Genomic DNA, 72,089 nt, shown 5'->3' with positions numbered 1-72,089 from the left:
GCTAACATATTCTGAGTTTCAGGGGTATAGGGTGCATTTTTCGTGCACAAAATATTTTTAGGAATTTCAGAGGTCTAGGATGCGGGTTAATGCCCCTTTCAGGCTGCAGATGTTTTTGGGACATTCAGAACTCTCTGACACCATTTTTGGTCCAACAATATTTTCTGGACTTTAGGGGGTCTAGGATGCCTGTAAACCCCTTTTTTGGGCCTCCAAAGTTTTCTAAATTTTTGCAGGCCTAAAATGCAATTTAATGCCTTTTTTGGGCTGCTAACATTTTAGGAACGTTCAGGGGTGTAGGATGCATTTTTAGTGGCAAAATAATTTTGGGAATTTCAGTGGTCTAGGATGCGGGTTAATGCCCCTTTCAGGTTGCACATGTTTTTGGGACATTCGGAGCTCTCTGACACCATTTTTAGTCCCACAACATTTTCTGGACTTTAGGGGGTCTAGGATGCCTGTAAACGCCTTTTTTGGGCCTTCAAAGTTTTCTAAATTTTTGTAGGCCTAAAATGCATTTTAAGGCCTTCTTTGGGCTGCTAACATATTCTGAGTTTCAGGGGTATAGGATACATTTTTTGTGCACAAAATATTTTTTGGAATTTCAGAGGTCTAGGATGCGGGTTAATGCCCCTTTCAGGCTGCAAATGTTTTTGGGACATTCAGAGCTCTCTGACACCATTTTTGGTCCAACAACACTTTCTGGACTTTAGGGGGTCTAGGATGCCTGTAAACCCCTTTTTTGGGCCTCCAAAGTTTTCAACATTTTTGAAGGCCTAACATGCATTTTAAGGCCTTTTCTTGAGCTGCCAACATTTTCTGAACTTTCAGGGGTGTAGGATGCATTTTTCGTGCCAAAAATATTTTTGTGAATTTCAGTGGTCTAGGATGCAGGTTAATGCCCCTTTCAGAGCTCCCTGACACCATTTTTGGTCCCACAACATTTTCTGGACTTTAGGGGGTCTAGGATGCCTGTAAACCCCTTTTTTGGGCCTCCAAAGTTTTCTAAATTTTTGTAGGCCTAAAATGCATTTTAAGGCCTTCTTTGGGCTGCTAACATATTCTGAGTTTCAGGGGTATAGGATGCATTTTTCGTGCACAAAATATTTTTAGGAATTTCAGAGGTCTAGGATGCGGGTTAATGCCCCTTTCAGGCTGCAGATGTTTTTGGGACATTCAGAGCTCTCTGACACCATTTTTGGTCCAACAACATTTTCTGGACTTTAGGGGGTCTAGGATGCCTGTAAACCCCTTTTTTGGGCCTCCAAAGTTTTCTAAATTTTTGCAGGCCTAAAATGCATTTTAATGCCTTTTTTGGGCTGCTAACATTTTATGAACGTTCAGGGGTGTAGGATGCATTTTTAGTGGCAAAATAATTTTGGGAATTTCAGTGGTCTAGGATGCGGGTTAATGCCCCTTTCAGGTTGCACATGTTTTTGGGACATTCGGAGCTCTCTGACACCATTTTTAGTCCCACAACATTTTCTGGACTTTAGGGGGTCTAGGATGCCTGTAAACGCCTTTTTTGGGCCTCCAAAGTTTTCTAAATTTTTGTAGGCCTAAAATGCATTTTAAGGCCTTCTTTGGGCTGCTAACATATTCTGAGTTTCAGGGGTATAGTATACATTTTTCGTGCAAAAAATATTTTTGGGAATTTCAGAGGTCAAGGATGCCGGTTAATGCCCCTTTCAGGCTGCAAATGTTTTTGGGACATTCAAAGCTCTCTGACACTATTTTTGGTCCCACAACATTTTCTGGACTTTAGGGGGTCTAGGATGCCCGTAAACGCCTTTTTTGGGCCTCCAAAGTTTTCTAAATTTTTGTAGGCCTAAAATGCATTTTAAGGCCTTCTTTGGGCTGCTAACATATTCTGAGTTTCAGGGGTATAGTATACATTTTTTGTGCACAAAATATTTTTGGGAATTTCAGAGGTCTAGGATGCGGGTTAATGCCCCTTTCAGGCTGCAAATGTTTTTGGGACATTCAGAGCTCTCTGACACCATTTTTGGTCCAACAACATTTTCTGGACTTTAGGGGGTCTAGGATGCCTGTAAACCCCTTTTTGGGCCTCCAAAGTTTTCTAAATTTTTGCAGGCCTAAAATGCATTTTAATGCCTTTTTTGGGCTGCTAACATATTCTGAACTTTCAAGGGTGTAGTATGAATTTTCCGTGCACAAAATATTTTTGGGAATTTCAGAGGTCTAGGATGTGGGTTAATGCCCCTTTCAGGTTGCACATGTTTTTGGGACATTCGGAGCTCTCTGACACCGTTTTTGATCCACCAACATTTTCTGGTCTTTAGGGGGTCTAGGATGCCTGTAAACCCCTTTTTTGGGCCTCCAAAGTTTTCTAAATTTTTGCAGGCCTAAAATGCATTTTAATGCCTTTTTTGGGCTGCTAACATTTTATGAACGTTCAGGGGTGTAGGATGCATTTTTAGTGGCAAAATAATTTTGGGAATTTCAGTGGTCTAGGATGCGGGTTAATGCCCCTTTCAGGTTGCACATGTTTTTGGGACATTCGGAGCTCTCTGACACCATTTTTAGTCCCACAACATTTTCTGGACTTTAGGGGGTCTAGGATGCCTGTAAACGCCTTTTTTGGGCCTTCAAAGTTTTCTAAATTTTTGTAGGCCTAAAATGCATTTTAAGGCCTTCTTTGGGCTGCTAACATATTCTGAGTTTCAGGGGTATAGGATACATTTTTTGTGCACAAAATATTTTTTGGAATTTCAGAGGTCTAGGATGCGGGTTAATGCCCCTTTCAGGCTGCAAATGTTTTTGGGACATTCAGAGCTCTCTGACACCATTTTTGGTCCAACAACATTTTCTGGACTTTAGGGGGTCTAGGATGCCTGTAAACCCCTTTTTTGGGCCTCCAAAGTTTTCAACATTTTTGAAGGCCTAACATGCATTTTAAGGCCTTTTCTTGAGCTGCCAACATTTTCTGAACTTTCAGGGGTGTAGGATGCATTTTTCGTGCCAAAAATATTTTTGTGAATTTCAGTGGTCTAGGATGCAGGTTAATGCCCCTTTCAGAGCTCCCTGACACCATTTTTGGTCCCACAACATTTTCTGGACTTTAGGGGGTCTAGGATGCCTGTAAACCCCTTTTTTGGGCCTCCAAAGTTTTCTAAATTTTTGTAGGCCTAAAATGCATTTTAAGGCCTTCTTTGGGCTGCTAACATATTCTGAGTTTCAGGGGTATAGGATGCATTTTTCGTGCACAAAATATTTTTAGGAATTTCAGAGGTCTAGGATGCGGGTTAATGCCCCTTTCAGGCTGCAGATGTTTTTGGGACATTCAGAGCTCTCTGACACCATTTTTGGTCCAACAACATTTTCTGGACTTTAGGGGGTCTAGGATGCCTGTAAACCCCTTTTTTGGGCCTCCAAAGTTTTCTAAATTTTTGCAGGCCTAAAATGCATTTTAATGCCTTTTTTGGGCTGCTAACATTATGAACGTTCAGGGGTGTAGGATGCATTTTTAGTGGCAAAATAATTTTGGGAATTTCAGTGGTCTAGGATGCGGGTTAATGCCCCTTTCAGGTTGCACATGTTTTTGGGACATTCGGAGCTCTCTGACACCATTTTTAGTCCCACAACATTTTCTGGACTTTAGGGGGTCTAGGATGCCTGTAAACGCCTTTTTTGGGCCTCCAAAGTTTTCTAAATTTTTGTAGGCCTAAAATGCATTTTAAGGCCTTCTTTGGGCTGCTAACATATTCTGAGTTTCAGGGGTATAGGATACATTTTTTGTGCACAAAATATTTTTTGGAATTTCAGAGGTCTAGGATGCGGGTTAATGCCCCTTTCAGGCTGCAAATGTTTTTGGGACATTCAGAGCTCTCTGACACCATTTTTGGTCCAACAACATTTTCTGGACTTTAGGAGGTCTAGGATGCCTGTAAACCCCTATTTTGTGCCTCCAAAGTTTTCAACATTTTTGAAGGCCTAACCTGCATTTTAAGGCCTTTTCTTGAGCTGCCAACATTTTCTGAACTTGCAGGGGTGTAGGATGCATTTTTCATGGCAAATATATTTTTGGGAATTTCAGTGGTCTAGGATGCGGGTTAATGCCCCTTTCAGGTTGCACATGTTTTTGGGACATTCGGAGCTCTCTGACACCGATTTTGGTCCAACAACATTTTCTGGACTTTAGGGGGTCTAGGATGCCTGTAAACCCCTTTTTTGGGCCTCCAAAGTTTTCTAAATTTTTGCAGGCCTAAAATGCATTTGAATGCATTTTTTGGGCTTCTAACATATTCTGAACTTTTAGGGGTAGTATACATTTTTCGTGCAAAAAATATTTTTGGGAATTTCAGAGGTCAAGGATGCCGGTTAATGCCCCTTTCAGGCTGCAAATGTTTTTGGGACATTCAAAGCTCTCTGACACTATTTTTGGTCCCACAACATTTTCTGGACTTTAGGGGGTCTAGGATGCCCGTAAACGCCTTTTTTGGGCCTCCAAAGTTTTCTAAATTTTTGTAGGCCTAAAATGCATTTTAAGGCCTTCTTTGGGCTGCTAACATATTCTGAACTTTCAGGGGTGTAGTATGAATTTTTCATGCACAAAATATTTTTGGGAATTTTAGAGGTCTAGGATGCGGGTTAATGACCCTTCCAGGCTGCAAATGTTTTTGGGACATTCAGAGCTCTCTGACACCGTTTTTGATCCAACAACATTTTCTGGACTTTAGGAGGTCTAGGATGCCTGTAAACCCCTATTTTGTGCCTCCAAAGTTTTCAACATTTTTGCAGGCCTAAAATGCATTTTAATGCCTTTTTTGGGCTGCTAACATATTCTGAACTTTCAGGGGTGTAGTATGAATTTTTCGTGCACAAAATATTTTTTGGAATTTCAGAGGTCTAGGATGCATTTCAAGGCCTTTTTTGACCTGGCAAAATTTCTGGGGTGTTTTCTGAACTTTCAGGGGTGTAGCATGCATTTTTCATGGCAAAAATATTTTGGGAAATTTCAGTGGTCTAGGATGCGTGTTAATGCCCCTTTCAGGCTGCAAATGTTTTTGGTACATTCAGAGCTCTCTGACACCATTTTTGGTCCAACAACATTTTCTGGACTTTAGGGGGTCTAGGATGCCTGTAAACCCCTTTTTTGGGCCTCCAAAGTTTTCTAAATTTTTGCAGGCCTAAAATGCATTTTAATGCCTTTTTTGGGCTGCTAACATATTCTGAACTTTCAGGGGTGTAGTATGAATTTTTCGTGTACAAAATATTTTTTGGAATTTCAGAGGTCTAGGATGTGGGTTAATGCCCCTTTCAGGCTGCAAATGTTTTTGGGACATTCAAAGCTCTCTGACACCGTTTTTGATCCAACAACATTTTCTGGACCTGAAGGGGTCTAGGATGCCTGTAAACCCCTTTTTTGGGCCTCCAAAGTTTTCTAAATTTTTGCAGGCCTAAAATGCATTTTAATGCCTTTTTTGGGCTGCTAACATATTCTGAACTTTCAAGGGTGTAGTATGAATTTTTCGTGCACAAAATATTTTTGGGAATTTCAGAGGTCTAGAATGTGGGTTAATGCCCCTTTCAGGCTGCAAATGTTTTTGGGACATTCAGAGCTCTCTGACACCGTTTTTGATCCAACAACATTTTCTGGACTTTAGGAGGTCTAGGATGCCTGTAAACCCCTATTTTGTGCCTCCAAAGTTTTCAACATTTTTGAAGGCCTAACATGCATTTTAAGGCCTTTTCTTGAGATGCCAACATTTTCTGAACTTTCAGGGGTGTAGGATGCATTTTTATTGCCAAAAATATTTTTGGGAATTTCAGTGGTCTAGGATGCAGGTTAATGCCCCTTTCAGAGCTCCCTGACACCATTTTTGGTCCCACAACATTTTCTGGACTTTAGGGGGTCTAGGATGCCTGTAAACCCCTTTTTTGGGCCTCCAAAATTTTCTAAATTTTTGTAGGCCTAAAATGCATTTTAAGGCCTTCTTTGGGCTGCTAACATATTCTGAGTTTCAGGGGTATAGGATGCATTTTTCGTGCACAAAATATTTTTAGGAATTTCAGAGGTCTAGGATGCGGGTTAATGCCCCTTTCAGGCTGCAGATGTTTTTGGGACATTCAGAGCTCTCTGACACCATTTTTGGTCCAACAACATTTTCTGGACTTTAGGGGGTCTAGGATGCCTGTAAACCCCTTTTTTGGGCCTCCAAAGTTTTCAACATTTTGAAGGCCTAACATGCATTTTAAGGCCTTCTCTTGAGCTGCCAACATTTTCTGAACTTTCAGGGGTGTAGGATGCATTTTTCGTGCCAAAAATATGTTTGGGAATTTCAGTGGTCTAGGATGCGGGTTAATGCCCCTTTCAGAGCTCTCTGACACCGATTTTGGTCCAACAACATTTTCTGGACTTTAGGGGGTCTAGGATGCCTGTAAACCCCTTTTTTGGGTCTTCAAAGTTTTCAACATTTTTGCAGGTCTAAGATGCATTTTAAGGCCTTTTTTGAGCTGGCAACATTTCTGGGGTGTTTTCTGAACTTTCAGGGGTGTAGCATGCATTTTTCATGCCAAAAATATTTTGGGAAATTTCAGTGGTCTAGGATGCGGGTTAATGCCCCTTTCAGGCTGCAAATGTTTTTGGGACATTCATAGCTCTCTGACACCGATATTGGTCCAACAACATTTTCTGGACTTTAGGGGGTCTAGGATGCCTGTAAACCCCTTTTTTGGGCCTCCAAAGTTTTCAACATTTTTGAAGGCCTAACATGTGCTTTAAGGCCTTTTCTTGAGCTGCCAACATTTTCTCAACTTTCAGGGGTGTAGTATGAATTTTTCGTGCACAAAATATTTTTGGGAATTTTAGAGGTCTAGGATGCGGGTTAATGCCCCTTTCAGGCTGCAAATGTTTTTGGGACATTCAGAGCTCTCTGACACCATTTTTGGTCCAACAACATTTTCTGGACTTTAGGGGTTCTAGGATGCCTGTAAACCCCTTTTGTGGGCATCCAAAGTTTTCTAAATTTTTGCAGGCCTAAAATGCATTTTAATGCCTTTTTTGGGCTGCTAACATATTCTGAACTTTCAAGGGTGTGGTATGAATTTTTCGTGCACAAAATATTTTTGGGAATTTCAGAGGTCTAGGATGTGGGTTAATGGCCCTTTCAGGCTGCAAATGTTTTTGGGACATTCAGAGCTCTCTGACACCGTTTTTGATCCAACAACATTTTCTGGACTTTAGGAGGTCTAGGATGCCTGTAAACCCCTATTTTGTGCCTCCAAAGTTTTCAACATTTTTGAAGGCCTAACATGCATTTTAAGGCCTTTTCTTGAGCTGCCAACATTTTCTGAACTTTCAGGGGTGTAGGATGCATTTTTATTACCAAAAATATTTTTGGGAATTTCAGTGGTCTAGGATGCGGGTTAATGCCCCTTTCAGGTTGCACATGTTTTTGGGACATTCGGAGCTCTCTGACACCGTTTTTGATCCACCAACATTTTCTGGACTTTAGGGGGTCTAGGATGCCTGTAAACCCCTTTTTTGGGTCTCCAAAGTTTTCAACATTTTTGCAGACCTAAGATGCATGTTAAGGCCTTTTTTGAGCTCACAACATTTCTTGGGTGTTTTCTGAACTTTCAGGGGTGTAGCATGCATTTTTCATGGTAAAAATATTTTGGGAAATTTCAGTGGTCTAGGATGCGGGTTAATGCCCCTTTCAGGCTGCAGATGTTTTTGGGACATTCAGAGCTCTCTGACACCATTTTTGGTCCAACAACATTTTCTGGACTTTAGGGGGTCTAGGATGCCTGTAAACGCCTTTTTTGGGCCTCCAAATTTTTCTAAATTTTTTTAGACCTAAAATGCATTTTAAGGCCTTCTTTGGGCTGCTAACATATTCTGAGTTTCAGGGGTATAGGATGCATTTTTCGTGCACAAAATATTTTTGGGAATTTCAGAGGTCTAGGATGCGGGTTAATGCCCCTTTCAGGCTGCAAATGTTTTTGGGACATTCAGAGCTCTCTGACACCATTTTTGGTCCAACAACATTTTCTGGACTTTAGGGGGTCTAGGATGCCTGTAAACCCCTTTTTTGGGCCTCCAAAGTTTTCTAATTTTTTGCTGGGCTAAAATGCATTTTAATGCCTTTTTTGGGCTGCTAACATATTCTGAATTTTCAGGGGTGTAGTATGAATTTTCTGTGCACAAAATATTTTTGGGAATTTCAGAGGTCTAGAATGCGGGTTAATGCCCCTTTCAGGCTGCAAATGTTTTTGGGACATTCAGAGCTTTCTGACACCGTTTTTGATCCAACAACATTTTCTGGACGTTAGGGGGTCTAGGATGCCTGTAAATCCCTTTTTTGGGCCTCCAAAGTTTTCAACGTTTTTGAAGGCCTAACATGTATTTTAAGGCCTTTTTTGGAGTTGCCAACATTTTCTGAACCTGCAGGGGTGTAGGATGCATTTTTCAGGGCAAAAATATTTTTGGGCATTTCAGTGGTCTAGGATGTGGGTTAATGCCCCTTTCAGGCTGCAAATGTTTTTGGGACATTCAGAGCTCTCTGACACCGATTCTGGTCCAACAACATTTTCTGGACTTTAGGGGGTCTAGGATGCCTGTAAACCCCTTTTTTGGGCCTCCAAAGTTTTCAACATTTTTGAAGGCCGAACATGCATTTTAAGGCCTTTTCTTGAGCTGCAAACATTTTCTGAACTTTCAGGGGTGTAGGATGTATTTTTAGTGCCAAAAATATTTTTGGGAATTTCAGTGGTCTGGGATGCGAGTTAATGCCCCTTTCAGGTTGCACATGTTTTTGGGACATTCAGAGCTCTCTGACACCATTTTGGTCCAACAAGATTTTCTGGACCTTAGGGGGTCTAGAATGCCTGTAAACCCCTTTTTTGGGCCTCCAAAGTTTTCAGCATTTTTGAAGGCCTAACATGTGTTTTATGGCCTTTTCTTGAGCTGCCAACATTTTCTCAACTTTCAGGGGTGTAGGATGCATTTTTCGTGCCAAAAATATTTTTGGGAATTTCAGTGGCTGCAAATGTTTTTGGGACATTCAGAGCTCTCTGACACCGTTTTTGATCCAACAACATTTTCTGGACTTTAGGAGGTCTAGGATGCCTGTAAACCCCTATTTTGTGCCTCCAAAGTTTTCAACATTTTTGAAGGCCTAACATGCATTTTAAGGCCTTTTCTTGAGCTGCCAACATTTTCTGAACTTGCAGGGGTGTAGGATGCATTTTTCATGGCAAATATATTTTTGGGAATTTCAGTGGTCTAGGATGCGGGTTAATGCCCCTTTCAGGTTGCACATGTTTTTGGGACATTCGGAGCTCTCTGACACCGATTTTGGTCCAACAACATTTTCTGGACTTTAGGGGGTCTAGGATGCCTGTAAACCCCTTTTTTGGGCCTCCAAAGTTTTCTAAATTTTTGCAGGCCTAAAATGCATTTGAATGCATTTTTTGGGCTGCTAACATATTCTGAACTTTCAGGGGTGTAGTATGAATTTTTCGTGCACAAAATATTTTTGGGAATTTTAGAGGTCTAGGATGCGGGTTAATGACCCTTTCAGGCTGCAAATGTTTTTGGGACATTCAGAGCTCTCTGACACCGTTTTTGATCCAACAACATTTTCTGGACTTTAGGAGGTCTAGGATGCCTGTAAACCCCTATTTTGCGCCTCCAAAGTTTTCAACATTTTTGCAGGCCTAAAATGCATTTTAATGCCTTTTTTGGGCTGCTAACATATTCTGAACTTTCAGGGGTGTAGTATGAATTTTTCGTGCACAAAATATTTTTTGGAATTTCAGAGGTCTAGGATGCATTTCAAGGCCTTTTTTGACCTGGCAACATTTCTGGGGTGTTTTCTGAACTTTCAGGGGTGTAGCATGCATTTTTCATGGCAAAAATATTTTGGGAAATTTCAGTGGTCTAGGATGCGTGTTAATGCCCCTTTCAGGCTGCAAATGTTTTTGGGACATTCAGAGCTCTCTGACACCGTTTTTGATCCAACAACATTTTCTGGACTTTAGGAGGTCTAGGATGCCTGTAAACCCCTATTTTGCGCCTCCAAAGTTTTCAACATTTTTGCAGGCCTAAAATGCATTTTAATGCCTTTTTTGGGCTGCTAACATATTCTGAACTTTCAGGGGTGTAGTATGAATTTTTCGTGCACAAAATATTTTTTGGAATTTAAGAGGTCTAGGATGCATTTCAAGGCCTTTTTTGACCTGGCAACATTTCTGGGGTGTTTTCTGAACTTTCAGGGGTGTAGCATGCATTTTTCATGGCAAAAATATTTTGGGAAATTTCAGTGGTCTAGGATGCGTGTTAATGCCCCTTTCAGGCTGCAAATGTTTTTGGGACATTCAGAGCTCTCTGACACCGTTTTTGATCCAACAACATTTTCTGGACTTTAGGAGGTCTAGGATGCCTGTAAACCCCTATTTTGCGCCTCCAAAGTTTTCAACATTTTTGCAGGCCTAAAATGCATTTTAATGCCTTTTTTGGGCTGCTAACATATTCTGAACTTTCAGGGGTGTAGTATGAATTTTTCGTGCACAAAATATTTTTTGGAATTTCAGAGGTCTAGGATGCATTTCAAGGCCTTTTTTGACCTGGCAACATTTCTGGGGTGTTTTCTGAACTTTCAGGGGTGTAGCATGCATTTTTCATGGCAAAAATATTTTGGGAAATTTCAGTGGTCTAGGATGCGTGTTAATGCCCCTTTCAGGCTGCAAATGTTTTTGGGACATTCAAAGCTCTCTGACACCGTTTTTGATCCAACAACATTTTCTGGACTTTAGGAGGTCTAGGATGCCTGTAAACCCTATTTTTGGGCCTCCAAAGTTTTCAACATTTTTGAAGGCCTAACATGCATTTTAAGGCCTTTTTTACAGTTACCAACATTTTCTTAACTTGCAGGGGTGTAGGATGCATTTTTCATGCCAAAAATATTTTTGGGAATTTCAGTGGTCTAGGATGCGGGTTAATGCCCCTTTCAGGCTGCAAATGTTTTGGGGACAATCAGAGCTCTCTGACACCGATTTTGGTCCAACAACATTTTCTGGACTTTAGGGGGTCTAGGATGCCTGTAAACCCCTTTTTTGGGCCTCCAAAGTTTTCAACATTTTTGAAGGCCTAACATGCATTTTAAGGCCTTTACTTGAGCTGCCAACATTTCTGGGGTGTTTTCTGAACTTTCAGGGGTGTAGCATGCATTTTTCATGGCAAAAATATTTTGGGAAATTTCAGTGGTCTAGGATGCGGGTTAATGCCCCTTTCAGGTTGCAAATGTTTTTAGGACATTCATAGCTCTCTGACACCAATATTGGTCCAACAACATTTTCTGGACTTTAGGGGGTCTAGGATGCCTGTAAACCCCTTTTTTGGGCCTCCAAAGTTTTCAACATTTTTGAAGGCCTAACATGTGCTTTAAGGCCTTTTCTTGAGCTGCCAACATTTTCTCAACTTTCAGGGGTGTAGGATGCATTTTTCGTGCCAAAAATATTTTTGGGAATTTCAGTGGCTGCAAATGTTTTTGAGACATTCAGAGCTCTCTGACACCATTTTTGATCCAACAACATTTTCTGGACTTTAGGAGGTCTAGGATGCCTGTAAATCCCTTTTTTGGGCCTCCAAAGTTTTCAACATTTTTGAAGGCCTAACATGCATTTTAAGGCCTTTTTTAGACTTACCAACATTTTCTGAACTTGCAGGGGTGTAGGATGCATTTTTCATGCCAAAAATATTTTTGGGAATTTCAGTGGTCTAGGATGTGGGTTAATGCCCCTTTCAGGCTGCAAATGTTTTTGGGACATTCAGAGCTCTCTGACACCGTTTTTGATCCAACAACATTTTCTGGACTTTAGGAGGTCTAGGATGCCTGTAAATCCCTTTTTTGGGCCTCCAAAGTTTTCAACATTTTTGAAGGCCTAACATGCATTTTAAGGCCTTTTTTAGACTTACCAACATTTTCTGAACTTGCAGGGGTGTAGGATGCATTTTTCATGCCAAAAATATTTTTGGGAATTTCAGTGGTCTAGGATGCGGGTTAATGCCCCTTTCAGGCTGCAAATGTTTTGAAGACAATCAGAGCTCTCTGACACCGATTTTGGTCCAACAACATTTTCTGGACTTTAGGGGGTCTAGGATGCCTGTAATCCCCTTTTTTGGGCCTCCAAAGTTTTCAACATTTTTGAAGGCCTAACATGCATTTTAAGGCCTTTACTTGAGCTGCCAACATTTTCTCAACTTTCAGGGGTGTAGGATGCATTTTTCGTGCCAAAAATATTTTTGGGAATTTCAGTGGCTGCAAATGTTTTTGGGACATTCAGAGCTCTCTGACACCATTTTTGGTCCCACAACATTTTCTGGACTTTAGGGGGTCTAGGATGCCTGTAAACCCCTTTTTTGGGCCTCCAAAGTTTTCTAAATTTTTGTAGGCCTAAAATGCATTTTAAGGCCTTCTTTGGGCTGCTAACATATTCTGAGTTTCAGGGGTATAGGATGCATTTTTCGTGCACAAAATATTTTTGGGAATTTCAGAGGTCTAGGATGCGGGTTAATGCCCCTTTCAGGCTGCACATGTTTTTGGGACATTCAGAGCTTTCTGACACCGTTTTTGATCCAACAACATTTTCTGGACTTTAGGAGGTCTAGGATGCCTGTAAACCCCTATTTTGCGCCTCCAAAGTTTTCAACATTTTTGAAGGCCTAACATGCATTTTAAGGCCTTTTCTAGAGCTGCCAACATTTTCTGAACTTTCAGGGGTGTAGGATGCATTTTTATTGCCAAAAATATTTCTGGGAATTTCAGTGGTCTAGGATGTGGGTTAATGCCCCTTTCAGGTTGCACATGTTTTTGGGACATTCGGAGCTCTCTGACACCGTTTTTGATCCACCAACATTTTCTGGACTTTAGGGGGTCTAGGATGCCTGTAAATCCCTTTTTTGGGCCTCCAAAGTTTTCAACATTTTTGAAGGCCGAACATGCATTTTAAGGCCTTTTGTAGAGTTGCCAACATTTTCTGAACTTGCAAGGGTGTAGGATGCATTTTTCATGGCAAAAATATTTTTGGGAATTTCAGTGGTCTAGGATGTGGGTTAATGCCCCTTTCAGGCTGCAAATGTTTTTGGGACATTCAGAGCTCTCTGACACCGATTTTGGTCCAACAAAAGTTTCTGGACTTTAGGGGGTCTAGGATGCATGTAAACCCCTTTTTTGGGCCGCCAAAGTTTTCAACATTTTTGAAGGCCTAACATGCATTTTAAGGCCTTTTTTAGAGTTACCAACATTTTCTGAACTTGCAGGGGTGTAGGATGCATTTTTCGTGCCAAAAATATTTTTGGGAATTTCAGTGGCTGCAAATGTTTTTGGGACATTCAGAGCTCTCTGACACCGTTTTTGGTCCAACAACATTTTCTGGACCTTAGGGGGTCTAGAATGCCTGTAAACCCCTTTTTTGGGCCTCCAAAGTGTTCAACATTTTTGAAGGCCTAACATGCATTTTAAGGCCTTTTCTTGAGCTGCCAACATTTTCTCAACTTTCAGGGGTGTAGGATGCATTTTTCGTGCCAAAAATATTTTTGGGAATTTCAGTGGCTGCAAATGTTTTTGGGACATTCAGAGCTCTCTGACACCATTTTTGGTCCCACAACATTTTCTGGACTTTAGGGGGTCTAGGATGCCTGTAAATCCCTTTTTTGGGCCTCCAAAGTTTTCAACATTTTTGAAGGCCTAACATGCATTTTAAGGCCTTTTTTAGAGCTGCCAACATTTTCTGAACTTTCAGGGGTGTAGGATGCATTTTTATTGCCAAAAATATTTTTGGGAATTTCAGTGGTCTAGGATGCGGGTTAATGCCCCTTTCAGGTTGCACATGTTTTTGGGACATTCGGAGCTCTCTGACACCGTTTTTGATCCACCAACATTTTCTGGACTTTAGGGGGTCTAGGATGCCTGTAAACCCCTTTTTTGGGCCTCCAAAGTTTTCTAAATTTTTGCAGGCCTAAAATGCATTTGAATGCATTTTTTGGGCTTCTAACATATTCTGAACTTTTAGGGGTAGTAAACATTTTTCGTGCACAAAATATTTTTGGGAATTTCAGAGGTCTAGGATGCCGGTTAATGCCCCTTTCAGGCTGCAAATGTTTTTGGGACATTCAGAGCTCTCTGACACCGTTTTTGATCCAACAACATTTTCTGGACTTCAGGGGGTCTAGGGTGCCTGTAAATCCCTTTTTTGGGCCTCCAAAGTTTTCAACATTTTTGAAGGCCTAACATGCATTTTAAGGCCTTTTCTTGAGCTGCCAACATTTTCTGAACTTTCAGGGGTGTAGGATGCATTTTTATTGCCAAAAATATTTTTGGGAATTTCAGTGGTCTAGGATGCGGGTTAATGCCCCTTTCAGGTTGCACATGTTTTTGGGACATTCGGAGCTCTCTGACACCATTTTTAGTCCCACAACATTTTCTGGACTTTAGGGGGTCTAGGATGCCTGTAAACGCCTTTTTTGGGCCTCCAAAGTTTTCTAAATTTTTGTAGGCCTAAAATGCATTTTAAGGCCTTCTTTGGGCTGCTAACATATTCTGAGTTTCAGGGGTATAGGATACATTTTTTGTGCACAAAATATTTTTTGGAATTTCAGAGGTCTAGGATGCGGGTTAATGCCCCTTTCAGGCTGCAAATGTTTTTGGGACATTCAGAGCTCTCTGACACCATTTTTGGTCCAACAACATTTTCTGGACTTTAGGGGGTCTAGGATGCCTGTAAACCCCTTTTTTGGGCCTCCAAAGTTTTCAACATTTTTGAAGGCCTAACATGCATTTTAAGGCCTTTTCTTGAGCTGCCAACATTTTCTGAACTTTCAGGGGTGTAGGATGCATTTTTCGTGCCAAAAATATTTTTGTGAATTTCAGTGGCTGCAAATGTTTTTGGGACATTCAGAGCTCTCTGACACCATTTTTGGTCCCACAACATTTTCTGGACTTTAGGGGGTCTAGGATGCCTGTAAATCCCTTTTTTGGGCCTCCAAAGTTTTCAACATTTTTGAAGGCCTAACATGCATTTTAAGGCCTTTTTTAGAGTTACCAACATTTTCTGAACTTGCAGGGGTGTAGGATGCATTTTTCGTGCCAAAAATATTTTTGGGAATTTCAGTGGCTGCAAATGTTTTTGGGACATTCAGAGCTCTCTGACACCGTTTTTGGTCCAACAACATTTTCTGGACCTTAGGGGGTCTAGAATGCCTGTAAACCCCTTTTTTGGGCCTCCAAAGTGTTCAACATTTTTGAAGGCCTAACATGCATTTTAAGGCCTTTTCTTGAGCTGCCAACATTTTCTCAACTTTCAGGGGTGTAGGATGCATTTTTCGTGCCAAAAATATTTTTGGGAATTTCAGTGGCTGCAAATGTTTTTGGGACATTCAGAGCTCTCTGACACCATTTTTGGTCCCACAACATTTTCTGGACTTTAGGGGGTCTAGGATGCCTGTAAATCCCTTTTTTGGGCCTCCAAAGTTTTCAACATTTTTGAAGGCCTAACATGCATTTTAAGGCCTTTTTTAGAGCTGCCAACATTTTCTGAACTTTCAGGGGTGTAGGATGCATTTTTATTGCCAAAAATATTTTTGGGAATTTCAGTGGTCTAGGATGCGGGTTAATGCCCCTTTCAGGTTGCACATGTTTTTGGGACATTCGGAGCTCTCTGACACCGTTTTTGATCCACCAACATTTTCTGGACTTTAGGGGGTCTAGGATGCCTGTAAACCCCTTTTTTGGGCCTCCAAAGTTTTCTAAATTTTTGCAGGCCTAAAATGCATTTGAATGCATTTTTTGGGCTTCTAACATATTCTGAACTTTTAGGGGTAGTAAACATTTTTCGTGCACAAAATATTTTTGGGAATTTCAGAGGTCTAGGATGCCGGTTAATGCCCCTTTCAGGCTGCAAATGTTTTTGGGACATTCAGAGCTCTCTGACACCGTTTTTGATCCAACAACATTTTCTGGACTTCAGGGGGTCTAGGGTGCCTGTAAATCCCTTTTTTGGGCCTCCAAAGTTTTCAACATTTTTGAAGGCCTAACATGCATTTTAAGGCCTTTTCTTGAGCTGCCAACATTTTCTGAACTTTCAGGGGTGTAGGATGCATTTTTATTGCCAAAAATATTTTTGGGAATTTCAGTGGTCTAGGATGCGGGTTAATGCCCCTTTCAGGTTGCACATGTTTTTGGGACATTCGGAGCTCTCTGACACCATTTTTAGTCCCACAACATTTTCTGGACTTTAGGGGGTCTAGGATGCCTGTAAACGCCTTTTTTGGGCCTCCAAAGTTTTCTAAATTTTTGTAGGCCTAAAATGCATTTTAAGGCCTTCTTTGGGCTGCTAACATATTCTGAGTTTCAGGGGTATAGGATACATTTTTTGTGCACAAAATATTTTTTGGAATTTCAGAGGTCTAGGATGCGGGTTAATGCCCCTTTCAGGCTGCAAATGTTTTTGGGACATTCAGAGCTCTCTGACACCATTTTTGGTCCAACAACATTTTCTGGACTTTAGGGGGTCTAGGATGCCTGTAAACCCCTTTTTTGGGCCTCCAAAGTTTTCAACATTTTTGAAGGCCTAACATGCATTTTAAGGCCTTTTCTTGAGCTGCCAACATTTTCTGAACTTTCAGGGGTGTAGGATGCATTTTTCGTGCCAAAAATATTTTTGTGAATTTCAGTGGTCTAGGATGCAGGTTAATGCCCCTTTCAGAGCTCCCTGACACCATTTTTGGTCCCACAACATTTTCTGGACTTTAGGGGGTCTAGGATGCCTGTAAACCCCTTTTTTGGGCCTCCAAAGTGTTCTAAATTTTTGTAGGCCTAAAATGCATTTTAAGGCCTTCTTTGGGCTACTAACATATTCTGAGTTTCAGGGGTATAGGATGCATTTTTCGTGCACAAAATATTTTTAGGAATTTCAGAGGTCTAGGATGCGGGTTAATGCCCCTTTCAGGCTGCAGATGTTTTTGGGACATTCAGAGCTCTCTGACACCATTTTTGGTCCAACAACATTTTCTGGACTTTAGGGGGTCTAGGATGCCTGTAAACCCCTTTTTTGGGCCTCCAAAGTTTTCTAAATTTTTGCAGGCCTAAAATGCATTTTAATGCCTTTTTTGGGCTGCTAACATTTAATGAACGTTCAGGGGTGTAGGATGCATTTTTAGTGGCAAAATATTTTTGGGAATTTCAGTGGTCTAGGATGCGGGTTAATGCCCCTTTCAGGTTGCACATGTTTTTGGGACATTCAGAGCTCTCTGACACCATTTTTAGTCCCACAACATTTTCTGGACTTTAGGGGGTCTAGGATGCCTGTAAACGCCTTTTTTGGGCCTCCAAAGTTTTCTAAATTTTTGTAGGCCTAAAATGCATTTTAAGGCCTTCTTTGGGCTGCTAACATATTCTGAGTTTCAGGGGTATAGTATACATTTTTTGTGCACAAAATATTTTTTGGAATTTCAGAGGTCTAGGATGCGGGTTAATGCCCCTTTCAGGCTGCAAATGTTTTTGGGACATTCAGAGCTCTCTGACACCATTTTTGGTCCAACAACATTTTCTGGACTTTAGGGGGTCTAGGATGCCTGTAAACCCCTTTTTGGGCCTCCAAAGTTTTCTAAATTTTTGCAGGCCTAAAATGCATTTTAATGCCTTTTTTGGGCTGCTAACATATTCTGAACTTTCAAGGGTGTAGTATGAATTTTTCGTGCACAAAATATTTTTGGGAATTTCAGAGGTCTAGGATGTGGGTTAATGCCCCTTTCAGGTTGCACATGGTTTTGGGACATTCGGAGCTCTCTGACACCGTTTTTGATCCACCAACATTTTCTGGTCTTTAGGGGGTCTAGGATGCCTGTAAACCCCTTTTTTGGGCCTCCAAAGTTTTCTAAATTTTTGCAGGCCTAAAATGCATTTTAATGCCTTTTTTGGGCTGCTATCATTTTATGAACGTTCAGGGGTGTAGGATGCATTTTTAGTGGCAAAATATTTTTGGGAATTTCAGTGGTCTAGGATGCGGGTTAATGCCCCTTTCAGGTTGCACATGTTTTTGGGACATTCGGAGCTCTCTGACACCATTTTTAGTCCCACAACATTTTCTGGACTTTAGGGGGTCTAGGATGCCTGTAAACGCCTTTTTTGGGCCTCCAAAGTTTTCTAAATTTTTGCAGGCCTAAAATGCATTTTAATGCCTTTTTTGGGCTGCTAACATTTTATGAACGTTCAGGGGTGTAGGATGCATTTTTAGTGGCAAAATATTTTTGGGAATTTCAGTGGTCTAGGATGCGGGTTAATGCCCCTTTCAGGTTGCACATGTTTTTGGGACATTCGGAGCTCTCTGACACCATTTTTGATCCACCAACATTTTCTGGTCTTTAGGGGGTCTAGGATGCCCGTAAACGCCTTTTTTGGGCCTCCAAAGTTTTCTAAATTTTTGTAGGCCTAAAATGCATTTTAAGGCCTTCTTTGGGCTACTAACATATTCTGAACTTTCAGGGGTGTAGTATGAATTTTTCGTGCACAAAATATTTTTGGGAATTTTAGAGGTCTAGGATGCGGGTTAATGCCCCTTTCAGGCTGCAAATGTTTTTGGGACATTCAGAGCTCTCTGACACCATTTTTGGTCCAACAACATTTTCTGGACTTTAGGGGTTCTAGGATGCCTGTAAACCCCTTTTTTGGGCATCCAAAGTTTTCTAAATTTTTGCAGGCCTAAAATGCATTTTAATGCCTTTTTTGGGCTGCTAACATATTCTGAACTTTCAAGGGTGTAGTATGAATTTTTCGTGCACAAAATAATTTTGGGAATTTCAGAGGTCTAGGATGTGGGTTAATGCCCCTTTCAGGCTGCAAATGTTTTTGGGACATTCAGAGCTCTCTGACACCGTTTTTGATCCAACAACATTTTCTGGACTTTAGGAGGTCTAGGATGCCTGTAAACCCCTATTTTGTGCCTCCAAAGTTTTCAACATTTTTGAAGGCCTAACATGCATTTTAAGGCCTTTTCTTGAGCTGCCAACATTTTCTGAACTTTCAGGGGTGTAGGATGCATTTTTATTGCCAAAAATATTTTTGGGAATTTCAGTGGTCTAGGATGCGGGTTAATGCCCCTTTCAGGTTGCACATGTTTTTGGGACATTCGGAGCTCTCTGACACCGTTTTTGATCCACCAACATTTTCTGGACTTTAGGGGGTCTAGGATGCCTGTAAACCCCTTTTTTGGGTCTCCAAAGTTTTCAACATTTTTGCAGACCTAAGATGCATGTTAAGGCCTTTTTTGAGCTCACAACATTTCTTGGGTGTTTTCTGAACTTTCAGGGGTGTAGCATGCATTTTTCATGGTAAAAATATTTTGGGAAATTTCAGTGGTCTAGGATGCGGGTTAATGCCCCTTTCAGGCTGCAGATGTTTTTGGGACATTCAGAGCTCTCTGACACCATTTTTGGTCCAACAACATTTTCTGGACTTTAGGGGGTCTAGGATGCCTGTAAACGCCTTTTTTGGGCCTCCAAATTTTTCTAAATTTTTTTAGACCTAAAATGCATTTTAAGGCCTTCTTTGGGCTGCTAACATATTCTGAGTTTCAGGGGTATAGGATGCATTTTTCGTGCACAAAATATTTTTGGGAATTTCAGAGGTCTAGGATGCGGGTTAATGCCCCTTTCAGGCTGCAAATGTTTTTGGGACATTCAGAGCTCTCTGACACCATTTTTGGTCCAACAACATTTTCTGGACTTTAGGGGGTCTAGGATGCCTGTAAACCCCTTTTTTGGGCCTCCAAAGTTTTCTAATTTTTTGCTGGGCTAAAATGCATTTTAATGCCTTTTTTGGGCTGCTAACATATTCTGAATTTTCAGGGGTGTAGTATGAATTTTCTGTGCACAAAATATTTTTGGGAATTTCAGAGGTCTAGAATGCGGGTTAATGCCCCTTTCAGGCTGCAAATGTTTTTGGGACATTCAGAGCTTTCTGACACCGTTTTTGATCCAACAACATTTTCTGGACGTTAGGGGGTCTAGGATGCCTGTAAATCCCTTTTTGGGCCTCCAAAGTTTTCAACGTTTTTGAAGGCCTAACATGCATTTTAAGGCCTTTTTTGGAGTTGCCAACATTTTCTGAACCTGCAGGGGTGTAGGATGCATTTTTCAGGGCAAAAATATTTTTGGGCATTTCAGTGGTCTAGGATGTGGGTTAATGCCCCTTTCAGGCTGCAAATGTTTTTGGGACATTCAGAGCTCTCTGACACCGATTCTGGTCCAACAACATTTTCTGGACTTTAGGGGGTCTAGGATGCCTGTAAACCCCTTTTTTGGGCCTCCAAAGTTTTCAACATTTTTGAAGGCCGAACATGCATTTTAAGGCCTTTTCTTGAGCTGCAAACATTTTCTGAACTTTCAGGGGTGTAGGATGTATTTTTAGTGCCAAAAATATTTTTGGGAATTTCAGTGGTCTGGGATGCGAGTTAATGCCCCTTTCAGGTTGCACATGTTTTTGGGACATTCAGAGCTCTCTGACACCATTTTTGGTCCAACAAGATTTTCTGGACCTTAGGGGGTCTAGAATGCCTGTAAACCCCTTTTTTGGGCCTCCAAAGTTTTCAGCCTTTTTGAAGGCCTAACATGTGTTTTAAGGCCTTTTCTTGAGCTGCCAACATTTTCTCAACTTTCAGGGGTGTAGGATGCATTTTTCGTGCCAAAAATATTTTTGGGAATTTCAGTGGCTGCAAATGTTTTTGGGACATTCAGAGCTCTCTGACACCGTTTTTGATCCAACAACATTTTCTGGACTTTAGGAGGTCTAGGATGCCTGTAAACCCCTATTTTGTGCCTCCAAAGTTTTCAACATTTTTGAAGGCCTAACATGCATTTTAAGGCCTTTTCTTGAGCTGCCAACATTTTCTGAACTTGCAGGGGTGTAGGATGCATTTTTCATGGCAAATATATTTTTGGGAATTTCAGTGGTCTAGGATGCGGGTTAATGCCCCTTTCAGGTTGCACATGTTTTTGGGACATTCGGAGCTCTCTGACACCGATTTTGGTCCAACAACATTTTCTGGACTTTAGGGGGTCTAGGATGCCTGTAAACCCCTTTTTTGGGCCTCCAAAGTTTTCTAAATTTTTGCAGGCCTAAAATGCATTTGAATGCATTTTTTGGGCTGCTAACATATTCTGAACTTTCAGGGGTGTAGTATGAATTTTTCGTGCACAAAATATTTTTGGGAATTTTAGAGGTCTAGGATGCGGGTTAATGACCCTTTCAGGCTGCAAATGTTTTTGGGACATTCAGAGCTCTCTGACACCGTTTTTGATCCAACAACATTTTCTGGACTTTAGGATGTCTAGGATGCCTGTAAACCCCTATTTTGCGCCTCCAAAGTTTTCAACATTTTTGCAGGCCTAAAATGCATTTTAATGCCTTTTTTGGGCTGCTAACATATTCTGAACTTTCAGGGGTGTAGTATGAATTTTTCGTGCACAAAATATTTTTTGGAATTTCAGAGGTCTAGGATGCATTTCAAGGCCTTTTTTGACCTGGCAACATTTCTGGGGTGTTTTCTGAACTTTCAGGGGTGTAGCATGCATTTTTCATGGCAAAAATATTTTGGGAAATTTCAGTGGTCTAGGATGCGTGTTAATGCCCCTTTCAGGCTGCAAATGTTTTTGGGACATTCAGAGCTCTCTGACACCGTTTTTGATCCAACAACATTTTCTGGACTTTAGGAGGTCTAGGATGCCTGTAAACCCCTATTTTGCGCCTCCAAAGTTTTCAACATTTTTGCAGGCCTAAAATGCATTTTAATGCCTTTTTTGGGCTGCTAACATATTCTGAACTTTCAGGGGTGTAGTATGAATTTTTCGTGCACAAAATATTTTTTGGAATTTCAGAGGTCTAGGATGCATTTCAAGGCCTTTTTTGACCTGGCAACATTTCTGGGGTGTTTTCTGAACTTTCAGGGGTGTAGCATGCATTTTTCATGGCAAAAATATTTTGGGAAATTTCAGTGGTCTAGGATGCGTGTTAATGCCCCTTTCAGGCTGCAAATGTTTTTGGGACATTCAAAGCTCTCTGACACCGTTTTTGATCCAACAACATTTTCTGGACTTTAGGAGGTCTAGGATGCCTGTAAACCCTATTTTTGGGCCTCCAAAGTTTTCAACATTTTTGAAGGCCTAACATGCATTTTAAGGCCTTTTTTACAGTTACCAACATTTTCTTAACTTGCAGGGGTGTAGGATGCATTTTTCATGCCAAAAATATTTTTGGGAATTTCAGTGGTCTAGGATGCGGGTTAATGCCCCTTTCAGGCTGCAAATGTTTTGGGGACAATCAGAGCTCTCTGACACCGATTTTGGTCCAACAACATTTTCTGGACTTTAGGGGGTCTAGGATGCCTGTAAACCCCTTTTTTGGGCCTCCAAAGTTTTCAACATTTTTGAAGGCCTAACATGCATTTTAAGGCCTTTACTTGAGCTGCCAACATTTCTGGGGTGTTTTCTGAACTTTCAGGGGTGTAGCATGCATTTTTCATGGCAAAAATATTTTGGGAAATTTCAGTGGTCTAGGATGCGGGTTAATGCCCCTTTCAGGTTGCAAATGTTTTTAGGACATTCATAGCTCTCTGACACCAATATTGGTCCAACAACATTTTCTGGACTTTAGGGGGTCTAGGATGCCTGTAAACCCCTTTTTTGGGCCTCCAAAGTTTTCAACATTTTTGAAGGCCTAACATGTGCTTTAAGGTCTTTTCTTGAGCTGCCAACATTTTCTCAACTTTCAGGGGTGTAGGATGCATTTTTCGTGCCAAAAATATTTTTGGGAATTTCAGTGGCTGCAAATGTTTTTGAGACATTCAGAGCTCTCTGACACCATTTTTGGTCCAACAACATTTTCTGGACTTTAGGGGGTCTAGGATGCCTGTAAACCCCTTTTTGGGCCTCCAAAGTTTTCTAAATTTTTGCAGGCCTAAAATGCATTTTAATGCCTTTTTTGGGCTGCTAACATTTTATGAACGTTCAGGGGTGTAGGATGCATTTTTAGTGGCAAAATATTTTTGGGAATTTCAGTGGTCTAGGATGCGGGTTAACGCCCCTTTCAGGTTGCACATGTTTTTGGGACATTCGGAGCTCTCTGACACCATTTTTAGTCCCACAACATTTTCTGGACTTTAGGGGGTCTAGGATGCCTGTAACGCCTTTTTTGGGCCTCCAAAGTTTTCTAAATTTTTGTAGGCCTAAAATGCATTTTAAGGCCTTCTTTGGGCTGCTAACATATTCTGAGTTTCAGGGGTATAGGATACATTTTTTGTGCACAAAATATTTTTTGGAATTTCAGAGGTCTAGGATGCGGGTTAATGCCCTTTCAGGCTGCAAATGTTTTTGGGACATTCAGAGCTCTCTGACACCATTTTTGGTCCAACAACATTTTCTGGACTTTAGGGGGTCTAGGATGCCTGTAAACCCCTTTTTTGGGCCTCCAAAGTTTTCAACATTTTTGGAGGCCTAACATGCATTTTAAGGCCTTTTCTTGAGCTGCCAACATTTTCTGAACTTTCAGGGGTGTAGGATGCATTTTTCGTGCCAAAAATATTTTTGTGAATTTCAGTGGTCTAGGATGCAGGTTAATGCCCCTTTCAGAGCTCCCTGACACCAATTTTGGTCCCACAACATTTTCTGGACTTTAGGGGGTCTAGGATGCCTGTAAACCCCTTTTTTGGGCCTCCAAAGTTTTCTAAATTTTTGTAGGCCTAAAATGCATTTTAAGGCCTTCTTTGGGCTGCTAACATATTCTGAGTTTCAGGGGTATAGGATGCATTTTTCGTGCGCAAAATATTTTTAGCAATTTCAGAGGTCTAGGATGCGGGTTAATGCCCCTTTCAGGCTGCAGATATTTTTGGGACATTCAGAGCTCTCTGACACCATTTTTGGTCCAACAACATTTTCTGGACTTTAGGGGGTCTAGGATGCCTGTAAACCCCTTTTTTGGGCCTCCAAAGTTTTCAACATTTTGAAGGCCTAACATGCATTTTAAGGCCTTTTCTTGAGCTGCCAACATTTTCTGAACTTTCAGGGGTGTAGGATGCATTTTTCGTGCCAAAAATATGTTTGGGAATTTCAGTGGTCTAGGATGCGGGTTAATGCCCCTTTCAGAGCTCTCTGACACCGATTTTGGTCCAACAACATTTTCTGGACTTTAGGGGGTCTAGGATACCTGTAAACCCCTTTTTTGGGTCTTCAAAGTTTTCAACATTTTTGCAGGTCTAAGATGCATTTTAAGGCCTTTTTGAGCTGGCAACATTTCTGGGGTGTTTTCTGAACTTTCAGGGGTGTAGCATGTATTTTTCATGCCAAAAATATTTTGGGAAATTTCAGTGGTCTAGGATGCGGGTTAATGCCCCTTTCAGGCTGCAAATGTTTTTGGGACATTCATAGCTCTCTGACACCGATATTGGTCCAACAACATTTTCTGGACTTTAGGGGGTCTAGGATGCCTGTAAACCCCTTTTTTGGGCCTCCAAAGTTTTCAACATTTTTGAAGGCCTAACATGTGCTTTAAGGCCTTTTCTTGAGCTGCCAACATTTTCTCAACTTTCAGGGGTGTAGGATGCATTTTTCGTGCCAAAAATATTTTTGGGAATTTCAGTGGCTGCAAATGTTTTTGGGACATTCAGAGCTCTCTGACACCATTTTTGGTCCAACAACATTTTCTGGACTTTAGGGGGTCTAGGATGCCTGTCAACCCCTTTTTGGGCCTCCAAAGTTTTCTAAATTTTTCCAGGCCTAAAATGCATTTTAATGCCTTTTTTGGGATGCTAACATATTCTGAACTTTCAAGGGTGTAGTATGAATTTTTCGTGCACAAAATATTTTTGGGAATTTCAGAGGTCTAGGATGTGGGTTAATGCCCCTTTCAGGTTGCACATGTTTTTGGGACATTCGGAGCTCTCTGACACCGTTTTTGATCCACCAACATTTTCTGGTCTTTAGGGGGTCTAGGATGCCTGTAAACCCCTTTTTTGGGCCTCCAAAGTTTTCTAAATTTTTGAAGGCCTAAAATGCATTTTAATGCCTTTTTTGGGCTGCTAACATTTTATGAACGTTCAGGGGTGTAGGATGCATTTTTAGTGGCAAAATATTTTTGGGAATTTCAGTGGTCTAGGATGCGGGTTAATACCCCTTTCAGGTTGCACATGTTTTTGGGACATTCGGAGTTCTCTGACACCATTTTTAGTCCCACAACATTTTCTGGACTTTAGGGGGTCCAGGATGCCTGTAAACGCCTTTTTTGGGCCTCCAAAGTTTTCTACATTTTTGTAGGCCTAAAATGCATTTTAAGGCCTTCTTTGGGCTGCTAACATATTCTGAGTTTCAGGGGTATAGGATACATTTTTTGTGCACAAAATATTTTTTGGAATTTCAGAGGTCTAGGATGCGGGTTAATGCCCTTTCAGGCTGCAAATGTTTTTGGGACATTCAGAGCTCTCTGACACCATTTTTGGTCCAACAACATTTTCTGGACTTTAGGGGGTCTAGGATGCCTGTAAACCCCTTTTTTGGGCCTCCAAAGTTTTCAACATTTTTGAAGGCCTAACATGCATTTTAAGGCCTTTTCTTGAGCTGCCAACATTTTCTGAACTTTCAGGGGTGTAGGATGCATTTTTCGTGCCAAAAATATTTTTGTGAATTTCAGTGGTCTAGGATGCAGGTTAATGCCCCTTTCAGAGCTCCCTGACACCATTTTTGGTCCCACAACATTTTCTGGACTTTAGGGGGTCTAGGATGCCTGTAAACCCCTTTTTTGGGCCTCCAAAGTTTTCTAAATTTTTGTAGGCCTAAAATGCATTTTAAGGCCTTCTTTGGGCTGCTAACATATTCTGAGTTTCAGGGGTATAGGATGCATTTTCGTGCACAAAATATTTTTAGGAATTTCAGAGGTCTAGGATGCGGGTTAATGCCCCTTTCAGGCTGCAGATATTTTTGGGACATTCAGAGCTCTCTGACACCATTTTTGGTCCAACAACATTTTCTGGACTTTAGGAGGTCTAGGATGCCTGTAAACCCCTTTTTTGGGCCTCCAAAGTTTTCAACATTTTGAAGGCCTAACATGCATTTTAAGGCCTTTTCTTGAGCTGCCAACATTTTCTGAACTTTCAGGGGTGTAGGATGCATTTTTCGTGCCAAAAATATGTTTGGGAATTTCAGTGGTCTAGGATGCGGGTTAATGCCCCTTTCAGAGCTCTCTGACACCGATTTTGGTCCAACAACATTTTCTGGACTTTAGGGGGTCTAGGATACCTGTAAACCCCTTTTTTGGGTCTTCAAAGTTTTCAACATTTTTGCAGGTCTAAGATGCATTTTAAGGCCTTTTTGAGCTGGCAACATTTCTGGGGTGTTTTCTGAACTTTCAGGGGTGTAGCATGTATTTTTCATGCCAAAAATATTTTGGGAAATTTCAGTGGTCTAGGATGCGGGTTAATGCCCCTTTCAGGCTGCACATGTTTTTGGGACATTCGGAGCTCTCTGACACCGTTTTTGATCCACCAACATTTTCTGGTCTTTAGGGGGTCTAGGATGCCTGTAAACCCCTTTTTTGGGCCTCCAAAGTTTTCTAAATTTTTGAAGGCCTAAAATGCATTTTAATGCCTTTTTTGGGCTGCTAACATTTTATGAACGTTCAGGGGTGTAGGATGCATTTTTAGTGGCAAAATATTTTTGGGAATTTCAGTGGTCTAGGATGCGGGTTAATACCCCTTTCAGGTTGCACATGTTTTTGGGACATTCGGAGTTCTCTGACACCATTTTTAGTCCCACAACATTTTCTGGACTTTAGGGGGTCCAGGATGCCTGTAAACGCCTTTTTTGGGCCTCCAAAGTTTTCTACATTTTTGTAGGCCTAAAATGCATTTTAAGGCCTTCTTTGGGCTGCTAACATATTCTGAGTTTCAGGGGTATAGGATGCATTTTTCGTGCACAAAATATTTTTAGGAATTTCAGAGGTCTAGGATGCGGGTTAATGCCCCTTTCAGGCTGCAGATGTTTTTGGGACATTCAGAGCTCTCTGACACCGATATTGGTCCAACAACATTTTCTGGACTTTAGGGGGTCTAGGATGCCTGTAAACCCCTTTTTTGGGCCTCCAAAGTTTTCAACATTTTTGAAGGCCTAACATGTGCTTTAAGGCCTTTTCTTGAGCTGCCAACATTTTCTCAACTTTCAGGGGTGTAGGATGCATTTTTCGTGCCAAAAATATTTTTGGGAATTTCAGTGGCTGCAAATGTTTTTGGGACATTCAGAGCTCTCTGACACCATTTTTGGTCCAACAACATTTTCTGGACTTTAGGGGGTCTAGGATGCCTGTCAACCCCTTTTTGGGCCTCCAAAGTTTTCTAAATTTTTCCAGGCCTAAAATGCATTTTAATGCCTTTTTTGGGCTGCTAACATATTCTGAACTTTCAAGGGTGTAGTATGAATTTTTCGTGCACAAAATATTTTTGGGAATTTCAGAGGTCTAGGATGTGGGTTAATGCCCCTTTCAGGTTGCACATGTTTTTGGGACATTCGGAGCTCTCTGACACCGTTTTTGATCCACCAACATTTTCTGGTCTTTAGGGGGTCTAGGATGCCTGTAAACCCCTTTTTTGGGCCTCCAAAGTTTTCTAAATTTTTGAAGGCCTAAAATGCATTTTAATGCCTTTTTTGGGCTGCTAACATTTTATGAACGTTCAGGGGTGTAGGATGCATTTTTAGTGGCAAAATATTTTTGGGAATTTCAGTGGTCTAGGATGCGGGTTAATACCCCTTTCAGGTTGCACATGTTTTTGGGACATTCGGAGTTCTCTGACACCATTTTTAGTCCCACAACATTTTCTGGACTTTAGGGGGTCCAGGATGCCTGTAAACGCCTTTTTTGGGCCTCCAAAGTTTTCTACATTTTTGTAGGCCTAAAATGCATTTTAAGGCCTTCTTTGGGCTGCTAACATATTCTGAGTTTCAGGGGTATAGGATACATTTTTTGTGCACAAAATATTTTTTGGAATTTCAGAGGTCTAGGATGCGGGTTAATGCCCCTTTCAGGCTGCAAATGTTTTTGGGACATTCAGAGCTCTCTGACACCATTTTTGGTCCAACAACATTTTCTGGACTTTAGGGGGTCTAGGATGCCTGTAAACCCCTTTTTTGGGCCTCCAAAGTTTTCAACATTTTTGAAGGCCTAACATGCATTTTAAGGCCTTTTCTTGAGCTGCCAACATTTTCTGAACTTTCAGGGGTGTAGGATGCATTTTTCGTGCCAAAAATATTTTTGTGAATTTCAGTGGTCTAGGATGCAGGTTAATGCCCCTTTCAGAGCTCCCTGACACCATTTTTGGTCCCACAACATTTTCTGGACTTTAGGGGGTCTAGGATGCCTGTAAACCCCTTTTTTGGGCCTCCAAAGTGTTCTAAATTTTTGTAGGCCTAAAATGCATTTTAAGGCCTTCTTTGGGCTACTAACATATTCTGAGTTTCAGGGGTATAGGATGCATTTTTCGTGCACAAAATATTTTTAGGAATTTCAGAGGTCTAGGATGCGGGTTAATGCCCCTTTCAGGCTGCAGATGTTTTTGGGACATTCAGAGCTCTCTGACACCATTTTTGGTCCAGCAACATTTTCTGGACTTTAGGGGGTCTAGGATGCCTGTAAACCCCTTTTTTGGGCCTCCAAAATTTTCTAAATTTTTGCAGGCCTAAAATGCATTTTAATGCCTTTTTTGGGCTGCTAACATTTTATGAACGTTCAGGGGTGTAGGATGCATTTTTAGTGGCAAAATATTTTTGGGAATTTCAGTGGTCTAGGATGCGGGTTAATGCCCCTTTCAGGCTGCAAATGTTTTTGGGACATTCAGAGCTCTCTGACACCATTCTTGGTCCAACAACATTTTCTGGACTTTAGGGGGTCTAGGATGCCTGTAAACCCCTTTTTGGGCCTCCAAAGTTTTCTAAATTTTTGCAGGCCTAAAATGCATTTTAATGCCTTTTTTGGGCTGCTAACATATTCTGAACTTTCAAGGGTGTAGTATGAATTTTTCGTGCACAAAATATTTTTGGGAATTTCAGAGGTCTAGGATGTGGGTTAATGCCCCTTTCAGGTTGCACATGTTTTTGGGACATTCGGAGCTCTCTGACACCGTTTTTGATCCACCAACATTTTCTGGTCTTTAGGGGGTCTAGGATGCCTGTAAACCCCTTTTTTGGGCCTCCAAAGTTTTCTAAATTTTTGCAGGCCTAAAATGAATTTTAATGCCTTTTTTGGGCTGCTAACATTTTATGAACGTTCAGGGGTGTAGGATGCATTTTTAGTGGCAAAATATTTTTGGGAATTTCAGTGGTCTAGGATGCGGGTTAATGCCCCTTTCAGGTTGCACATGTTTTTGGGACATTCGGAGCTCTCTGACACCATTTTTAGTCCCACAACATTTTCTGGACTTTAGGGGGTCTAGGATGCCTGTAAACGCCTTTTTTGGGCCTCCAAAGTTTTCTAAATTTTTGCAGGCCTAAAATGCATTTTAATGCCTTTTTTGGGCTGCTAACATTTTATGAACGTTCAGGGGTGTAGGATGCATTTTCAGTGGCAAAATATATTTGGGAATTTCAGTGGTCTAGGATGCGGGTTAATGCCCCTTTCAGGTTGCACATGTTTTTGGGACATTCGGAGCTCTCTGACACCATTTTTGATCCACCAACATTTTCTGGTCTTTAGGGGGTCTAGGATGCCCGTAAACGCCTTTTTTGGGCCTCCAAAGTTTTCTAAATTTTTGTAGGCCTAAAATGCATTTTAAGGCCTTCTTTGGGCTGCTAACATATTCTGAACTTTCAGGGGTGTAGTATGAATTTTTCGTGCACAAAATATTTTTGGGAATTTTAGAGGTCTAGGATGCGGGTTATACCCCTTTCAGGCTGCAAATGTTTTTGGGACATTCAGAGCTCGCTGACACCATTTTTGGTCCAACAACATTTTCTGGACTTTAGGAGGTCTAGGATGCCTGCAAACCCTATTTTTGGGCCTCCAAAGTTTTCAACATTTTTGAAGGCCTAACATGCATTTTAAGGCCTTTTTTAGAGTTACCAACATTTTCTGAACTTGCAGGGGTGTAGGATGCATTTTTCATGCGAAAAATATTTTTGGGAATTTCAGTGGTCTAGGATGCGGGTTAATGCCCCTTTCAGGCTGCAAATGTTTTGGGGACAATCAGAGCTCTCTGACACCGATTTTGGTCCAACAACATTTTCTGGATTTTAGGGGGTCTAGGATGCCTGTAAACCCCTTTTTTGGGCCTCCAAAGTTTTCAACATTTTTGAAGGCCTAACATGCATTTTAAGGCCTTTACTTGAGCTGCCAACATTTCTGGGGTGTTTTCTGAACTTTCAGGGGTGTAGCATGCATTTTTCATGGCAAAAATATTTTGGGAAATTTCAGTGGTCTAGGATGCGGGTTAATGCCCCGTCTAGGATGCCTGTAAACCCCTTTTTTGGGCCTCCAAAGTTTTCTAAATTTTTGCAGGCCTAAAATGCATTTTAATGCCTTTTTTTGGCTGCTAACATATTCTGAACTTTCAAGGGTGTAGTATGAATTTTTCGTGCACAAAATATTTTTGGGAATTTCAGAGGTCTAGGATGTGGGTTAATGCCCCTTTCAGGCTGCAAATGTTTTTGGGACATTCAGAGCTCTCTGACACCGTTTTTGATCCAACAACATTTTCTGGACTTTAGGAGGTCTAGGATGCCTGTAAACCCCTATTTTGTGCCTCCAAAGTTTTCAACATTTTTTAAGGCCTAACATGCATTTTAAGGCCTTTTCTTGAGCTACCAACATTTTCTGAACTTTCAGGGGTGTAGGATGCATTTTTATTGCCAAAAATATTTTTGGGAATTTCAGTGGTCTAGGATGCAGGTTAATGCCCCTTTCAGAGCTCCCTGACACCATTTTTGGTCCCACAACATTTTCTGGACTTTAGGGGGTCTAGGATGCCTGTAAACCCCTTTTTTGGGCCTCCAAAGTTTTCTAAATTTTTGTAGGCCTAAAATGCATTTTAAGGCCTTCTTTGGGCTGCTAACATATTCTGAGTTTCAGGGGTATAGGATGCATTTTTCGTGCACAAAATATTTTTAGGAATTTCAGAGGTCTAGGATGCGGGTTAATGCCCCTTTCAGGCTGCAGATGTTTTTGGGACATTCAGAGCTCTCTGACACCATTTTTGGTCCAACAACATTTTCTGGACTTTAGGGGGTCTAGGATGCCTGTAAACCCCTTTTTTGGGCCTCCAAAGTTTTCAACATTTTGAAGGCCTAACATGCATTTTAAGGCCTTTTCTTGAGCTGCCAACATTTTCTGAACTTTCAGGGGTGTAGGATGCATTTTTCGTGCCAAAAATATGTTTGGGAATTTCAGTGGTCTAGGATGCGGGTTAATGCCCCTTTCAGAGCTCTCTGACACCGATTTTGGTCCAACAACATTTTCTGGACTTTAGGGGGTCTAGGATGCCTGTAAACCCCTTTTTTGGGTCTTCAAAGTTTTCAACATTTTTGCAGGTCTAAGATGCATTTTAAGGCCTTTTTTGAGCTGGCAACATTTCTGGGGTGTTTTCTGAACTTTCAGGGGTGTAGCATGCATTTTTCATGCCAAAAATGTTTTGGGAAATTTCAGTGGTCTAGGATGCGGGTTAATGCCCCTTTCAGGCTGCAAATGTTTTTGGGACATTCATAGCTCTCTGACACCGATATTGGTCCAACAACATTTTCTGGACTTTAGGGGGTCTAGGATGCCTGTAAACCCCTTTTTTGGGCCTCCAAAGTTTTCAACATTTTTGAAGGCCTAACATGTGCTTTAAGGCCTTTTCTTGAGCTGCCAACATTTTCTCAACTTTCAGGGGTGTAGTATGAATTTTTCGTGCACAAAATATTTTTGGGAATTTTAGAGGTCTAGGATGCGGGTTAATGCCCCTTTCAGGCTGCAAATGTTTTTGGGACATTCAGAGCTCTCTGACACCATTTTTGGTCCAACAACATTTTCTGGACTTTAGGGGTTCTAGGATTCCTGTAAACCCCTTTTTTGGGCATCCAAAGTTTTCTAAATTTTTGCAGGCCTAAAATGCATTTTAATGCCTTTTTTGGGCTGCTAACATATTCTGAACTTTCAAGGGTGTAGTATGAATTTTTCGTGCACAAAATATTTTTGGGAATTTCAGAGGTCTAGGATGTGGGTTAATGCCCCTTTCAGGCTGCAAATGTTTTTGGGACATTCAGAGCTCTCTGACACCGTTTTTGATCCAACAACATTTTCTGGACTTTAGGAGGTCTAGGATGCCTGTAAACCCCTATTTTGTGCCTCCAAAGTTTTCAACATTTTTGAAGGCCTAACATGCATTTTAAGGCCTTTTCTTGAGCTGCCAACATTTTCTGAACTTTCAGGGGTGTAGGATGCATTTTTATTACCAAAAATATTTTTGGGAATTTCAGTGGTCTAGGATGCGGGTTAATGCCCCTTTCAGGTTGCACATGTTTTTGGGACATTCGGAGCTCTCTGACACCGTTTTTGATCCACCAACATTTTCTGGACTTTAGGGGGTCTAGGATGCCTGTAAACCCCTTTTTTGGGTCTCCAAAGTTTTCAACATTTTTGCAGACCTAAGATGCATGTTAAGGCCTTTTTTGAGCTCACAACATTTCTTGGGTGTTTTCTGAACTTTCAGGGGTGTAGCATGCATTTTTCATGGTAAAAATATTTTGGGAAATTTCAGTGGTCTAGGATGCGGGTTAATGCCCCTTTCAGGCTGCAGATGTTTTTGGGACATTCAGAGCTCTCTGACACCATTTTTGGTCCAACAACATTTTCTGGACTTTAGGGGGTCTAGGATGCCTGTAAACGCCTTTTTTGGGCCTCCAAATTTTTCTAAATTTTTTTAGACCTAAAATGCATTTTAAGGCCTTCTTTGGGCTGCTAACATATTCTGAGTTTCAGGGGTATAGGATGCATTTTTCGTGCACAAAATATTTTTGGGAATTTCAGAGGTCTAGGATGCGGGTTAATGCCCCTTTCAGGCTGCAAATGTTTTTGGGACATTCAGAGCTCTCTGACACCATTTTTGGTCCAACAACATTTTCTGGACTTTAGGGGGTCTAGGATGCCTGTAAACCCCTTTTTTGGGCCTCCAAAGTTTTCTAATTTTTTGCAGGGCTAAAATGCATTTTAATGCCTTTTTTGGGCTGCTAACATATTCTGAATTTTCAGGGGTGTAGTATGAATTTTCTGTGCACAAAATATTTTTGGGAATTTCAGAGGTCTAGAATGCGGGTTAATGCCCCTTTCAGGCTGCAAATGTTTTTGGGACATTCAGAGCTTTCTGACACCGTTTTTGATCCAACAACATTTTCTGGACGTTAGGGGGTCTAGGATGCCTGTAAATCCCTTTTTTGGGCCTCCAAAGTTTTCAACGTTTTTGAAGGCCTAACATGCATTTTAAGGCCTTTTTTGGAGTTGCCAACATTTTCTGAACCTGCAGGGGTGTAGGATGCATTTTTCAGGGCAAAAATATTTTTGGGCATTTCAGTGGTCTAGGATGTGGGTTAATGCCCCTTTCAGGCTGCAAATGTTTTTGGGACATTCAGAGCTCTCTGACACCGATTCTGGTCCAACAACATTTTCTGGACTTTAGGGGGTCTAGGATGCCTGTAAACCCCTTTTTTGGGCCTCCAAAGTTTTCAACATTTTTGAAGGCCGAACATGCATTTTAAGGCCTTTTCTTGAGCTGCAAACATTTTCTGAACTTTCAGGGGTGTAGGATGTATTTTTAGTGTCAAAAATATTTTTGGGAATTTCAGTGGTCTGGGATGCGAGTTAATGCCCCTTTCAGGTTGCACATGTTTTTGGGACATTCAGAGCTCTCTGACACCATTTTTGGTCCAACAAGATTTTCTGGACCTTAGGGGGTCTAGAATGCCTGTAAACCCCTTTTTTGGGCCTCCAAAGTTTTCAGCATTTTTGAAGGCCTAACATGTGTTTTAAGGCCTTTTCTTGAGCTGCCAACATTTTCTCAACTTTCAGGGGTGTAGGATGCATTTTTCGTGCCAAAAATATTTTTGGGAATTTCAGTGGCTGCAAATGTTTTTGGGACATTCAGAGCTCTCTGACACCGTTTTTGATCCAACAACATTTTCTGGACTTTAGGAGGTCTAGGATGCCTGTAAACCCCTATTTTGTGCCTCCAAAGTTTTCAACATTTTTGAAGGCCTAACATGCATTTTAAGGCCTTTTCTTGAGCTGCCAACATTTTCTGAACTTGCAGGGGTGTAGGATGCATTTTTCATGGCAAATATATTTTTGGGAATTTCAGTGGTCTAGGATGCGGGTTAATGCCCCTTTCAGGTTGCACATGTTTTTGGGACATTCGGAGCTCTCTGACACCGATTTTGGTCCAACAACATTTTCTGGACTTTAGGGGGTCTAGGATGCCTGTAAACCCCTTTTTTGGGCCTCCAAAGTTTTCTAAATTTTTGCAGGCCTAAAATGCATTTGAATGCATTTTTTGGGCTGCTAACATATTCTGAACTTTCAGGGGTGTAGTATGAATTTTTCGTGCACAAAATATTTTTGGGAATTTTAGAGGTCTAGGATGCGGGTTAATGACCCTTTCAGGCTGCAAATGTTTTTGGGACATTCAGAGCTCTCTGACACCGTTTTTGATCCAACAACATTTTCTGGACTTTAGGAGGTCTAGGATGCCTGTAAACCCCTATTTTGCGCCTCCAAAGTTTTCAACATTTTTGCAGGCCTAAAATGCATTTTAATGCCTTTTTTGGGCTGCTAACATATTCTGAACTTTCAGGGGTGTAGTATGAATTTTTCGTGCACAAAATATTTTTTGGAATTTCAGAGGTCTAGGATGCATTTCAAGGCCTTTTTTGACCTGGCAACATTTCTGGGGTGTTTTCTGAACTTTCAGGGGTGTAGCATGCATTTTTCATGGCAAAAATATTTTGGGAAATTTCAGTGGTCTAGGATGCGTGTTAATGCCCCTTTCAGGCTGCAAATGTTTTTGGGACATTCAGAGCTCTCTGACACCATTTTTGGTCCAACAACATTTTCTGGACTTTAGGGGGTCTAGGATGCCTGTAAACCCCTTTTTTGGGCCTCCAAAGTTTTCTAAATTTTTGCAGGCCTAAAATGCATTTTAATGCCTTTTTTGGGCTGCTAACATATTCTGAACTTTCAGGGGTGTAGTATGAATTTTTCGTGCACAAAATATTTTTGGGAATTTTAGAGGTCTAGGATGCGGGTTAATGACCCTTTCAGGCTGCAAATGTTTTTGGGACATTCAGAGCTCTCTGACACCGTTTTTGATCCAACAACATTTTCTGGACTTTAGGAGGTCTAGGATGCTTGTAAACCCTATTTTTGGGCCTCCAAAGTTTTCAACATTTTTGAAGGCCTAACATGCATTTTAAGGCCTTTTTTACAGTTACCAACATTTTCTTAACTTGCAGGGGTGTAGGATGCATTTTTCATGCCAAAAATATTTTTGGGAATTTCAGTGGTCTAGGATGCGGGTTAATGCCCCTTTCAGGCTGCAAATGTTTTGGGGACAATCAGAGCTCTCTGACACCGTTTTTGGTCCAACAACATTTTCTGGACCTTACGGGGTCTAGAATGCCTGTAAACCCCTTTTTTGGGCCTCCAAAGTTTTCAACATTTTTGAAGGCCTAACATGCATTTTAAGGCCTTTTCTTGAGCTGCCAACATTTTCTCAACTTTCAGGGGTGTAGGATGCATTTTTCGTGCCAAAAATATTTTTGGGAATTTCAGTGGCTGCAAATGTTTTTGGGACATTCAGAGCTCTCTGACACCATTTTTGGTCCAACAACATTTTCTGGACTTGAGGGGGTCTAGGATGCCCGTAAACGCCTTTTTTGGGCCTCCAAAGTTTTCTAAATTTTTGTAGGCCTAAAATGCATTTTAAGGCCTTCTTTGGGGTGCTAACATATTCTGAACTTTCAGGGGTGTAGTATGAATTTTTCGTGCACAAAATATTTTTGGGAATTTTAGAGGTCTAGGATGCGGGTTAATGCCCCTTTCAGGCTGCAAATGTTTTTGGGACATTCAGAGCTCGCTGACACCATTTTTGGTCCAACAACATTTTCTGGACTTTAGGAGGTCTAGGATGCCTGTAAACCCTATTTTTGGGCCTCCAAAGTTTTCAACATTTTTGAAGGCCTAACATGCATTTTAAGGCCTTTTTTACAGTTACCAACATTTTCTTAACTTGCAGGGGTGTAGGATGCATTTTTCATGCCAAAAATATTTTTGGGAATTTCAGTGGTCTAGGATGCGGGTTAATGCCCCTTTCAGGCTGCAAATGTTTTGGGGACAATCAGAGCTCTCTGACACCGATTTTGGTCCAACAACATTTGCTGGACTTTAGGGGGTCTAGGATGCCTGTAAACCCCTTTTTTGGGCCTCCAAAGTTTTCAACATTTTTGAAGGCCTAACATGCATTTTAAGGCCTTTACTTGAGCTGCCAACATTTCTGGGGTGTTTTCTGAACTTTCAGGGGTGTAGCATGCATTTTTCATGGCAAAAATATTTTGGAAAATTTCAGTGGTCTAGGATGCGGGTTAATGCCCCTTTCAGGTTGCAAATGTTTTTAGGACATTCATAGCTCTCTGACACCAATATTGGTCCAACAACATTTTCTGGACTTAAGGGGGTCTAGGATGCCTGTAAACCCCTTTTTTGGGCCTCCAACGTTTTCAACATTTTTGAAGGCCTAACATGTGCTTTAAGGCCTTTTCTTGAGCTGCCAACATTTTCTCAACTTTCAGGGGTGTAGGATGCATTTTTCGTGCCAAAAATATTTTTGGGAATTTCAGTGGCTGCAAATGTTTTTGAGACATTCAGAGCTCTCTGACACCATTTTTGGTCCAACAACATTTTCTGGACTTTAGGGGGTCTAGGATGCCTGTAAACCCCTTTTTGGGCCTCCAAAGTTTTCTAAATTTTTGCAGGCCTAAAATGCATTTTAATGCCTTTTTTGGGCTGCTAACATATTCTGAACTTTCAAGGGTGTAGTATGAATTTTTCGTGCACAAAATATTTTTGGGAATTTCAGAGGTCTAGGATGTGGGTTAATGCCCCTTTCAGGTTGCACATGTTTTTGGGACATTCGGAGCTCTCTGACACCATTATTAGTCCCACAACATTTTCTGGACTTTAGGGGGTCTAGGATGCCTGTAAACGCCTTTTTTGGGCCTCCAAAGTTTTCTAAATTTTTGCAGGCCTAAAATGCATTTTAATGCCTTTTTTGGGCTGCTAACATTTTATGAACGTTCAGGGGTGTAGGATGCATTTTTAGTGGCAAAATATTTTTGGGAATTTCAGTGGTCTAGGATGCGGGTTAATGCCCCTTTCAGGTTGCACATGTTTTTGGGACATTCGGAGCTCTCTGACACCATTTTTGATCCACCAACATTTTCTGGTCTTTAGGGGGTCTAGGATGCCCGTAAACGCCTTTTTCCGGCCTCCAAAGTTTTCTAAATTTTTGTAGGCCTAAAATGCATTTTAAGGCCTTCTTTGGGCTGCTAACATATTCTGAACTTTCAGGGGTGTAGTATGAATTTTTCGTGCACAAAATATTTTTGGGAATTTTAGAGGTCTAGGATGCGGGTTAATGCCCCTTTCAGGCTGCAAATGTTTTTGGGACATTCAGAGCTCTCTGACACCGTTTTTGATCCAACAACATTTTCTAGACCTGAAGGGGTCTAGGATGCCTGTAAACCCCTTTTTTGGGCCTCCAAAGTTTTCTAAATTTTTGCAGGCCTAAAATGCATTTTAATGCCTTTTTTGGGCTGCTAACATATTCTGAACTTTCAAGGGTGTAGTATGAATTTTTCGTGCACAAAATATTTTTGGGAATTTCAGAGGTCTAGGATGTGGGTTAATGCCCCTTTCAGGCTGCAAATGTTTTTGGGACATTCAGAGCTCTCTGACATCGTTTTTGATCCAACAACATTTTCTGGACTTTAGGAGGTCTAGGATGCCTGTAAACCCCTATTTTGCGCCTCCAAAGTTTTCAACATTTTTGAAGGCCTAACATGCATTTTAAGGCCTTTTCTTGAGCTGCCAACATTTTCTGAACTTTCAGGGGTGTAGGATGCATTTTTATTGCCAAAAATATTTTTGGGAATTTCAGTGGTCTAGGATGCAGGTTAATGCCCCTTTCAGAGCTCCCTGACACCATTTTTGGTCCCACAACATTTTCTGGACTTTAGGGGGTCTAGGATGCCTGTAAACCCCTTTTTTGGGCCTCCAAAGTTTTCTAAATTTTTGTAGGCCTAAAATGCATTTTAAGGCCTTCTTTGGGCTGCTAACATATTCTGAGTTTCAGGGGTATAGGATGCATTTTTCGTGCACAAAATATTTTTAGGAATTTCAGAGGTCTAGGATGCGGGTTAATGCCCCTTTCAGGCTGCAGATGTTTTTGGGACATTCAGAGCTCTCTGACACCATTTGTGGTCCAACAACATTTTCTGGACTTTAGGGGGTCTAGGATGCCTGTAAACCCCTTTTTTGGGCTTCCAAAGTTTTCAACATTTTGAAGGCCTAACATGCATTTTAAGGCCTTTTCTTGAGCTGCCAACATTTTCTGAACTTTCAGGGGTGTAGGATGCATTTTTCGTGCCAAAAATATGTTTGGGAATTTCAGTGGTCTAGGATGCTGGTTAATGCCCCTTTCAGAGCTCTCTGACACCGATTTTGGTCCAACAACATTTTCTGGACTTTAGGGGGTCTAGGATGCCTGTAAACCCCTTTTTTGGGTCTTCAAAGTTTTCAACATTTTTGCAGGTCTAAGATGCATTTTAAGGCCTTTTTTGAGCTGGCAACATTTCTGGGGTGTTTTCTGAACTTTCAGGGGTGTAGCATGCATTTTTCATGCCAAAAATATTTTGGGAAATTTCAGTGGTCTAGGATGCGGGTTAATGCCCCTTTCAGGCTGCAAATGTTTTTGGGACATTCATAGCTCTCTGACACCGATATTGGTCCAACAACATTTTCTGGACTTTAGGGGGTCTAGGATGCCTGTAAACCCCTTTTTTGGGCCTCCAAAGTTTTCAACATTTTTGAAGGCCTAACATGTGCTTTAAGGCCTTTTCTTGAGCTGCCAACATTTTCTCAACTTTCAGGGGTGTAGGATGCATTTTTCGTGCCAAAAATATTTTTGGGAATTTCAGTGGCTGCAAATGTTTTGGGACATTCAGAGCTCTCTGACACCATTTTTGGTCCAACAACATTTTCTGGACTTTAGGGGGTCTAGGATGCCTGTAAACCCCTTTTTGGGCCTCCAAAGTTTTCTAAATTTTTGCAGGCCTAAAATGCATTTTAATGCCTTTTTTGGGCTGCTAACATATTCTGAACTTTCAAGGGTGTAGTATGAATTTTTCGTGCACAAAATATTTTTGGGAATTTCAGAGGTCTAGGATGTGGGTTAATGCCCCTTTCAGGTTGCACATGTTTTTGGGACATTCGGAGCTCTCTGACACCGTTTTTGATCCACCAACATTTTCTGGTCTTTAGGGGGTCTAGAATGCCTGTAAACCCCTTTTTTGGGCCTCCAAAGTTTTCTAAATTTTTGCAGGCCTAAAATGCATTTTAATGCCTTTTTTGGGCTGCTAACATTTTATGAACGTTCAGGGGTGTAGGATGCATTTTTAGTGGCAAAATATTTTTGGGAATTTCAGTGGTCTAGGATGCGGGTTAATGCCCCTTTCAGGTTGCACATGTTTTTGGGACATTCGGAGTTCTCTGACACCATTTTTAGTCCCACAACATTTTCTGGACTTTAGGCGGTCCAGGATGCCTGTAAACGCCTTTTTTGGGCCTCCAAAGTTTTCTACATTTTTGTAGGCCTAAAATGCATTTTAAGGCCTTCTTTGGGCTGCTAACATATTCTGAGTTTCAGGGGTATAGGATACATTTTTTGTGCACAAAATATTTTTTGGAATTTCAGAGGTCTAGGATGCGGGTTAATGCCCCTTTCAGGCTGCAAATGTTTTTGGGACATTCAGAGCTCTCTGACACCATTTTTGGTCCAACAACATTTTCTGGACTTTAGGGGGTCTAGGATGCCTGTAAACCCCTTTTTTGGGCCTCCAAAGTTTTCAACATTTTTGAAGGCCTAACATGCATTTTAAGGCCTTTTCTTGAGCTGCCAACATTTTCTGAACTTTCAGGGGTGTAGGATGCATTTTTCGTGCCAAAAATATTTTTGTGAATTTCAGTGGTCTAGGATGCAGGTTAATGCCCCTTTCAGAGCTCCCTGACACCATTTTTGGTCCCACAACATTTTCTGGACTTTAGGGGGTCTAGGATGCCTGTAAACCCCTTTTTTGGGCCTCCAAAGTGTTCTAAATTTTTGTAGGCCTAAAATGCATTTTAAGGCCTTCTTTGGGCTACTAACATATTCTGAGTTTCAGGGGTATAGGATGCATTTTTCGTGCACAAAATATTTTTAGGAATTTCAGAGGTCTAGGATGCGGGTTAATGCCCCTTTCAGGCTGCAGATGTTTTTGGGACATTCAGAGCTCTCTGACACCATTTTTAGTCCCACAACATTTTCTGGACTTTAGGGGGTCCAGGATGCCTGTAAACGCCTTTTTTGGGCCTCCAAAGTTTTCTACATTTTTGTAGGCCTAAAATGCATTTTACGGCCTTCTTTGGGCTGCTAACATATTCTGAGTTTCAGGGGTATAGGATACATTTTTTGTGCACAAAATATTTTTTGGAATTTCAGAGGTCTAGGATGCGGGTTAATGCCCCTTTCAGGTTGCACATGTTTTTGGGACATTCGGAGTTCTCTGACACCATTTTTAGTCCCACAACATTTTCTGGACTTTAGGGGGTCCAGGATGCCTGTAAACGCCTTTTTTGGGCCTCCAAAGTTTTCTACATTTTTGTAGGCCTAAAATGCATTTTACGGCCTTCTTTGGGCTGCTAACATATTCTGAGTTTCAGGGGTATAGGATACATTTTTTGTGCACAAAATATTTTTTGGAATTTCAGAGGTCTAGGATGCGGGTTAATGCCCCTTTCAGGCTGCAAATGTTTTTGGGACATTCAGAGCTCTCTGACACCATTTTTGGTCCAACAACATTTTCTGGACTTTAGGGGGTCTAGGATGCCTGTAAACCCCTTTTTTGGGCCTCCAAAGTTTTCAACATTTTTGAAGGCCTAACATGCATTTTAAGGCCTTTTCTTGAGCTGCCAACATTTTCTGAACTTTCAGGGGTGTAGGATGCATTTTTCGTGCCAAAAATATTTTTGTGAATTTCAGTGGTCTAGGATGCAGGTTAATGCCCCTTTCAGGCTGCAAATGTTTTTGGGACATTCAGAGCTCTCTGACACTATTTTTGGTCCCACAACATTTTCTGGACTTTAGGGGGTCTAGGATGCCCGTAAACGCCTTTTTTGGGCCTCCAAAGTTTTCTAAATTTTTGTAGGCCTAAAATGCATTTTAAGGCCTTCTTTGGGCTGCTAACATATTCTTGAGCTTTCAGGGGTATAGGATGCATTTTTTGTGCACAAAATATTTTTGGGAATTTCAGAGGTCTAGGATGCGGGTTAATGCCCCTTTCAGGCTGCAAATGTTTTTGGGACATTCAGAGCTCTCTGACACCATTTTTGGTCCAACAACATTTTCTGGACTTTAGGGGGTCTAGGATGCCTGTAAACCCCTTTTTTGGGCATCCAATTTCTAAATTTTTGCAGGCCTAAAATGCATTTTAATGCCTTTTTTGGGCTGCTAACATATTCTGAACTTTCAAGGGTGTAGTATGAATTTTTCGTGCACAAAATATTTTTGGGAATTTCAGAGGTCTAGGATGTGGGTTAATGCCCCTTTCAGGCTGCAAATGTTTTTGGGACATTCAGAGCTCTCTGACACTATTTTTGGTCCCACAACATTTTCTGGACTTTAGGGGGTCTAGGATGCCCGTAAACGCCTTTTTTGGGCCTCCAAAGTTTTCTAAATTTTTGTAGGCCTAAAATGCATTTTAAGGCCTTCTTTGGGCTGCTAACATATTCTGAACTTTCAGGGGTGTAGTATGAATTTTTCGTGCACAAAATATTTTTGGGAATGTTAGAGGTCTAGGATGCGGGTTAATGACCCTTTCAGGCTGCAAATGTTTTTGGGACATTCAGAGCTCTCTGACACCGTTTTTGATCCAACAACATTTTCTGGACTTTAGGAGGTCTAGGATGCCTGTAAACCCCTATTTTGCGCCTCCAAAGTTTTCAACATTTTTGCAGGCCTAAAATGCATTTTAATGCCTTTTTTGGGCTGCTAACATATTCTGAACTTTCAGGGGTGTAGTATGAATTTTTCGTGCACAAAATATTTTTTGGAATTTCAGAGGTCTAGGATGCATTTCAAGGCCTTTTTTGACCTGGCAACATTTCTGGGGTGTTTTCTGAACTTTCAGGGGTGTAGCATGCATTTTTCATGGCAAAAATATTTTGGGAAATTTCAGTGGTCTAGGATGCGTGTTAATGCCCCTTTCAGGCTGCAAATGTTTTTGGGACATTCAGAGCTCTCTGACACCATTTTTGGTCCAACAACATTTTCTGGACTTTAGGGGGTCTAGGATGCCTGTAAACCCCTTTTTTGGGCCTCCAAAGTTTTCTAAATTTTTGCAGGCCTAAAATGCATTTTAATGCCTTTTTTGGGCTGCTAACATATTCTGAACTTTCAGGGGTGTAGTATGAATTTTTCGTGCACAAAATATTTTTTGGAATTTCAGAGGTCTAGGATGTGGGTTAATGCCCCTTTCAGGCTGCAAATGTTTTGGGACATTCAAAGCTCTCTGACACCGTTTTTGATCCAACAACATTTTCTGGACTTTAGGAGGTCTAGGATGCCTGTAAACCCTATTTTTGGGCCTCCAAAGTTTTCAACATTTTTGAAGGCCTAACATGCATTTTAAGGCCTTTTTTAGAGTTACCAACATTTTCTGAACTTGCAGGGGTGTAGGATGCATTTTTCATGCCAAAAATATTTTTGGGAATTTCAGTGGTCTAGGATGCGGGTTAATGCCCCTTTCAGGCTGCAAATGTTTTGGGGACAATCAGAGCTCTCTGACACCGATTTTGGTCCAACAACATTTTCTGGACTTTAGGGGGTCTAGGATGCCTGTAAACCCCTTTTTTAGGCCTCCAAAGTTTTCAAAATTTTTGAAGGCCTAACATGCATTTTAAGGCCTTTACTTGAGCTGCCAACATTTCTGGGGTGTTTTCTGAACTTTCAGGGGTGTAGCATGCATTTTTCATGGCAAAAATATTTTGGGAAATTTCAGTGGTCTAGGATGCGGGTTAATGCCCCTTTCAGGTTGCAAATGTTTTTGGGACATTCAGAGCTCTCTGACACCGTTTTTGATCCAACAACATTTTCTGGACCTGAAGGGGTCTAGGATGCCTGTAAACCCCTTTTTTGGGCCTCCAAAGTTTTCTAAATTTTTGCAGGCCTAAAAGGCATTTTAATGCCTTTTTTGGGCTGCTAACATATTCTGAACTTTCAAGGGTGTAGTATGAATTTTTCGTGCACAAAATAATTTTGGGAATTTCAGAGGTCTAGGATGCGGGTTAATGCCCCTTTCAGGCTGCAAATATTTTTGGGACATTCAGAGCTCTCTGACACCATTTCTGGTCCAACAACATTTTCTGGACTTTTGGGGGTCTAGGATGCCTGTAAACCCCTTTTTTGGGCCTCCAAAGTTTTCTAAATTTTTGCAGACCTAAAATGCATTTTAATGCCTTTTTTGGGCTGCTAACATATTCTGAACTTTCAGGGGTGTAGTATGAATTTTTCATGCACAAAATATTTTTGGGAATTTCAGAGGTCTAGGATGCGGGTTAATGCCCCTTTCAGGCTGCAAATGTTTTTGGGACATTCAGAGCTCTCTGACACCGTTTTTGATCCAACAACATTTTCTGGACTTTAGGAGGTCTAGGATGCCTGTAAACCCCTATTTTGCGCCTCCAAAGTTTTCAACATTTTTGAAGGCCTAACATGCATTTTAAGGCCTTTTCTTGAGCTGCCAACATTTTATGAATGTTCAGGGGTGTAGGATGCATTTTTAGTGGCAAAATATTTTTGGGAATTTCAGTGGTCTAGGATGCTGGTTAATGCCCCTTTCAGGTTGCACATGTTTTTGGGACATTCGGAGCTCTCTGACACCATTTTTGGTCCCACAACATTTTCTGGACTTCAGGGGGTCTAGGATGCCTGTACGCCTTTTTTGGGCCTCCAAAGTTTTCTAAATTTTTGTAGGCCTAAAATGCATTTTAAGGCCTTCTTTGGGCTGCTAACATATTTTGAGTTTCAGGGGTATAGGATACATTTTTCGAGCACAAAATATTTTTTGGAATTTTAGAGGTCTAGGATGCGGGTTAATGACCCTTTCAGGCTGCAAATGTTTTTGGGACATTCAGAGCTCTCTGACACCGTTTTTGATCCAACAACATTTTCTGGACTTTAGGAGGTCTAGGATGCCTGTAAACCCCTATTTTGCGCCTCCAAAGTTTTCAACATTTTTGCAGGCCTAAAATGCATTTTAATGCCTTTTTTGGGCTGCTAACATATTCTGAACTTTCAGGGGTGTAGTATGAATTTTTCGTGCACAAAATATTTTTTGGAATTTCAGAGGTCTAGGATGCATTTCAAGGCCTTTTTTGACCTGGCAACATTTCTGGGGTGTTTTCTGAACTTTCAGGGGTGTAGCATGCATTTTTCATGGCAAAAATATTTTGGGAAATTTCAGTGGTCTAGGATGCGTGTTAATGCCCCTTTCAGGCTGCAAATGTTTTTGGGACATTCAGAGCTCTCTGACACCATTTTTGGTCCAACAACATTTTCTGGACTTTAGGGGGTCTAGGATGCCTGTAAACCCCTTTTTTGGGCCTCCAAAGTTTTCTAAATTTTTGCAGGCCTAAAATGCATTTTAATGCCTTTTTTGGGCTGCTAACATATTCTGAACTTTCAGGGGTGTAGTATGAATTTTTCGTGCACAAAATATTTTTTGGAATTTCAGAGGTCTAGGATGTGGGTTAATGCCCCTTTCAGGCTGCAAATGTTTTTGGGACATTCAAAGCTCTCTGACACCGTTTTTGATCCAACAACATTTTCTGGACTTTAGGAGGTCTAGGATGCCTGTAAACCCTATTTTTGGGCCTCCAAAGTTTTCAACATTTTTGAAGGCCTAACATGCATTTTAAGGCCTTTTTTAGAGTTACCAACATTTTCTGAACTTGCAGGGGTGTAGGATGCATTTTTCATGCCAAAAATATTTTTGGGAATTTCAGTGGTCTAGGATGCAGGTTAATGCCCCTTTCAGGCTGCAAATGTTTTGGGGACAATCAGAGCTCTCTGACACCGATTTTGGTCCAACAACATTTTCTGGACTTTAGGGGGTCTAGGATGCCTGTAAACCCCTTTTTTGGGCCTCCAAAGTTTTCAACATTTTTGAAGGCCTAACATGCATTTTAAGGCCTTTACTTGAGCTGCCAACATTTCTGGGGTGTTTTCTGAACTTTCAGGGGTGTAGCATGCATTTTTCATGGCAAAAATATTTTGGGAAATTTCAGTGGTCTAGGATGCGGGTTAATGCCCCTTTCAGGTTGCAAATGTTTTTGGGACATTCAGAGCTCTCTGACACCGTTTTTGATCCAACAACATTTTCTGGACCTGAAGGGGTCTAGGATGCCTGTAAACCCCTTTTTTGGGCCTCCAAAGTTTTCTAAATTTTTGCAGGCCTAAAATGCATTTTAATGCCTTTTTTGGGCTGCTAACATATTCTGAACTTTCAAGGGTGTAGTATGAATTTTTCGTGCACAAAATATTTTTGGGAATTTCAGAGGTCTAGGATGCGGGTTAATGCCCCTTTCAGGCTGCAAATAATTTTGGGACATTCAGAGCTCTCTGACACCATTTTTGGTCCAACAACATTTTCTGGACTTTTGGGGGTCTAGGATGCCTGTAAACCCCTTTTTTGGGCCTCCAAAGTTTTCTAAATTTTTGCAGACCTAAAATGCATTTTAATGCCTTTTTTGGGCTGCTAACATATTCTGAACTTTCAGGGGTGTAGTATGAATTTTTCATGCACAAAATATTTTTGGGAATTTCAGAGGTCTAGGATGCGGGTTAATGCCCCTTTCAGGCTGCAAATGTTTTTGGGACATTCAGAGCTCTCTGACACCGTTTTTGATCCAACAACATTTTCTGGACTTTAGGAGGTCTAGGATGCCTGTAAACCCCTATTTTGCGCCTCCAAAGTTTTCAACATTTTTGAAGGCCTAACATGCATTTTAAGGCCTTTTCTTGAGCTGCCAACATTTTATGAATGTTCAGGGGTGTAGGATGCATTTTTAGTGGCAAAATATTTTTGGGAATTTCAGTGGTCTAGGATGCGGGTTAATGCCCCTTTCAGGTTGCACATGTTTTTGGGACATTCGGAGCTCTCTGACACCATTTTTGGTCCCACAACATTTTCTGGACTTCAGGGGGTCTAGGATGCCTGTAAACGCCTTTTTTGGGCCTCCAAAGTTTTCTAAATTTTTGTAGGCCTAAAATGCATTTTAAGGCCTTCTTTGGGCTGCTAACATATTTTGAGTTTCAGGGGTATAGGATACATTTTTCGAGCACAAAATATTTTTTGGAATTTTAGAGGTCTAGGATGCGGGTTAATGACCCTTTCAGGCTGCAAATGTTTTTGGGACATTCAGAGCTCTCTGACACCGTTTTTGATCCAACAACATTTTCTGGACTTTAGGAGGTCTAGGATGCCTGTGAACCCCTATTTTGCGCCTCCAAAGTTTTCAACATTTTTGCAGGCCTAAAATGCATTTTAATGCCTTTTTTGGGCTGCTAACATATTCTGAACTTTCAGGGGTGTAGTATGAATTTTTCGTGCACAAAATATTTTTTGGAATTTCAGAGGTCTAGGATGCATTTCAAGGCCTTTTTTGACCTGGCAACATTTCTGGGGTGTTTTCTGAACTTTCAGGGGTGTAGCATGCATTTTTCATGGCAAAAATATTTTGGGAAATTTCAGTGGTCTAGGATGCGTGTTAATGCCCCTTTCAGGCTGCAAATGTTTTTGGGACATTCAGAGCTCTCTGACACCATTTTTGGTCCAACAACATTTTCTGGACTTTAGGGGGTCTAGGATGCCTGTAAACCCCTTTTTTGGGCCTCCAAAGTTTTCTAAATTTTTGCAGGCCTAAAATGCATTTTAATGCCTTTTTTGGGCTGCTAACATATTCTGAACTTTCAGGGGTGTAGTATGAATTTTTCGTGCACAAAATATTTTTTGGAATTTCAGAGGTCTAGGATGTGGGTTAATGCCCCTTTCAGGCTGCAAATGTTTTTGGGACATTCAAAGCTCTCTGACACCGTTTTTGATCCAACAACATTTTCTGGACTTTAGGAGGTCTAGGATGCCTGTAAACCCTATTTTTGGGCCTCCAAAGTTTTCAACATTTTTGAAGGCCTAACATGCATTTTAAGGCCTTTTTTAGAGTTACCAACATTTTCTGAACTTGCAGGGGTGTAGGATGCATTTTTCATGCCAAAAATATTTTTGGGAATTTCAGTGGTCTAGGATGCGGGTTAATGCCCCTTTCAGGGTGCAAATGTTTTGGGGACAATCAGAGCTCTCTGACACCGATTTTGGTCCAACAACATTTTCTGGACTTTAGGGGGTCTAGGATGCCTGTAAACCCCTTTTTTGGGCCTCCAAAGTTTTCAACATTTTTGAAGGCCTAACATGCATTTTAAGGCCTTTACTTGAGCTGCCAACATTTCTGGGGTGTTTTCTGAACTTTCAGGGGTGTAGCATGCATTTTTCATGGCAAAAATATTTTGGGAAATTTCAGTGGTCTAGGATGCGGGTTAATGCCCCTTTCAGGTTGCAAATGTTTTTGGGACATTCAGAGCTCTCTGACACCGTTTTTGATCCAACAACATTTTCTGGACCTGAAGGGGTCTAGGATGCCTGTAAACCCCTTTTTTGGGCCTCCAAAGTTTTCTAAATTTTTGCAGGCCTAAAATGCATTTTAATGCCTTTTTTGGGTTGCTAACATATTCTGAACTTTCAAGGGTGTAGTATGAATTTTTCGTGCACAAAATATTTTTTGGAATTTCAGAGGTCTAGGATGTGGGTTAATGCCCCTTTCAGGCTGCAAATGTTTTTGGGACATTCAAAGCTCTCTGACACCGTTTTTGATCCAACAACATTTTCTGGACTTTAGGAGGTCTAGGATGCCTGTAAACCCTATTTTTGGGCCTCCAAAGTTTTCAACATTTTTGAAGGCCTAACATGCATTTTAAGGCCTTTTTTAGAGTTACCAACATTTTCTGAACTTGCAGGGGTGTAGGATGCATTTTTCATGCCAAAAATATTTTTGGGAATTTCAGTGGTCTAGGATGCGGGTTAATGCCCCTTTCAGGCTGCAAATGTTTTGGGGACAATCAGAGCTCTCTGACACCGATTTTGGTCCAACAACATTTTCTGGACTTTAGGGGGTCTAGGATGCCTGTAAACCCCTTTTTTGGGCCTCCAAAGTTTTCAACATTTTTGAAGGCCTAACATGCATTTTAAGGCCTTTACTTGAGCTGCCAACATTTCTGGGGTGTTTTCTGAACTTTCAGGGGTGTAGCATGCATTTTTCATGGCAAAAATATTTTGGTAAATTTCAGTGGTCTAGGATGCGGGTTAATGCCCCTTTCAGGTTGCAAATGTTTTTGGGACATTCAGAGCTCTCTGACACCGTTTTTGATCCAACAACATTTTCTGGACCTGAAGGGGTCTAGGATGCCTGTAAACCCCTTTTTTGGGCCTCCAAAGTTTTCTAAATTTTTGCAGGCCTAAAATGCATTTTAATGCCTTTTTTGGGCTGCTAACATATTCTGAACTTTCAAGGGTGTAGTATGAATTTTTCGTGCACAAAATATTTTTGGGAATTTCAGAGGTCTAGGATGCGGGTTAATGCCCCTTTCAGGCTGCAAATATTTTTGGGACATTCAGAGCTCTCTGACACCATTTTTGGTCCAACAACATTTTCTGGACTTTTGGGGGTCTAGGATGCCTGTAAACCCCTTTTTTGGGCCTCCAAAGTTTTCTAAATTTTTGCAGACCTAAAATGCATTTTAATGCCTTTTTTGGGCTGCTAACATATTCTGAACTTTCAGGGGTGTAGTATGAATTTTTCATGCACAAAATATTTTTGGGAATTTCAGAGGTCTAGGATGCGGGTTAATGCCCCTTTCAGGCTGCAAATGTTTTTGGGACATTCAGAGCTCTCTGACACCGTTTTTGATCCAACAACATTTTCTGGACTTTAGGAGGTCTAGGATGCCTGTAAACCCCTTTTTTGGGCCTCCAAAGTTTTCTAAATTTTTGCAGGCCTAAAATGCATTTTAATGCCTTTTTTGGGTTGCTAACATATTCTGAACTTTCAAGGGTGTAGTATGAATTTTTCGTGCACAAAATATTTTTTGGAATTTCAGAGGTCTAGGATGTGGGTTAATGCCCCTTTCAGGCTGCAAATGTTTTTGGGACATTCAAAGCTCTCTGACACCGTTTTTGATCCAACAACATTTTCTGGACTTTAGGAGGTCTAGGATGCCTGTAAACCCTATTTTTGGGCCTCCAAAGTTTTCAACATTTTTGAAGGCCTAACATGCATTTTAAGGCCTTTTTTAGAGTTACCAACATTTTCTGAACTTGCAGGGGTGTAGGATGCATTTTTCATGCCAAAAATATTTTTGGGAATTTCAGTGGTCTAGGATGCGGGTTAATGCCCCTTTCAGGCTGCAAATGTTTTGGGGACAATCAGAGCTCTCTGACACCGATTTTGGTCCAACAACATTTTCTGGACTTTAGGGGGTCTAGGATGCCTGTAAACCCCTTTTTTGGGCCTCCAAAGTTTTCAACATTTTTGAAGGCCTAACATGCATTTTAAGGCCTTTACTTGAGCTGCCAACATTTCTGGGGTGTTTTCTGAACTTTCAGGGGTGTAGCATGCATTTTTCATGGCAAAAATATTTTGGGAAATTTCAGTGGTCTAGGATGCGGGTTAATGCCCCTTTCAGGTTGCAAATGTTTTTGGGACATTCAGAGCTCTCTGACACCGTTTTTGATCCAACAACATTTTCTGGACCTGAAGGGGTCTAGGATGCCTGTAAACCCCTTTTTTGGGCCTCCAAAGTTTTCTAAATTTTTGCAGGCCTAAAATGCATTTTAATGCCTTTTTTGGGCTGCTAACATATTCTGAACTTTCAAGGGTGTAGTATGAATTTTTCGTGCACAAAATATTTTTGGGAATTTCAGAGGTCTAGGATGCGGGTTAATGCCCCTTTCAGGCTGCAAATATTTTTGGGACATTCAGAGCTCTCTGACACCATTTTTGGTCCAACAACATTTTCTGGACTTTTGGGGGTCTAGGATGCCTGTAAACCCCTTTTTTGGGCCTCCAAAGTTTTCTAAATTTTTGCAGACCTAAAATGCATTTTAATGCCTTTTTTGGGCTGCTAACATATTCTGAACTTTCAGGGGTGTAGTATGAATTTTTCATGCACAAAATATTTTTGGGAATTTCAGAGGTCTAGGATGCGGGTTAATGCCCCTTTCAGGCTGCAAATGTTTTTGGGACATTCAGAGCTCTCTGACACCGTTTTTGATCCAACAACATTTTCTGGACTTTAGGAGGTCTAGGATGCCTGTAAACCCCTATTTTGCGCCTCCAAAGTTTTCAACATTTTTGAAGGCCTAACATGCATTTTAAGGCCTTTTCTTGAGCTGCCAACATTTTATGAATGTTCAGGGGTGTAGGATGCATTTTTAGTGGCAAAATATTTTTGGGAATTTCAGTGGTCTAGGATGCTGGTTAATGCCCCTTTCAGGTTGCACATGTTTTTGGGACATTCGGAGCTCTCTGACACCATTTTTGGTCCCACAACATTTTCTGGACTTCAGGGGGTCTAGGATGCCTGTAAACGCCTTTTTTGGGCCTCCAAAGTTTTCTAAATTTTTGTAGGCCTAAAATGCATTTTAAGGCCTTCTTTGGGCTGCTAACATATTTTGAGTTTCAGGGGTATAGGATACATTTTTCGAGCACAAAATATTTTATGGAATTTTAGAGGTCTAGGATGCGGGTTAATGACCCTTTCAGGCTGCAAATGTTTTTGGGACATTCAGAGCTCTCTGACACCGTTTTTGATCCAACAACATTTTCTGGACTTTAGGAGGTCTAGGATGCCTGTGAACCCCTATTTTGCGCCTCCAAAGTTTTCAACATTTTTGCAGGCCTAAAATGCATTTTAATGCCTTTTTTGGGCTGCTAACATATTCTGAACTTTCAGGGGTGTAGTATGAATTTTTCGTGCACAAAATATTTTTTGGAATTTCAGAGGTCTAGGATGCATTTCAAGGCCTTTTTTGACCTGGCAACATTTCTGGGGTGTTTTCTGAACTTTCAGGGGTGTAGCATGCATTTTTCATGGCAAAAATATTTTGGGAAATTTCAGTGGTCTAGGATGCGTGTTAATGCCCCTTTCAGGCTGCAAATGTTTTTGGGACATTCAGAGCTCTCTGACACCATTTTTGGTCCAACAACATTTTCTGGACTTTAGGGGGTCTAGGATGCCTGTAAACCCCTTTTTTGGGCCTCCAAAGTTTTCTAAATTTTTGCAGGCCTAAAATGCATTTTAATGCCTTTTTTGGGCTGCTAACATATTCTGAACTTTCAGGGGTGTAGTATGAATTTTTCGTGCACAAAATATTTTTTGGAATTTCAGAGGTCTAGGATGTGGGTTAATGCCCCTTTCAGGCTGTAAATGTTTTTGGGACATTCAAAGCTCTCTGACACCGTTTTTGATCCAACAACATTTTCTGGACTTTAGGAGGTCTAGGATGCCTGTAAACCCTATTTTTGGGCCTCCAAAGTTTTCAACATTTTTGAAGGCCTAACATGCATTTTAAGGCCTTTTTTAGAGTTACCAACATTTTCTGAACTTGCAGGGGTGTAGGATGCATTTTTCATGCCAAAAATATTTTTGGGAATTTCAGTGGTCTAGGATGCGGGTTAATGCCCCTTTCAGGCTGCAAATGTTTTGGGGACAATCAGAGCTCTCTGACACCGATTTTGGTCCAACAACATTTTCTGGACTTTAGGGGGTCTAGGATGCCTGTAAACCCCTTTTTTGGGCCTCCAAAGTTTTCAACATTTTTGAAGGCCTAACATGCATTTTAAGGCCTTTACTTGAGCTGCCAACATTTCTGGGGTGTTTTCTGAACTTTCAGGGGTGTAGCATGCATTTTTCATGGCAGAAATATTTTGGGAAATTTCAGTGGTCTAGGATGCGGGTTAATGCCCCTTTCAGGTTGCAAATGTTTTTGGGACATTCAGAGCTCTCTGACACCGTTTTTGATCCAACAACATTTTCTGGACCCGAAGGGGTCTAGGATGCCTGTAAACCCCTTTTTTGGGCCTCCAAAGTTTTCTAAATTTTTGCAGGCCTAAAATGCATTTTAATGCCTTTTTTGGGCTGCTAACATATTCTGAACTTTCAAGGGTGTAGTATGAATTTTTCGTGCACAAAATATTTTTGGGAATTTCAGAGGTCTAGGATGCGGGTTAATGCCCCTTTCAGGCTGCAAATATTTTTGGGACATTCAGAGCTCTCTGACACCATTTTTGGTCCAACAACATTTTCTGGACTTTTGGGGGTCTAGGATGCCTGTAAACCCCTTTTTTGGGCCTCCAAAGTTTTCTAAATTTTTGCAGACCTAAAATGCATTTTAATGCCTTTTTTGGGCTGCTAACATATTCTGAACTTTCAGGGGTGTAGTATGAATTTTTCATGCACAAAATATTTTTGGGAATTTCAGAGGTCTAGGATGCGGGTTAATGCCCCTTTCAGGCTGCAAATGTTTTTGGGACATTCAGAGCTCTCTGACACCGTTTTTGATCCAACAACATTTTCTGGACTTTAGGAGGTCTAGGATGCCTGTAAACCCCTATTTTGCGCCTCCAAAGTTTTCAACATTTTTGAAGGCCTAACATGCATTTTAAGGCCTTTTCTTGAGCTGCCAACATTTTATGAATGTTCAGGGGTGTAGGATGCATTTTTAGTGGCAAAATATTTTTGGGAATTTCAGTGGTCTAGGATGCTGGTTAATGCCCCTTTCAGGTTGCACATGTTTTTGGGACATTCGGAGCTCTCTGACACCATTTTTGGTCCCACAACATTTTCTGGACTTCAGGGGGTCTAGGATGCCTGTAAACGCCTTTTTTGGGCCTCCAAAGTTTTCTAAATTTTTGTAGGCCTAAAATGCATTTTAAGGCCTTCTTTGGGCTGCTAACATATTTTGAGTTTCAGGGGTATAGGATACATTTTTCGAGCACAAAATATTTTTTGGAATTTTAGAGGTCTAGGATGCGGGTTAATGACCCTTTCAGGCTGCAAATGTTTTTGGGACATTCAGAGCTCTCTGACACCGTTTTTGATCCAACAACATTTTCTGGACTTTAGGAGGTCTAGGATGCCTGTGAACCCCTATTTTGCGCCTCCAAAGTTTTCAACATTTTTGCAGGCCTAAAATGCATTTTAATGCCTTTTTTGGGCTGCTAACATATTCTGAACTTTCAGGGGTGTAGTATGAATTTTTCGTGCACAAAATATTTTTTGGAATTTCAGAGGTCTAGGATGCATTTCAAGGCCTTTTTTGACCTGGCAACATTTCTGGGGTGTTTTCTGAACTTTCAGGGGTGTAGCATGCATTTTTCATGGCAAAAATATTTTGGGAAATTTCAGTGGTCTAGGATGCGTGTTAATGCCCCTTTCAGGCTGCAAATGTTTTTGGGACATTCAGAGCTCTCTGACACCATTTTTGGTCCAACAACATTTTCTGGACTTTAGGGGGTCTAGGATGCCTGTAAACCCCTTTTTTGGGCCTCCAAAGTTTTCTAAATTTTTGCAGGCCTAAAATGCATTTTAATGCCTTTTTTGGGCTGCTAACATATTCTGAACTTTCAGGGGTGTAGTATGAATTTTTCGTGCACAAAATATTTTTTGGAATTTCAGAGGTCTAGGATGTGGGTTAATGCCCCTTTCAGGCTGCAAATGTTTTTGGGACATTCAAAGCTCTCTGACACCGTTTTTGATCCAACAACATTTTCTGGACTTTAGGAGGTCTAGGATGCCTGTAAACCCTATTTTTGGGCCTCCAAAGTTTTCAACATTTTTGAAGGCCTAACATGCATTTTAAGGCCTTTTTTAGAGTTACCAACATTTTCTGAACTTGCAGGGGTGTAGGATGCATTTTTCATGCCAAAAATATTTTTGGGAATTTCAGTGGTCTAGGATGCGGGTTAATGCCCCTTTCAGGCTGCAAATGTTTTGGGGACAATCAGAGCTCTCTGACACCGATTTTGGTCCAACAACATTTTCTGGACTTTAGGGGGTCTAGGATGCCTGTAAACCCCTTTTTTGGGCCTCCAAAGTTTTCAACATTTTTGAAGGCCTAACATGCATTTTAAGGCCTTTACTTGAGCTGCCAACATTTCTGGGGTGTTTTCTGAACTTTCAGGGGTGTAGCATGCATTTTTCATGGCAAAAATATTTTGGGAAATTTCAGTGGTCTAGTATGCGGGTTAATGCCCCTTTCAGGTTGCAAATGTTTTTGGGACATTCAGAGCTCTCTGACACTGTTTTTGATCCAACAACATTTTCTGGACCTGAAGGGGTCTAGGATGCCTGTAAACCCCTTTTTTGGGCCTCCAAAGTTTTCTAAATTTTTGCAGGCCTAAAATGCATTTTAATGCCTTTTTTGGGCTGCTAACATATTCTGAACTTTCAAGGGTGTAGTATGAATTTTTCGTGCACAAAATATTTTTGGGAATTTCAGAGGTCTAGGATGCGGGTTAATGCCCCTTTCAGGCTGCAAATAATTTTGGGACATTCAGAGCTCTCTGACACCATTTTTGGTCCAACAACATTTTCTGGACTTTTGGGGGTCTAGGATGCCTGTAAACCCCTTTTTTGGGCCTCCAAAGTTTTCTAAATTTTTGCAGACCTAAAATGCATTTTAATGCCTTTTTTGGGCTGCTAACATATTCTGAACTTTCAGGGGTGTAGTATGAATTTTTCATGCACAAAATATTTTTGGGAATTTCAGAGGTCTAGGATGCGGGTTAATGCCCCTTTCAGGCTGCAAATGTTTTTGGGACATTCAGAGCTCTCTGACACCGTTTTTGATCCAACAACATTTTCTGGACTTTAGGAGGTCTAGGATGCCTGTAAACCCCTATTTTGCGCCTCCAAAGTTTTCAACATTTTTGAAGGCCTAACATGCATTGTAAGGCCTTTTCTTGAGCTGCCAACATTTTATGAATGTTCAGGGGTGTAGGATGCATTTTTAGTGGCAAAATATTTTTGGGAATTTCAGTGGTCTAGGATGCGGGTTAATGCCCCTTTCAGGTTGCACATGTTTTTGGGACATTCGGAGCTCTCTGACACCATTTTTGGTCCCACAACATTTTCTGGACTTCAGGGGGTCTAGGATGCCTGTAAACGCCTTTTTTGGGCCTCCAAAGTTTTCTAAATTTTTGTAGGCCTAAAATGCATTTTAAGGCCTTCTTTGGGCTGCTAACATATTTTGAGTTTCAGGGGTATAGGATACATTTTTCGAGCACAAAATATTTTTTGGAATTTTAGAGGTCTAGGATGCGGGTTAATGACCCTTTCAGGCTGCAAATGTTTTTGGGACATTCAGAGCTCTCTGACACCGTTTTTGATCCAACAACATTTTCTGGACTTTAGGAGGTCTAGGATGCCTGTGAACCCCTATTTTGCGCCTCCAAAGTTTTCAACATTTTTGCAGGCCTAAAATGCATTTTAATGCCTTTTTTGGGCTGCTAACATATTCTGAACTTTCAGGGGTGTAGTATGAATTTTTCGTGCACAAAATATTTTTTGGAATTTCAGAGGTCTAGGATGCATTTCAAGGCCTTTTTTGACCTGGCAACATTTCTGGGGTGTTTTCTGAACTTTCAGGGGTGTAGCATGCATTTTTCATGGCAAAAATATTTTGGGAAATTTCAGTGGTCTAGGATGCGTGTTAATGCCCCTTTCAGGCTGCAAATGTTTTTGGGACATTCAGAGCTCTCTGACACCATTTTTGGTCCAACAACATTTTCTGGACTTTAGGGGGTCTAGGATGCCTGTAAACCCCTTTTTTGGGCCTCCAAAGTTTTCTAAATTTTTGCAGGCCTAAAATGCATTTTAATGCCTTTTTTGGGCTGCTAACATATTCTGAACTTTCAGGGGTGTAGTATGAATTTTTCGTGCACAAAATATTTTTTGGAATTTCAGAGGTCTAGGATGTGGGTTAATGCCCCTTTCAGGCTGCAAATGTTTTTGGGACATTCAAAGCTCTCTGACACCGTTTTTGATCCAACAACATTTTCTGGACTTTAGGAGGTCTAGGATGCCTGTAAACCCTATTTTTGGGCCTCCAAAGTTTTCAACATTTTTGAAGGCCTAACATGCATTTTAAGGCCTTTTTTAGAGTTACCAACATTTTCTGAACTTGCAGGGGTGTAGGATGCATTTTTCATGCCAAAAATATTTTTGGGAATTTCAGTGGTCTAGGATGCGGGTTAATGCCCCTTTCAGGCTGCAAATGTTTTGGGGACAATCAGAGCTCTCTGACACCGATTTTGGTCCAACAACATTTTCTGGACTTTAGGGGGTCTAGGATGCCTGTAAACTCCTTTTTTGGGCCTCCAAAGTTTTCAACATTTTTGAAGGCCTAACATGCATTTTAAGGCCTTTACTTGAGCTGCCAACATTTCTGGGGTGTTTTCTGAACTTTCAGGGGTGTAGCATGCATTTTTCATGGCAAAAATATTTTGGGAAATTTCAGTGGTCTAGGATGTGGGTTAATGCCCCTTTCAGGTTGCAAATGTTTTTGGGACATTCAGAGCTCTCTGACACCGTTTTTGATCCAACAACATTTTCTGGACCTGAAGGGGTCTAGGATGCCTGTAAACCCCTTTTTTGGGCCTCCAAAGTTTTCTAAATTTTTGCAGGCCTAAAATGCATTTTAATGCCTTTTTTGGGCTGCTAACATATTCTGAACTTTCAAGGGTGTAGTATGAATTTTTCGTGCACAAAATATTTTTGGGAATTTCAGAGGTCTAGGATGCGGGTTAATGCCCCTTTCAGGCTGCAAATATTTTTGGGACATTCAGAGCTCTCTGACACCATTTTTGATCCAACAACATTTTCTGGACTTTAGGAGGTCTAGGATGCCTGTAAACCCCTATTTTGCGCCTCCAAAGTTTTCAACATTTTTGAAGGCCTAACATGCATTTTAAGGCCTTTTTTAGAGTTACCAACATTTTCTGAACTTGCAGGGGTGTAGGATGCATTTTTCATGCCAAAAATATTTTTGGGAATTTCAGTGGTCTAGGATGCGGGTTAATGCCCCTTTCAGGCTGCAAATGTTTTGGGGACAATCAGAGCTCTCTGACACCGATTTTGGTCCAACAACATTTTCTGGACTTTTGGGGGTCTAGGATGCCTGTAAACCCCTTTTTTGGGCCTCCAAAGTTTTCTAAATTTTTGCAGACCTAAAATGCATTTTAATGCCTTTTTTGGGCTGCTAACATATTCTGAACTTTCAGGGGTGTAGTATGAATTTTTCATGCACAAAATATTTTTGGGAATTTCAGAGGTCTAGGATGCGGGTTAATGCCCCTTTCAGGCTGCAAATGTTTTTGGGACATTCAGAGCTCTCTGACACCGTTTTTGATCCAACAACATTTTCTGGACTTTAGGAGGTCTAGGATGCCTGTAAACCCCTATTTTGCGCCTCCAAAGTTTTCAACATTTTTGAAGGCCTAACATGCATTTTAAGGCCTTTTTTAGAGTTACCAACATTTTCTGAACTTGCAGGGGTGTAGGATGCATTTTTCATGCCAAAAATATTTTTGGGAATTTCAGTGGTCTAGGATGCGGGTTAATGCCCCTTTCAGGCTGCAAATGTTTTGGGGACAATCAGAGCTCTCTGACACCGATTTTGGTCCAACAACATTTTCTGGACTTTAGGGGGTCTAGGATGCCTGTAAAACCCTTTTTTGGGCCTCCAAAGTTTTCAACATTTTTGAAGGCCTAACATGCATTTTAAGGCCTTTACTTGAGCTGCCAACATTTCTGGGGTGTTTTCTGAACTTTCAGGGGTGTAGCATGCATTTTTCATGGCAAAAATATTTTGGGAAATTTCAGTGGTCTAGGATGCGGGTTAATGCCCCTTTCAGGTTGCAAATGTTTTTGGGACATTCAGAGCTCTCTGACACCGTTTTTGATCCAACAACATTTTCTGGACCCGAAGGGGTCTAGGATGCCTGTAAACCCCTTTTTTGGGCCTCCAAAGTTTTCTAAATTTTTGCAGGCCTAAAATGCATTTTAATGCCTTTTTTGGGCTGCTAACATATTCTGAACTTTCAAGGGTGTAGTATGAATTGTTCATGCACAAAATATTTTTGGGAATTTCAGAGGTCTAGGATACGGGTTAATGCCCCTTTCAGGCTGCAAATATTTTTGGGACATTCAGAGCTCTCTGACACCATTTTTGGTCCAACAACATTTTCTGGACTTTTGGGGGTCTAGGATGCCTGTAAACCCCTTTTTTGGGCCTCCAAAGTTTTCTAAATTTTTGCAGACCTAAAATGCATTTTAATGCCTTTTTTGGGCTGCTAACATATTCTGAACTTTCAGGGGTGTAGTATGAATTTTTCATGCACAAAATATTTTTGGGAATTTCAGAGGTCTAGCATGCGGGTTAATGCCCCTTTCAGGCTGCAAATGTTTTTGGGACATTCAGAGCTCTCTGACACCGTTTTTGATCCAACAACATTTTCTGGACTTTAGGAGGTCTAGGATGCCTGTAAACCCCTATTTTGCGCCTCCAAAGTTTTCAACATTTTTGAAGGCCTAACATGCATTTTAAGGCCTTTTCTTGAGCTGCCAACATTTTATGAATGTTCAGGGGTGTAGGATGCATTTTTAGTGGCAAAATATTTTTGGGAATTTCAGTGGTCTAGGATGCTGGTTAATGCCCCTTTCAGGTTGCACATGTTTTTGGGACATTCGGAGCTCTCTGACACCATTTTTGGTCCCACAACATTTTCTGGACTTCAGGGGGTCTAGGATGCCTGTAAACGCCTTTTTTGGGCCTCCAAAGTTTTCTAAATTTTTGTAGGCCTAAAATGCATTTTAAGGCCTTCTTTGGGCTGCTAACATATTTTGAGTTTCAGGGGTATAGGATACATTTTTCGAGCACAAAATATTTTTTGGAATTTTAGAGGTCTAGGATGCGGGTTAATGACCCTTTCAGGCTGCAAATGTTTTTGGGACATTCAGAGCTCTCTGACACCGTTTTTGATCCAACAACATTTTCTGGACTTTAGGAGGTCTAGGATGCCTGTGAACCCCTATTTTGCGCCTCCAAAGTTTTCAACATTTTTGCAGGCCTAAAATGCATTTTAATGCCTTTTTTGGGCTGCTAACATATTCTGAACTTTCAGGGGTGTAGTATGAATTTTTCGTGCACAAAATATTTTTTGGAATTTCAGAGGTCTAGGATGCATTTCAAGGCCTTTTTTGACCTGGCAACATTTCTGGGGTGTTTTCTGAACTTTCAGGGGTGTAGCATGCATTTTTCATGGCAAAAATATTTTGGGAAATTTCAGTGGTCTAGGATGCGTGTTAATGCCCCTTTCAGGCTGCAAATGTTTTTGGGACATTCAGAGCTCTCTGACACCATTTTTGGTCCAACAACATTTTCTGGACTTTAGGGGGTCTAGGATGCCTGTAAACCCCTTTTTTGGGCCTCCAAAGTTTTCTAAATTTTTGCAGGCCTAAAATGCATTTTAATGCCTTTTTTGGGCTGCTAACATATTCTGAACTTTCAGGGGTGTAGTATGAATTTTTCGTGCACAAAATATTTTTTGGAATTTCAGAGGTCTAGGATGTGGGTTAATGCCCCTTTCAGGCTGCAAATGTTTTTGGGACATTCAAAGCTCTCTGACATCGTTTTTGATCCAACAACATTTTCTGGACTTTAGGAGGTCTAGGATGCCTGTAAACCCTATTTTTGGGCCTCCAAAGTTTTCAACATTTTTGAAGGCCTAACATGCATTTTAAGGCCTTTTTTAGAGTTACCAACATTTTCTGAACTTGCAGGGGTGTAGGATGCATTTTTCATGCCAAAAATATTTTTGGGAATTTCAGTGGTCTAGGATGCGGGTTAATGCCCCTTTCAGGCTGCAAATGTTTTGGGGACAATCAGAGCTCTCTGACACCGATTTTGGTCCAACAACATTTTCTGGACTTTAGGGGGTCTAGGATGCCTGTAAACCCCTTTTTTGGGCCTCCAAAGTTTTCAACATTTTTGAAGGCCTAACATGCATTTTAAGGCCTTTACTTGAGCTGCCAACATTTCTGGGGTGTTTTCTGAACTTTCAGGGGTGTAGCATGCATTTTTCATGGCAAAAATATTTTGGGAAATTTCAGTGGTCTAGGATGCGGGTTAATGCCCCTTTCAGGTTGCAAATGTTTTTGGGACATTCAGAGCTCTCTGACACCGTTTTTGATCCAACAACATTTTCTGGACCTGAAGGGGTCTAGGATGCCTGTAAACCCCTTTTTTGGGCCTCCAAAGTTTTCTAAATTTTTGCTGGCCTAAAATGCATTTTAATGCCTTTTTTGGGCTGCTAACATATTCTGAACTTTCAAGGGTGTAGTATGAATTTTTCGTGCACAAAATATTTTTGGGAATTTCAGAGGTCTAGGATGCGGGTTAATGCCCCTTTCAGGCTGCAAATATTTTTGGGACATTCAGAGCTCTCTGACACCATTTTTGGTCCAACAACATTTTCTGGACTTTTGGGGGTCTAGGATGCCTGTAAACCCCTTTTTTGGGCCTCCAAAGTTTTCTAAATTTTTGCAGACCTAAAATGCATTTTAATGCCTTTTTTGGGCTGCTAACATATTCTGAACTTTCAGGGGTGTAGTATGAATTTTTCATGCACAAAATATTTTTGGGAATTTCAGAGGTCTAGGATGCGGGTTAATGCCCCTTTCAGGCTGCAAATGTTTTTGGGACATTCAGAGCTCTCTGACACCGTTTTTGATCCAACAACATTTTCTGGACTTTAGGAGGTCTAGGATGCCTGTAAACCCCTATTTTGCGCCTCCAAAGTTTTCAACATTTTTGAAGGCCTAACATGCATTTTAAGGCCTTTTCTTGAGCTGCCAACATTTTATGAATGTTCAGGGGTGTAGGATGCATTTTTAGTGGCAAAATATTTTTGGGAATTTCAGTGGTCTAGGATGCTGGTTAATGCCCCTTTCAGGTTGCACATGTTTTTGGGACATTCGGAGCTCTCTGACACCATTTTTGGTCCCACAACATTTTCTGGACTTCAGGGGGTCTAGGATGCCTGTAAACGCCTTTTTTGGGCCTCCAAAGTTTTCTAAATTTTTGTAGGCCTAAAATGCATTTTAAGGCCTTCTTTGGGCTGCTAACATATTTTGAGTTTCAGGGGTATAGGATACATTTTTCGAGCACAAAATATTTTTTGGAATTTTAGAGGTCTAGGATGCGGGTTAATGACCCTTTCAGGCTGCAAATGTTTTTGGGACATTCAGAGCTCTCTGACACCGTTTTTGATCCAACAACATTTTCTGGACTTTAGGAGGTCTAGGATGCCTGTAAACCCCTATTTTGCGCCTCCAAAGTTTTCAACATTTTTGCAGGCCTAAAATGCATTTTAATGCCTTTTTTGGGCTGCTAACATATTCTGAACTTTCAGGGGTGTAGTATGAATTTTTCGTGCACAAAATATTTTTTGGAATTTCAGAGGTCTAGGATGCATTTCAAGGCCTTTTTTGACCTGGCAACATTTCTGGGGTGTTTTCTGAACTTTCAGGGGTGTAGCATGCATTGTTCATGGCAAAAATATTTTGGGAAATTTCAGTGGTCTAGGATGCGTGTTAATGCCCCTTTCAGGCTGCAAATGTTTTTGGGACATTCAGAGCTCTCTGACACCATTTTTGGTCCAACAACATTTTCTGGACTTTAGGGGGTCTAGGATGCCTGTAAACCCCTTTTTTGGGCCTCCAAAGTTTTCTAAATTTTTGCAGGCCTAAAATGCATTTTAATGCCTTTTTTGGGCTGCTAACATATTCTGAACTTTCAGGGGTGTAGTATGAATTTTTCGTGCACAAAATATTTTTTGGAATTTCAGAGGTCTAGGATGTGGGTTAATGCCCCTTTCAGGCTGCAAATGTTTTTGGGACATTCAAAGCTCTCTGACACCGTTTTTGATCCAACAACATTTTCTGGACTTTAGGAGGTCTAGGATGCCTGTAAACCCTATTTTTGGGCCTCCAAAGTTTTCAACATTTTTGAAGGCCTAACATGCATTTTAAGGCCTTTTTTTTTAGAGTTACCAACATTTTCTGAACTTGCAGGGGTGTAGGATGCATTTTTCATGCCAAAAATATTTTTGGGAATTTCAGTGGTCTAGGATGCGGGTTAATGCCCCTTTCAGGCTGCAAATGTTTTGGGGACAATCAGAGCTCTCTGACACCGATTTTGGTCCAACAACATTTTCTGGACTTTAGGGGGTCTAGGATGCCTGTAAACCCCTTTTTTGGGCCTCCAAAGTTTTCAACATTTTTGAAGGCCTAACATGCATTTTAAGGCCTTTACTTGAGCTGCCAACATTTCTGGGGTGTTTTCTGAACTTTCAGGGGTGTAGCATGCATTTTTCATGGCAAAAATATTTTGGGAAATTTCAGTGGTCTAGGATGCGGGTTAATGCCCCTTTCAGGTTGCAAATGTTTTTGGGACATTCAGAGCTCTCTGACACCGTTTTTGATCCAACAACATTTTCTGGACCTGAAGGGGTCTAGGATGCCTGTAAACCCCTTTTTTGGGCCTCCAAAGTTTTCTAAATTTTTGCAGGCCTAAAATGCATTTTAATGCCTTTTTTGGGCTGCTAACATATTCTGAACTTTCAAGGGTGTAGTATGAATTTTTCGTGCACAAAATATTTTTGGGAATTTCAGAGGTCTAGGATGCGGGTTAATGCCCCTTTCAGGCTGCAAATATTTTTGGGACATTCAGAGCTCTCTGACACCATTTTTGGTCCAACAACATTTTCTGGACTTTTGGGGGTCTAGGATGCCTGTAAACCCCTTTTTTGGGCCTCCAAAGTTTTCTAAATTTTTGCAGACCTAAAATGCATTTTAATGCCTTTTTTGGGCTGCTAACATATTCTGAACTTTCAGGGGTGTAGTATGAATTTTTCATGCACAAAATATTTTTGGGAATTTCAGAGGTCTAGGATGCGGGTTAATGCCCCTTTCAGGCTGCAAATGTTTTTGGGACATTCAGAGCTCTCTGACACCGTTTTTGATCCAACAACATTTTCTGGACTTTAGGAGGTCTAGGATGCCTGTAAACCCCTATTTTGCGCCTCCAAAGTTTTCAACATTTTTGAAGGCCTAACATGCATTTTAAGGCCTTTTCTTGAGCTGCCAACATTTTATGAATGTTCAGGGGTGTAGGATGCATTTTTAGTGGCAAAATATTTTTGGGAATTTCAGTGGTCTAGGATGCGGGTTAATGCCCCTTTCAGGTTGCACATGTTTTTGGGACATTCGGAGCTCTCTGACACCATTTTTGGTCCCACAACATTTTCTGGACTTCAGGGGGTCTAGGATGCCTGTAAACGCCTTTTTTGGGCCTCCAAAGTTTTCTAAATTTTTGTAGGCCTAAAATGCATTTTAAGGCCTTCTTTGGGCTGCTAACATATTTTGAGTTTCAGGGGTATAGGATACATTTTTCGAGCACAAAATATTTTTTGGAATTTTAGAGGTCTAGGATGCGGGTTAATGACCCTTTCAGGCTGCAAATGTTTTTGGGACATTCAGAGCTCTCTGACACCGTTTTTGATCCAACAACATTTTCTGGACTTTAGGAGGTCTAGGATGCCTGTGAACCCCTATTTTGCGCCTCCAAAGTTTTCAACATTTTTGCAGGCCTAAAATGCATTTTAATGCCTTTTTTGGGCTGCTAACATATTCTGAACTTTCAGGGGTGTAGTATGAATTTTTCGTGCACAAAATATTTTTTGGAATTTCAGAGGTCTAGGATGCATTTCAAGGCCTTTTTTGACCTGGCAACATTTCTGGGGTGTTTTCTGAACTTTCAGGGGTGTAGCATGCATTTTTCATGGCAAAAATATTTTGGGAAATTTCAGTGGTCTAGGATGCGTGTTAATGCCCCTTTCAGGCTGCAAATGTTTTTGGGACATTCAGAGCTCTCTGACACCATTTTTGGTCCAACAACATTTTCTGGACTTTAGGGGGTCTAGGATGCCTGTAAACCCCTTTTTTGGGCCTCCAAAGTTTTCTAAATTTTTGCAGGCCTAAAATGCATTTTAATGCCTTTTTTGGGCTGCTAACATATTCTGAACTTTCAGGGGTGTAGTATGAATTTTTCGTGCACAAAATATTTTTTGGAATTTCAGAGGTCTAGGATGTGGGTTAATGCCCCTTTCAGGCTGCACATGTTTTTGGGACATTCAAAGCTCTCTGACACCGTTTTTGATCCAACAACATTTTCTGGACTTTAGGAGGTCTAGGATGCCTGTAAACCCTATTTTTGGGCCTCCAAAGTTTTCAACATTTTTGAAGGCCTAACATGCATTTTAAGGCCTTTTTTAGAGTTACCAACATTTTCTGAACTTGCAGGGGTGTAGGATGCATTTTTCATGCCAAAAATATTTTTGGGAATTTCAGTGGTCTAGGATGCGGGTTAATGCCCCTTTCAGGCTGCAAATGTTTTGGGGACAATCAGAGCTCTCTGACACCGATTTTGGTCCAACAACATTTTCTGGACTTTAGGGGGTCTAGGATGCCTGTAAACTCCTTTTTTGGGCCTCCAAAGTTTTCAACATTTTTGAAGGCCTAACATGCATTTTAAGGCCTTTACTTGAGCTGCCAACATTTCTGGGGTGTTTTCTGAACTTTCAGGGGTGTAGCATGCATTTTTCATGGCAAAAATATTTTGGGAAATTTCAGTGGTCTAGGATGCGGGTTAATGCCCCTTTCAGGTTGCAAATGTTTTTGGGACATTCAGAGCTCTCTGACACCGTTTTTGATCCAACAACATTTTCTGGACCTGAAGGGGTCTAGGATGCCTGTAAACCCCTTTTTTGGGCCTCCAAAGTTTTCTAAATTTTTGCAGGCCTAAAATGCATTTTAATGCCTTTTTTGGGTTGCTAACATATTCTGAACTTTCAAGGGTGTAGTATGAATTTTTCGTGCACAAAATATTTTTTGGAATTTCAGAGGTCTAGGATGTGGGTTAATGCCCCTTTCAGGCTGCAAATGTTTTTGGGACATTCAAAGCTCTCTGACACCGTTTTTGATCCAACAACATTTTCTGGACTTTAGGAGGTCTAGGATGCCTGTAAACCCTATTTTTGGGCCTCCAAAGTTTTCAACATTTTTGAAGGCCTAACATGCATTTTAAGGCCTTTTTTTAGAGTTACCAACATTTTCTGAACTTGCAGGGGTGTAGGATGCCTTTTTCATGCCAAAAATATTTTTGGGAATTTCAGTGGTCTAGGATGCGGGTTAATGCCCCTTTCAGGCTGCAAATGTTTTGGGGACAATCAGAGCTCTCTGACACCGATTTTGGTCCAACAACATTTTCTGGACTTTAGGGGGTCTAGGATGCCTGTAAACCCCTTTTTTGGGCCTCCAAAGTTTTCAACATTTTTGAAGGCCTAACATGCATTTTAAGGCCTTTACTTGAGCTGCCAACATTTCTGGGGTGTTTTCTGAACTTTCAGGGGTGTAGCATGCATTTTTCATGGCAAAAATATTTTGGGAAATTTCAGTGGTCTAGGATGCGGGTTAATGCCCCTTTCAGGTTGCAAATGTTTTTGGGACATTCAGAGCTCTCTGACACCGTTTTTGATCCAACAACATTTTCTGGACCTGAAGGGGTCTAGGATGCCTGTAAACCCCTTTTTTGGGCCTCCAAAGTTTTCTAAATTTTTGCAGGCCTAAAATGCATTTTAATGCCTTTTTTGGGCTGCTAACATATTCTGAACTTTCAAGGGTGTAGTATGAATTTTTCGTGCACAAAATATTTTTGGGAATTTCAGAGGTCTAGGATGCGGGTTAATGCCCCTTTCAGGCTGCAAATATTTTTGGGACATTCAGAGCTCTCTGACACCATTTTTGGTCCAACAACATTTTCTGGACTTTTGGGGGTCTAGGATGCCTGTAAACCCCTTTTTTGGGCCTCCAAAGTTTTCTAAATTTTTGCAGACCTAAAATGCATTTTAATGCCTTTTTGGGCTGCTAACATATTCTGAACTTTCAGGGGTGTAGTATGAATTTTTCATGCACAAAATATTTTTGGGAATTTCAGAGGTCTAGGATGCGGGTTAATGCCCCTTTCAGGCTGCAAATGTTTTTGGGACATTCAGAGCTCTCTGACACCGTTTTTGATCCAACAACATTTTCTGGACTTTAGGAGGTCTAGGATGCCTGTAAACCCCTATTTTGCGCCTCCAAAGTTTTCAACATTTTTGAAGGCCTAACATGCATTTTAAGGCCTTTTCTTGAGCTGCCAACATTTTATGAATGTTCAGGGGTGTAGGATGCATTTTTAGTGGCAAAATATTTTTGGGAATTTCAGTGGTCTAGGATGCTGGTTAATGCCCCTTTCAGGTTGCACATGTTTTTGGGACATTCGGAGCTCTCTGACACCATTTTTGGTCCCACAACATTTTCTGGACTTCAGGGGGTCTAGGATGCCTGTAAACGCCTTTTTTGGGCCTCCAAAGTTTTCTAAATTTTTGTAGGCCTAAAATGCATTTTAAGGCCTTCTTTGGGCTGCTAACATATTTTGAGTTTCAGGGGTATAGGATACATTTTTCGAGCACAAAATATTTTATGGAATTTTAGAGGTCTAGGATGCGGGTTAATGACCCTTTCAGGCTGCAAATGTTTTTGGGACATTCAGAGCTCTCTGACACCGTTTTTGATCCAACAACATTTTCTGGACTTTAGGAGGTCTAGGATGCCTGTGAACCCCTATTTTGCGCCTCCAAAGTTTTCAACATTTTTGCAGGCCTAAAATGCATTTTAATGCCTTTTTTGGGCTGCTAACATATTCTGAACTTTCAGGGGTGTAGTATGAATTTTTCGTGCACAAAATATTTTTTGGAACTTCAGAGGTCTAGGATGCATTTCAAGGCCTTTTTTGACCTGGCAACATTTCTGGGGTGTTTTCTGAACTTTCAGGGGTGTAGCATGCATTTTTCATGGCAAAAATATTTTGGGAAATTTCAGTGGTCTAGGATGCGTGTTAATGCCCCTTTCAGGCTGCAAATGTTTTTGGGACATTCAGAGCTCTCTGACACCATTTTTGGTCCAACAACATTTTCTGGACTTTAGGGGGTCTAGGATGCCTGTAAACCCCTTTTTTGGGCCTCCAAAGTTTTCTAAATTTTTGCAGGCCTAAAATGCATTTTAATGCCTTTTTTGGGCTGCTAACATATTCTGAACTTTCAGGGGTGTAGTATGAATTTTTCGTGCACAAAATATTTTTTGGAATTTCAGAGGTCTAGGATGTGGGTTAATGCCCCTTTCAGGCTGCAAATGTTTTTGGGACATTCAAAGCTCTCTGACACCGTTTTTGATCCAACAACATTTTCTGGACTTTAGGAGGTCTAGGATGCCTGTAAACCCTATTTTTGGGCCTCCAAAGTTTTCAACATTTTTGAAGGCCTAACATGCATTTTAAGGCCTTTTTTAGAGTTACCAACATTTTCTGAACTTGCAGGGGTGTAGGATGCATTTTTCATGCCAAAAATATTTTTGGGAATTTCAGTGGTCTAGGATGCGGGTTAATGCCCCTTTCAGGCTGCAAATGTTTTGGGGACAATCAGAGCTCTCTGACACCGATTTTGGTCCAACAACATTTTCTGGACTTTAGGGGGTCTAGGATGCCTGTAAACCCCTTTTTTGGGCCTCCAAAGTTTTCAACATTTTTGAAGGCCTAACATGCATTTTAAGGCCTTTACTTGAGCTGCCAACATTTCTGGGGTGTTTTCTGAACTTTCAGGGGTGTAGCATGCATTTTTCATGGCAAAAATATTTTGGGAAATTTCAGTGGTCTAGGATGCGGGTTAATGCCCCTTTCAGGTTGCAAATGTTTTTGGGACATTCAGAGCTCTCTGACACCGTTTTTGATCCAACAACATTTTCTGGACCTGAAGGGGTCTAGGATGCCTGTAAACCCCTTTTTTGGGCCTCCAAAGTTTTCTAAATTTTTGCAGGCCTAAAATGCATTTTAATGCCTTTTTTGGGCTGCTAACATATTCTGAACTTTCAAGGGTGTAGTATGAATTTTTCGTGCACAAAATATTTTTGGGAATTTCAGAGGTCTAGGATGCGGGTTAATGCCCCTTTCAGGCTGCAAATATTTTTGGGACATTCAGAGCTCTCTGACACCATTTTTGATCCAACAACATTTTCTGGACTTTAGGAGGTCTAGGATGCCTGTAAACCCCTATTTTGCGCCTCCAAAGTTTTCAACATTTTTGAAGGCCTAACATGCATTTTAAGGCCTTTTTTAGAGTTACCAACATTTTCTGAACTTGCAGGGGTGTAGGATGCATTTTTCATGCCAAAAATATTTTTGGGAATTTCAGTGGTCTAGGATGCGGGTTAATGCCCCTTTCAGGCTGCAAATGTTTTGGGGACAATCAGAGCTCTCTGACACCGATTTTGGTCCAACAACATTTTCTGGACTTTTGGGGGTCTAGGATGCCTGTAAACCCCTTTTTTGGGCCTCCAAAGTTTTCTAAATTTTTGCAGACCTAAAATGCATTTTAATGCCTTTTTTGGGCTGCTAACATATTCTGAACTTTCAGGGGTGTAGTATGAATTTTTCATGCACAAAATATTTTTGGGAATTTCAGAGGTCTAGGATGCGGGTTAATGCCCCTTTCAGGCTGCAAATGTTTTTGGGACATTCAGAGCTCTCTGACACCGTTTTTGATCCAACAACATTTTCTGGACTTTAGGAGGTCTAGGATGCCTGTAAACCCCTATTTTGCGCCTCCAAAGTTTTCAACATTTTTGAAGGCCTAACATGCATTTTAAGGCCTTTTTTAGAGTTACCAACATTTTCTGAACTTGCAGGGGTGTAGGATGCATTTTTCATGCCAAAAATATTTTTGGGAATTTCAGTGGTCTAGGATGCGGGTTAATGCCCCTTTCAGGCTGCAAATGTTTTGGGGACAATCAGAGCTCTCTGACACCGATTTTGGTCCAACAACATTTTCTGGACTTTAGGGGGTCTAGGATGCCTGTAAAACCCTTTTTTGGGCCTCCAAAGTTTTCAACATTTTTGAAGGCCTAACATGCATTTTAAGGCCTTTACTTGAGCTGCCAACATTTCTGGGGTGTTTTCTGAACTTTCAGGGGTGTAGCATGCATTTTTCATGGCAAAAATATTTTGGGAAATTTCAGTGGTCTAGGATGCGGGTTAATGCCCCTTTCAGGTTGCAAATGTTTTTGGGACATTCAGAGCTCTCTGACACCGTTTTTGATCCAACAACATTTTCTGGACCCGAAGGGGTCTAGGATGCCTGTAAACCCCTTTTTTGGGCCTCCAAAGTTTTCTAAATTTTTGCAGGCCTAAAATGCATTTTAATGCCTTTTTTGGGCTGCTAACATATTCTGAACTTTCAAGGGTGTAGTATGAATTTTTCATGCACAAAATATTTTTGGGAATTTCAGAGGTCTAGGATACGGGTTAATGCCCCTTTCAGGCTGCAAATATTTTTGGGACATTCAGAGCTCTCTGACACCATTTTTGGTCCAACAACATTTTCTGGACTTTTGGGGGTCTAGGATGCCTGTAAACCCCTTTTTTGGGCCTCCAAAGTTTTCTAAATTTTTGCAGACCTAAAATGCATTTTAATGCCTTTTTTGGGCTGCTAACATATTCTGAACTTTCAGGGGTGTAGTATGAATTTTTCATGCACAAAATATTTTTGGGAATTTCAGAGGTCTAGCATGCGGGTTAATGCCCCTTTCAGGCTGCAAATGTTTTTGGGACATTCAGAGCTCTCTGACACCGTTTTTGATCCAACAACATTTTCTGGACTTTAGGAGGTCTAGGATGCCTGTAAACCCCTATTTTGCGCCTCCAAAGTTTTCAACATTTTTGAAGGCCTAACATGCATTTTAAGGCCTTTTCTTGAGCTGCCAACATTTTATGAATGTTCAGGGGTGTAGGATGCATTTTTAGTGGCAAAATATTTTTGGGAATTTCAGTGGTCTAGGATGCTGGTTAATGCCCCTTTCAGGTTGCACATGTTTTTGGGACATTCGGAGCTCTCTGACACCATTTTTGGTCCCACAACATTTTCTGGACTTCAGGGGGTCTAGGATGCCTGTAAACGCCTTTTTTGGGCCTCCAAAGTTTTCTAAATTTTTGTAGGCCTAAAATGCATTTTAAGGCCTTCTTTGGGCTGCTAACATATTTTGAGTTTCAGGGGTATAGGATACATTTTTCGAGCACAAAATATTTTTTGGAATTTTAGAGGTCTAGGATGCGGGTTAATGACCCTTTCAGGCTGCAAATGTTTTTGGGACATTCAGAGCTCTCTGACACCGTTTTTGATCCAACAACATTTTCTGGACTTTAGGAGGTCTAGGATGCCTGTGAACCCCTATTTTGCGCCTCCAAAGTTTTCAACATTTTTGCAGGCCTAAAATGCATTTTAATGCCTTTTTTGGGCTGCTAACATATTCTGAACTTTCAGGGGTGTAGTATGAATTTTTCGTGCACAAAATATTTTTTGGAATTTCAGAGGTCTAGGATGCATTTCAAGGCCTTTTTTGACCTGGCAACATTTCTGGGGTGTTTTCTGAACTTTCAGGGGTGTAGCATGCATTTTTCATGGCAAAAATATTTTGGGAAATTTCAGTGGTCTAGGATGCGTGTTAATGCCCCTTTCAGGCTGCAAATGTTTTTGGGACATTCAGAGCTCTCTGACACCATTTTTGGTCCAACAACATTTTCTGGACTTTAGGGGGTCTAGGATGCCTGTAAACCCCTTTTTTGGGCCTCCAAAGTTTTCTAAATTTTTGCAGGCCTAAAATGCATTTTAATGCCTTTTTTGGGCTGCTAACATATTCTGAACTTTCAGGGGTGTAGTATGAATTTTTCGTGCACAAAATATTTTTTGGAATTTCAGAGGTCTAGGATGTGGGTTAATGCCCCTTTCAGGCTGCAAATGTTTTTGGGACATTCAAAGCTCTCTGACATCGTTTTTGATCCAACAACATTTTCTGGACTTTAGGAGGTCTAGGATGCCTGTAAACCCTATTTTTGGGCCTCCAAAGTTTTCAACATTTTTGAAGGCCTAACATGCATTTTAAGGCCTTTTTTAGAGTTACCAACATTTTCTGAACTTGCAGGGGTGTAGGATGCATTTTTCATGCCAAAAATATTTTTGGGAATTTCAGTGGTCTAGGATGCGGGTTAATGCCCCTTTCAGGCTGCAAATGTTTTGGGGACAATCAGAGCTCTCTGACACCGATTTTGGTCCAACAACATTTTCTGGACTTTAGGGGGTCTAGGATGCCTGTAAACCCCTTTTTTGGGCCTCCAAAGTTTTCAACATTTTTGAAGGCCTAACATGCATTTTAAGGCCTTTACTTGAGCTGCCAACATTTCTGGGGTGTTTTCTGAACTTTCAGGGGTGTAGCATGCATTTTTCATGGCAAAAATATTTTGGGAAATTTCAGTGGTCTAGGATGCGGGTTAATGCCCCTTTCAGGTTGCAAATGTTTTTGGGACATTCAGAGCTCTCTGACACCGTTTT

The sequence above is a fragment of the Ambystoma mexicanum genome, chromosome 9, assembly GCF_040938575.1.
Source record: "Ambystoma mexicanum isolate Mex_15411 chromosome 9, UKY_AmexF1_1, whole genome shotgun sequence".
NCBI lineage: Eukaryota > Metazoa > Chordata > Amphibia > Caudata > Ambystomatidae > Ambystoma > Ambystoma mexicanum.
This window is presented reverse-complemented; position numbering follows the sequence as displayed.